Here is a 72089-nt window from a genome sequence, read left to right as displayed (position 1 = left end):
AAAATAAAAACATAGTAATGTAATCATTGAGAGAACACACTCTCTAAAATCAGATACACTGCAGTTCAAATTCCAGTTCTACGCTTACTAGTTACATGGATAGTCTCTTCTAGTCTCCTCATCTATACTAAGGAAGCAATAATCCTCACTTCTTATAGTTATTAACAATATCAATAGCTAGCTTTAAGTAAGTAATCTGGGTTTGGCACTGGACTAATTACTTTTACATTAATTATCTTACTTAAAATTATTAGTGCTATGGCTGGACCCAGTGGAATTACATGCCTGTAATTCCAGCACTTTGGGAGGCCAAGGTGGGCGGATCACTTGAGGTCAGGAGTTCGAGACCAGCCTGGCCAACATGGTGAAACCCTGTATCTAATAAAAATACAAAAATTAGCCAGGCATGGTGGCACACACCTGTGGTCACAGCTACTCAGGAGGCTGAGGCAGGAGAATTCCTGGAACCTGGGAAGTGGAGGCTGATGTGAGCCAAGATTACACCACTGCACTCCAGCCTGGGGGACAGAGTGAGACTCCATCTGAAAAAGAAAAGAAAAGAAAAGAAATTAGTACCTTAAGGTAGGTATTCAAAATAATTCCAATTTTAGAAGTGAGGAAACAAAAATTTCAAGGGTCGGTTAACTTTACCAAGGTTACACAGCCAGTAAACGGAAGAATTATGAGTAAAGCAGGTCTGTTTGACTCCAAAGTTTATTTTTTAGCCTTATTACTTTAGTCATTATGCTTCCCCCCAATATTTAAATATTGGGTGGCTCAATTCCAATCACATATACACTACTTATTATGGTGTCTGGAACATAGTAAATCCTCCAACTGTAGTTTATTATTTTCTTGATATTATGAATTTCATTAACTAATAATATTGATTAATGTTATCATTATTAACGCAGCTAAGACCCACGAAGTTAAAATACTAGATTTCCATTTTCCTGGAGGATAAATGCATACAGTCAGTAAGTTCTCTGTCAATGCCAATTGCCACAGAGCTGGTGGCTTACATTTAACATAGTGAAGCTTTCTTCCTAGTCTTCAAAATCCCTACAAATTATGTTATGTCCAAGAGTGCTGCCCAATATCTCCAACAACTGAAACTTATCCTCCTCAGTACTCAGTGCAACTTGAACTTCCACTAAAGACAGGGTAATTAATCATAGACCATGAAGCACCATTGCTTTTTACTATTATTTTTCTTCTAAGGTTAGAGGCACCTTGGCATTCCAACTGAATTATAATTTTGCTGAACTCCAGCATCTTGCTACTTTGCAATCCCTAAGCACCCAACCAAATGCTTTGCACAGCATTAGCAAAGGAACAAATATTTGTTAACTGATTGAAAAGAGGCAAAAATAATCATAATAAAAAATTTTACATCCTCTTCAGAGACCAAAATATTAATGTTCAGATGTGAGTAGATTATAGGAGGGATGTTTTAAGTTCAAAGAAAGTTCATTCAGAGGAATGATTTTTTCAGAAGCTTCTCAACAGATAGGTTAATTTCTCACTACGACGACCGATTTCCACAGAGACACTATCATAGCTTACAGGGACATTTCTGTATTTTGAAATCTATAAAATTGTAATAGAATGTATCTTAATAGAGATTTAAGTGACTGGTTTTCCAAGGGCTATTGACATTATCCATATCTCTTGCAATTATAATTATAGCCTGTACACTAATATAAACAAAACAGTGAATGTATGACTGTGAGTTATGAAAATAAAAATATACTTGTAGATATATATCTCCTTATATATTCAAGAGAGATTTTTGAAACACTTGCAATATTAATAGATAAGTATAATGTGTTCCTAATTAACATTAATTAATAAGTAACCACATATACACAAGTATGTTAATAAGCTTTTTCACCTACATATACCTAACTCGTTTGTAATTCCTATTTGTTCCCACTGCCCCTTTTCACTGTGATAAAATGGTATCTTAGTGAGTGCTGTCAAGTTCATGTGTATCTGTTTATTCTATGAACTGATAAGGTTATTTGCCATTAAATTAAAATCTTATAGTCTTTGACATTGAATTAAATTATTCCAATCAACACTAGGGTCCCAGATTTTCTTGTAATTGTTGTTTAGATGTAGAAACTGGTTAGAAAGGGGAAAAGAGAAGATAGAAAAGGCTTGGAGATGTTTTGAAACTACACTTTCATGGCAAGTATACTGATTTGTTTAGATGAAATATTTTCTTGAATTGTCTTTGAATAAACTATTGGAGAATATGTTTGGGGGAAGCTAAAACTGCCATCCACTTCCTTAGTATGTACATCTAATTTTTATGGTGGTGAACCATGAACATGCTGGCCAAATTATTCACAAAGGACAATCTTGGTGTTTCATCTTCCTCAAATCAGTAATTTAAAAAAGTAATAATAATGTTGTTAACTTTCTGTTCAGGCAACATCTAGCTAGTCAAAGCTTTTCCTGGATTTATTTGTGCCTATAGAGTAACTGAAAATATGGTCATTTTAAACTACATATATGTGTAAAAACTTTGGAGTCCTAAATTTTAGGTAAAGGACTTCCTTGCTGACATTTTTCCTTAATATAACAGTATATTATTCAGTTATTTTGCAAATAATATGCTTGAATAAGGAGGGCACATAAATACATCTTTTCTGCAAGTATGTCTTTCAGAAAGGCTAGCCAAATTGACAGTTCACAAACTTAAATTTTAGTGTTTTTTTCCTGGTCTCATGTAAACAGTTTCTCCAGAAATACTTTCAAACACATTGTTTAATCAAGAGAATTATAAAATAAAGAAATCTGTAGAGTGTTATAGAAACAAATACTAATGACTAATAGCATTAAAACTCACATGATATTTCAAGAATATAAATGTTATAAAACAGATGATCTATAGCAGAGCTATATCATGATAAAGTCACAAGATACTGTGAATAGTTTTGACCACTGACAACAGTCACTGCTATTTGTTAAGTTATATTGGTGAATATCTTGCTTATCTTCATCATTTTTCCAAATGAGAGAATGATAGCACAGAGAAGTTTCACTTGTTCAAGATAAAATCACCAGATATTAAAATATTCATCACTAAAATAAAAAAATTTATTAGTTATTAAATGTATGTTTCTTTATTGAAACAATTTTCAGATACAGTTACTAATTGTAGGTTTCTTTATTGATGCATTAAATAGCAAGAGCTGAGTGTCCAATAAGTATAATGTAATAATGAATGTAAACAATAGTTCAAGAAATCTACGACAACTGTCAGTCTGACCTATCTGCAATTTTATTTTTTTATTTTTAAATTTTATTTTTTGTTCAGGGGTATATGTGCAAGTTTGTTAGATAAACTGTGTGTCATGGGAGTTTGTAATATGGATTGTTATGTCACCAAGGGAATAAGCATAGTATTCAATATGTCTTTATTCTCTCCCTCCTCCCACCATCCACCCTCAAGTGGGCCCATTGTCTGTTGTTCCCCTCTGTGTCCGTGTGTTCTCATTGTTTAGTCCCCACTTATAGGTGAGAACATGCGGTATTATTAAGTTTTCTGTTCTTGCATTAGTTTACTTAGGATAATTACCTCCAGCTCTACCAATGTTGCTGCAAACAACACAATCTCATTCTTTTTCACAGTTGCATAATATTCCATGGTGTATATGTACCATATTTTCTTTCTCCAGCCTACCATTGATGGTCATTTAGGTTAATTCCAAGTTTTTGATATTGTGAATTGTGCTGCAATTATGCAAAATAGAAATCATTCTACCATAAAGTCACATGCACACATATTCTGAATATTGTTTATTATTGTTCAATCAATATTCTGAATATGTGTGCATGCGACTTTATGGTAGAATGATTTCTATTTATTTCTGTGTTTTTTACCCAAAAATGAAATTTTGGGGTTGATTGGTAATTGTGTTTTTAGTTATTTGAGGAATTGTTCCACTGCTTTCCATAATGGCTGAACTAATTTACATTCCCACCAGCAGTGTATAAGTGTTCTCTTTTCTCCACAACCTTGGTAGCATCTGTTATTTTTTTACTTTTTAATGATAGCCATCCTGGTGTGAGATGGTATGTCATTTTTTTAATTTGCACTTCTCTAATGATTAGTAATGCTGAGCATTTTTTTTTCATATGCTTGTTGGCCATGTATATGTCTTCTTTTGAAAAGTGTCTGTTCATGTCCTTTGCTCACTTTCTAATGGGGTGATTTGCTTTTTGTTTATTAATTTGTTTAAGTTTCTTTTACATTCTGGATAGTAGACCTTTGCCAGATGCATAGTTTGCCAACATTTTTTTTCCATTCTGTAAGTTGACTGTTTACTCAATAGGTTATTTTGCTGCACAGAATCTCTTAGTTTAATTAGGTCCCATTTGTCAATGTTTGTTTCTGTTACAATTGCTTTTGGCGTTTTGTCATGAAATCTTTGCCAGGTCCTATGTCCAGAATGATATTTCCTAGAATATATTCTGGGTTTTTTATAGTTTTAGGTTCCACATTTAAGTATTTAATCCATCTTGAATTAATTTTTGTATATTGTATAAGGAAGGGATCAGTTTCAATCTTCTGCGTATGGCTAGCCAGTTATTGCAGTGACATTTATTGAATAGAAAGTCTTTTCCCCATTACATGTTTTTGTCAACTTTGTCAAAGATGGGATGGTTATAGGTGTGCAACATTATGTCTGGGCTCTCTATTCTGTTCCATTGGTCTGTGTGTCTGTTGTTGTGCCAGTACCATACTGTTTGATTACTGTAGCAATGTAATGTAGTTTGAAGTCCAGTAATGTGAAGCCTCAAGCTTTGTTCTTTTGTCTTAGGATTGCTCTGGGTATTTGGGCTATTTTTTTGTTCCATATGAATTTTAAAAGAGGTTTTTCTAGTTCTGTGAAGAATGTCATTGGTAGTTTGATAGGAAAAACTTTGAATGTATAAATTGCTTTGGGGAGGATGGCCATTTTAACAATATTGATTCTCCCTATTCATGAGGATGGAATGTTTTTCCATTTGTTTGTATTATCTCTGATTTCTTTCAAATGTGTTTTTCAACTCTCTTTGTAGAGATCTTTCACTTCCTCAGTTACCTGTATTCCTAGGTATTTTATTATTTCTGTGATTATTTTGAATGAGACTGTGTTCCTAAATTGGCTCTTAGCTTGAATGTTGTTGGCAAATTGGTATGCTACTGAATTTTGCACATAGATTTTGCATCTTGAAACTGTGCTAAAGTTGTTTGTCAGATCACAGAGCTTCTCAGCAGAGTATAGGGTTTTCTATTACAGACTCATATCATCTGTAAGAAAGAATAGTTTGACTTCTTCTCTTCGTATTTAAATACCTTCAATTCTTTCTCTTGCCTGAGTGCCCTGGCCAGGATATCCAGTTAGAGTGGGCATCCCTGTCTTGTTCCAGTTTACAAGGAGAATTCTTCTAACTTTTGCCCATTCATTATGATGCTAGCAGTGAGCTAAACATAGATAGCCCTTATTATTTTGAATCATGTTCCTTCAGTGCCCAGTTTGTTCAAGGTTTTTAACATGAAGTGATGTTATATTTTATTGATAGCCTTTTCTGCATCTGTTGAAATAATCATACAGTTTTTGTTTTTAGCTCTCTTTATGTGATGAATCACTTTCATTGATTTGCATATGTTGAACTAACCTTGCATCCCAGGGATAAAGCCTACTTGATCTTGGTGAATTAGCTTTGATGTGTATATTTATTTGGTTTGCTAGTATTTTGTTGAGAATTTTTGCATCTATCTTCATCAAGGATATTGGCCTGAAGTTTTCTTTTATTTTTTTTTTTTACTGAGTCTGTGGCAGGATAATGCTGGCCTCATAGAATGAGTTAGGAAATAGTTCCTCCTCCTCAATTTTTTAGAATAAAAAAGTTTGCAATAAAAATGTTTCAGTAACAATGGTACCAGTTTTTCTTTGTACATCTGGCAGTTTTTCTTTGTGAATCTGTCTGGTCCTGGACTTTTTTGATTGGTAGGTGTTGTAAACCTGGTTCGATTTTGGAATTCACTGTTGGTCTGTTCAGAGATTCAGTTTCTTCCTGGTTCCTGGTTCAGTCTAGGGAGATAGTATGTATCCAGGAATTTATTCATTTCTTCTAGGTTTTCTAGTTTGTGTGCAGATACATGTCCATAGTAGTCACTGATGATTTCCTTGTATTTCTGTGGGATCAGTAGTAATGTCCCCCTTGTCAGTTCTGATTATGTTTATTTGAATCTTTTCTTTTATTTCATATTATTCTAGTTAACAGTCTATGTTATAACTTTTTCAAAGAATCAACTTCTGGATTTTTAAAATCTTTTGTATGGTTTTTCTCATCTCAATTTCCTTCATGTATATTCTGTTATTTTGGGGTGGAGAGCTCTGTAGATGTCTATTAGGCTTATTTAGTCTGGTGTTGAGTTCAGGTCTTGAACATCTTTGTTAATTTTCCATCTCAATTATCTCCCTAATATTGTCACTGAGGTATTGCAGTCTCCCATGATTATAGTGTTGAAATCTAAGTTTCTTTACAGGTCTCTAAGACCTTTTTTTATATATATCTGGGTGCTCCTCTGTTGAGTGCATATATATTCAAGATAGTTAGGTTTTCTTGTGGAATTGAACCATTTACCATTATGTGATGCCCTTCTTTGACTTTTTGGATTTTTGTTGGTTTAAACTCTGTTGTGTCTGAAATTAGGATTACAATCCCTGCTTTTTTTCTGTTTTACAATTGCTCTGTATATCTCTCTCTATCCCTTTATTTTGAGCCTATGGGTGTCACTGTATGTGAGATGAGTCTCTTGAAGACAGCATACCATTGGTTCTTGATTCTTTTATAAGCTTGCCTCTCTCTGCCTTTTACTTGAGGCATTTATCCCATTTACATTCAAGATTAATACTGATATGTGAGGATTTGATTCTGTCATTGTCTTGTTAGCTAATTATTATACAGACTTGTTTGTGTGGTTATTTTGTAGTGTCAATGGTCTGTGTATTTAAGTGCATTTTTGTAGTGACTGGTAACAGTATTTCCTTTTCATATTGAGTGCTTCTTTCAGGAGGTAGGTCTGGTGGTAATGAATTCCCTCAGTATTTGCATGTCTGAAAAAGATCTTATTTCTCCTTCACTTATGAAGCCTAGTTTGGCTGGATATGAAATTCTTGATTGGAAATTTTTGTCTTTAAGAATACTGGATATAGGCCCCCAGTCTCTTCTAGTTTGTAGAGTTTCTGCTGAAAGGTTTGCTGTTAACCTGACGGGGTTCCCTTTGTAGGTGATCTACTCCTTCTTGGAGGTGGCCAAGAAACAGATCTTGTATAGTACCTCACAGGGGTTCTCTGCATTTCCTGAATTTGAATATTGGCCTCTCTGGTGAGGTTTGGCAACTTTTCCCTGATGATATCCTGACATATCTTTTCCCAGTTCCTTGCTTTCTCCCTTTCTCTTTCAGGGATGCCAATGAGTTATAAATTTGGTCTCTTTACAGAATCCCGTATTTCTTAAAGTTTTTTTCTCATTCTTCTTTATTATTTTCTCTTTCTTTTTGTTTCACTGAGTCAGTTCAAAAAGCTCAGTTCAACCTCTGAGATACTTTCCTCAGCTTGTTCTATTCTGATGTTAATACTTGTGATTGCATTAGAAAATTCTTGTAGTGCTTTTCAGTTCTATCAGATCACTTTGGTTGTTTCCTTATAATGGCCATTTTGTCTGTCAGCTTCTCTATCATTTCACTGTAATCGCTTAGATTCCTTACATTGGATTTTGGCTTTCTCCTGAATCTCAATGGTCTTTATTCTTACCCATATTATGTATAGCATTTCTGTCATTTCAACCATTTCAGTGTGATTAAGAACGTTTGCTGGTGAACTAGTACGATCATTTGGAAGGAAAAAGACAGGCAGGCCTTTTAAGTTTCCAGAGTTCTTGCACTGGTTCTTTCTCATCTCTGTAGGCTGATGCTCCTTTAACTGCTTTGTGATTTGAATGCAGTGAGTAGACTTCTTTTCTGGATGCTTTTCAGAGGGCCAGGGCTTAATGCAGAGTCTTTATTTGTAGCTGAATCCTTGTCCTTGGTTTCACAGGGGGATATATTATTCAAGTATTTTGGATGTGGAAGTTTGGGCGTGATCCAGTAGACAGTGCATAACCATACTGCCCAGTATGTAGGCTCTTGTTTAGCCACTTGGCTCCTCTGTATTTCTCATCATTGCAACCATGCTCGCTCTCAATGTGCTGAAAGTGTAGGCTCCTCTCCCACTTGACTGTTGGCTGCAGATCCTGGCTTGGCACTCCCAGGCTACACATTGCAGCTCTGGGATGAGCTCAGGCTTTATGTTCCCCACCAGCTTGGAGGCAGAGGAAGAAGACTCCTTGGCAGTGGTTGTGGTAGAGGGCCTTTCACTTGTCTCTTCTGTCTCCACCCCAGCAAGATGCAGAGCTGTCATCAATCACTGTGATCACCCTAGGAGGAAGCAGATGTACTGTTGGCCAAACCCAGGGAGCAGGAGGCCTGCCTGGTGATGAGCAAGGGTTCAGGGATGTCATGTTTGAGACAGAGTGGTTCCTTCTTCTTCGGGCCACTGCAGCTTGCTGGCAGTGTGGTTTTTAAAGCACTCAGGGTCTTTGCTGCTTCCCCAGTCCAAGGGCAGCATGGGCAGTACCAGTGCAGTGGCCATGGCAGAAGGGCTTTTGGTTAACTTTGCAGCTCCATCTCAGAGAAACATGGAGCCACTGGTACTGGGAATGTTCAGCCATGGGTTGAGTGGCTGTGCCTCTGGCCTGAGCTGGGGCTTCACTTGTTAAGGATCAGGGCATTGAGAACTCACAGAGAGGAGAGACTGGACTCTTCTATATGGTGATTGTCAGGTCCTAGAAGTGTGAATGAAGCCCACAGGCTCTTTGTTGTGTCCCCTGATGAATGGCAGCATGGTCAGAACTGCTGCTGTGGCAGTGGCAGAGGGGCTGTTGCTTGCCTCTGGTAGCCTCTACTCAGGGAAACACAAAGCAACTACCAGTGGGTATGCTAAACCAAGAGTGAGGTGGCTGTTCTGCAGCAGTCCTGAGCCAGGATGCCTGCCTGGTGGAGCGGGGAATAGGATCTCACAGGGAAGAGAGGCTAGACTCCTCTCTGTATGGTGGCTGTGGTATGCTGGAAACGCCAGTGTAGCAACCAGGCCCTTTGTTCCTTCTCCAGCCTGAGGGTGGTTAGGGTGGGATCATGCAGCTGCAATGGTGAAGGGGCTGTGGGTTGTCTCTGGTATTTCCTCCTCAGAGAAATGTGGAGCCATCTCTGACTGAAGTGTTACAGCAGGGTTAGGGTAGTTGTTCTGAGGTCCCAGGTAAAGAGGCCCCAGCCAGTGAGGAGAAGCAGTAATAGAGATCTGCGTGGGAAATATTCTGGCTGTGTTTCCTTGGGGCAGCTGCACTGTGCTGGGGATCCACATCAGTCCCTAATCACCGCTCACCCTCCAGAACCTGAGGACAACAGTGGCAAGGGCTTCAGGGCAGCAAAAGGGGCAGCCTGCCTCTCCCCATGGGAGCTCTGTCCCAGGGAAGTGCAGAGCTGCTACCAGCTTGAAAGCCCAGGTGGGGCTGTTGTGGTCACACTAGGGTTCCAGGCCAGTGGTCCTTATCCTGCAAGGCGCACTGAGCTTGAGGCTTGCAGTTCATTGCTGCTTAGCCCCATAGATTTGACCACTTTTCTAGGGACATGAGAGAGAGCCTGACCTCCCCTATTGCTGGATCTGTAGCTGCTAATGCCATGATGCCCAGGGATGCAAGGATCTCAGAATTCCACAGATGCAGGAGCAGTGCCTCTGCTCAGAATTCACATATCTCTCTACGTCAGTCTGGAAGCCCCAGCTGGGGGAGTCACAGGGGATCTCCTTAGTCCAGAGTTGCAAAGTCACATGGCAGAAGTGTGGGTCCCTAAAAACTCTCACTCACTCACCATTTTCCAACAGTGGAGAGGCCTCCCCTGTCTCTGTGCCACTCCCAGGTAAGCAATCATCCTGTCTCATTCCTCTGTTCTCCATGGGTCAAGTTGTTTCCTTGAACAATCCCAATATGTCCACCTAGATGTACCCATTGAAAAGTACCCATTATTAGTCACTCTTTCTTCTGTCCATGAGAGTGGTACACACTAGCTGCTTCTAGTCAGCCATCTTGGCCCTCCCCAAATTTTCTAATGCATTTTTATTACCTTATTCCACAGTTGTTTGCTCATCTAAGAATTTAGGATTCTTCAATAATGTTATAAAGAAATATTAAATATTGAGGTTTTGAAAAGGAGCCTGTGCTTACCTATATGAAATAAATTTTATTCAATAACTCAGATAGAAATTGAATCTCTTTTAGTAAATTCTAGACAACCTACCACCAATTTCTGAAGTGCATGTGTATTTTCTTAACATTGATTTAATTTTTAAAATACATCTGGAGAAAAACTTGGAAAATTAACTCTACATCAGGTGATAATGTAAAAGTGGAACAGAGTCTCATAAAGCATGCTCTCCAAAATAGAATAATTATTCCCCCCAAAAAACTCCTTATTGCTATAAAGTATCTAAAAATTTTGTTTATAATTAACTGATATTTTTGTTTTATTTTTTAATAGGCAAGCAATAATGCACATATTTATGGGGTACATAGTGATGTTTTGATACACATAATATGTCCTTAATACCTTTAAAATACACAATTAAACTTGTGAGATGGCGAGAGACATCTCCAGAAACCAAAAACCAAAGAGGAAGCAGAAAATTCGAGTGACAAATACATGTTATTGTCTGATAATCACAGTAAGCTGTTCTGGTAAGAAGAAAAAAATCTTATAGTTGAGTTGAGAAAAGTGACAATAAAAAAATAAAGAAGGAAGGAATGAAATAGGAGAAGGAAGGATATAAAAAGAAGAGAAAAATAAATGAAAGGAGATACCAGACAATGATGAAAAGGTGTACAGAAGATATAAAGAGTGATATGATAGAGGATGACTAGATGGTTCCTTTAGATTCAATAGTCAGGGTTTCAGCATGTTGACATTTTCTGAGATGTGAATAATATAAAATGAGATAGTCACACAAAAGCCAGGGCAAAGAATATTTCAGGCAAGGGAAATAATAATATTATTATCCATGAAGTTTCATGCAGTCATTAAAGAGATCATAGAAGATTTATTGAAGGAAAATGTCCAAAATAAATTGTTTGGTGAATTTTGCTTTCAAAAGTCAAAGTATGTATGGTGTGGTGCATTTCTGTAGAGAAAGAGGCACATACAGAAGCAAAAAATAATTGTGAGAATAGACAGCTAATGCTTTTAGTAGTTATCTATGGGATAGATTTATGAATAATGTTTATATTAATTTTGTTTATGTTAAATTTTTCAGAAGAACCAGCATTATCTTGAAATAAGAGAAAAGTAAATTTAAAACAATTAACATTTTATTTGAAATTCTTGTAGGAACACCCCACTGTGATCAAGGCCCCCGATTCCATTCATCCATGCCCGTCAATCGAAACACCAGGCCCTTAATTTGAAGACAAACTACTCTTTGACAACGTTTTTCATTTGAGGTAAGATGGACTAAATTAAAATCACACAATGAGGAAAACAAATATGCTCTAATCTCAGTAATTATGCAACAGTTATCTGTTCCTGACTTCCATAGTAAACTTCCAGAAATTGATCTCACTGCAAAATTAGCACCAGTGACTCAGAATAAGATGAGATAGGAGTTTCCCCACCAGCTGTTTCAAGGCCATATCCCCAAGTGTGATATGCTATTTCCCAAAGCTCACAAATGAGAGTCATTAAGAATTTGCCTTAGATGTTCTCAGAGGTACCTTTGATTTTCAGAATGAAAGCAAATGTATAATTACTGGGGAAGTATGGGCTCAGGCTTATTTACACTAGAATGCTAGGTGAAGAAATCCAATCTTTCTCTATTTCCCTTGGGAGGTCTGCAGCTGGTGTACATCTCTTCTTTCTCTCCAGGCTGAGACACATCGACCCAGTCTGTTACTTAATCCTGTCTCTCTCATACTCCCATAATGTACTCAGGATTTATGTTTACAGAAGACTAACAAAATTGCAGAGTGGCATCTACAGCAACATAGAGAACATTATTTCTCTAAATAAAGGGAATTATTTGCTACTGGCAAGATTACTCACTCAGAACATAGCTCATTGCTGCTTTCTTGGACTTCACCTATGCTTAGAACATGAACAAATCTTAGAAATAGTAAATCTAACAATCTGCAGATTTTCTAAGAAAAATGTTACTGTTCTCTTCAGCAACACAAATATTTTTGGGTTTTCTCACCCACTCTTGAGGCTTTCCTACATGATTCTGTATGTAGTACTATTTTCATGAATATTACAACATTTTTACTGCCCTTATTAGAGGTTCCAGACTGACACCCTAACTTTCCTAGGGTGGTAAAAACAGGTTATAGCCTCACAAATCTCATTTCCTCATCATGAGTACACTAGAAGATTTCAATTCCCAATCTCCTTTGCAGTTAGGTTAGGGCTAAAATGCCCGTGAAGCATGAGCAGACATTGTATATTTTTCCCAACCCAGTCTCTAAAATCTTCGGGGCAATTCAGCTCCCCTCCTTTTCCCAGGCTGTGTGACTGAAAAGTGAATCCTGAAACTGCTGAATCTCACAATTGTCAGAGGTGTTTGAACCAGGGCAACTCCATCTTGAACAGGGGCTGGGTAAAAAAAAGTCTGTGACCTAGTGGGCTGCATTCCCAGGAATTTAGGCATTCTAAGTCACAGAATGAGACAGGAGGTGGGCACAAGGTACAGGTCACAAAGACCTTGCTGATAAAAGGATGCAGTAAAGAAGCCAGTGGCCACAATCCACCAAAACCAAGATGGCGAAGAAAGTGACCTCTGGTCATCTCACTGCTCATTATAGAGTAATTATAAAGCATTATGTGCTAAAAGACACCCCCACCAGTGCCATGACAGTTTACGAATGGCATGTCAATGTCTGGAAGTCACCCTATATGGTCTAAAAAGGGGAGGAACCCTTAGTTCCAGGAATAGCCCACCCCTTTCCCAGAAAACTCATGAATAATCCACTCCTTGTTTAGCATGTAATCAAAAAATAACCATAAAAATAGCCAACCAGCAGCCCTTCGGGCTGCTCTGCCTATGGAGTAGCCATTCTTTTAGTCTTTTGCTTTCTTAATAAACTTTCTGTCACTTTACTCTATGGACTCGCCCTGAATTATTTCTTGCATGAGATCCAAACAACTGTCTTTTGGGGTCTGGATTGGGACCCTTTTCCAGTAACACTACGACAGGTGCCTGGATCCCAGAGCCCCAGCTTGCGAGAAATCTGCCCAGGAGAGACTCTTGACCTACTTCCAACTTACGGAAAGCGAGAAATACATTCTTAGAATTAATGGGTTAGGCTGTTGAGATTTGGCGGTACTGGGGTTGTAGTTGCACTAATTGCCCTAAATATACTGAGTTTCTCATCTCTAACAGGGGTGTTACTCTGTACACTACAGGGATGTTGTGAGTATTAAATGACCAGATGCATTCAAAATGCTTAGAGGAGTGTATCATCTTCATTCACGTTGTCAAAGAGCCTATTCTTTGGGGGTTTTATAGTATCTGGCTTGGTTCCGTTATAAGGATGGGCCCCACATCTCCAGTTCACATCCTCCTTTAGATCTCTTCCAATCTCCACAGTTGTAGCACCAACCAAGTCATCCATCCCATCCCTTCTCCTTTTTCACTCAAGATGTTTCACTTTTAGATAGCTAGTGTATTAGAAACTATTACTTACAAGGTGCTAAAATTAGTTTAAAAGATTACCTTACTCCAGGGATATTTGCAGTGTAAGAATGGTGCTTAGTGATTGAATGGACTTTGAGACAAAAAACAATATAGAAGTTCTGATTGTGAAATTAGAAAGAAGCAAGAAACTCGTTGGCACGCTGGAAATTGTAACAATTTAATGTTGAGCACTAACTATTCACCAGGTGCTGAATGAAACGCTTTACATTTATTACATCATCTCACCATCAGAGTATGCCAGTGAGACAGGTACAGTAAAGTACAGAGAGTATAGATAGGGAAAGCTGATTTTCTAAATGAAGAAACTGAGACTGTGTGTGGTTAAATGACAGGCCCATGGTCAGACACAGTAAGTAGAGAAGCTAGAAAGAGAACCCTGCTCAGACTGGCTGACTGAAGTTCATGCCTTTCTTGTACTATGCTGCCTCCTGAGATCTGGAGCTGGTTACATAGGGAGCATATTTATAAATTATTTTTCCTTATCCTTTCTTAACATTGTCCTTCATATCTTATCTTATATAAAAGGCCATCTGTTCTGCTTTGTGAGAAGGACTGTACTCATGCTTGACAAGTGGAATTTAGACCAATTGTTGCTGGGAGGTAGGCAGTCTCATCCACTCCTATACAAGACACAAAGTATTAGCTAGGCATGTCTAAAAAGATAGCTGTGACGTTTTTAAAATGTAATTGCTCAGACTCATTATCGAAGAAATATAGCTAAAAACAAAATCTTCTCCTAACACAGAAAAGATTTCCACAAAAGTAGTAGAGAAAAAACAAATTTGCTACTGAAAAAAACATTAAATCAGAATATGATAAGTATCACAGGCAACCCATGAAGAGACTGCGAAGACAGAAAAAAATTTTACCTTTTTATCTAGCCAGGAAGGTACAGCCCATTATATGTATGTCTTCAAAATAAACAATAACTAGTCTTTAAGTAAGAGGACTAGACAATGCCATGTTTTTAATACACATAATTCATCCTAAATTAACCTGGTAAGTAAGATTCTATGTATGTTAATTTATGGACTTTATACAGAGAAAAAACAAACTTCTCCTATCTTTATGACAGAAGGTAACTTTGGAGCTTGGAGCAAAGAGCTCCTGGAAGTTAGGCTCCTATCCTTCCACAGACACTGGGAGATGTTGGCACTATCTCACTTGATGTTTACATTTCAAAGAAATGGTCCCAAGTACTTAAGAAAGACATTCCTGAGTTTTAAAAGTGGCAAGAGACTTATTTAGCTGTTAAAAGGATTTATTTATGTTTAAAGGAAAAGAAGAAAGAACGTAAAAGTTTTCTAAACTAAATGCTTTAAGAAAATAGAATGAAGGAAAATGTCTACGTATTTTCAACAGAGATAATTATCTTATTTTTTTATTTGTATTTTTCAACTCAGCATTTACCAATATGAATTGATTAATTTGTTCTGGGTTGGAACCAAGGACTCCAAATCCTCCTGAAAGTAGCATTTGAGAACAGACCTAGATAAGTAGTTGGTCCATCACTGTCCACAACAATTCCCCAGAAATAGATGTGAACAGGAAAATAATAAGCACTCATCAATTAAAAGAGCATGTGTTCTGTAGTAGGAATTGGGGTAATGGAGTCACAGAACAATTTGACTCATTTAAATCAATTTAGTAACTGCTGACACCAGCATACCAAGGTTGGAGAAATGTTGGGGAAATGTCACGTAGATGAGTCAAGACTTATTTGACTTCCGGAAACAGAAATACAATGTCAACTAATAATAGGCAGAATCCAGCAAAGGCTTAAACAATTAAGATATAGCAAGGTTGGAGGGGCAGCAACCAGAACACTTTCAGACTCTCTTTTCCTGTCTCTATTTTATTCTCTTTTGTTGCAGATTGATAACAGCTCCCTCCCCACCGCCAGTGGGCGGGATATATAACTTGCAAGCATACGCAAGGCAAATCAAGGCCAGGGCCAAAGCCTGACTGATTCGACAGGTAAAGTTACAGCAAGCCACTTTGAAATTCAGGCAGTTTATGACTTACATTGACAGTGAAAGGAAAAGTTAAGTCAAAGGTGCCAGCTCCCCAGGGTTTTTGTAGCACTCACCAAAAAGCAAGACACTGAAGCATGAGGGGGCCAGATGACTACAGTGTGAGTTGTGAGATTCCCTGTTGATGAAGAGCCAATTCTAGACAGCAGTTAAGTGTTTTTACATTCTGCAGCTCTATTCCTGGGGGAGGAGGAAAGGGCAAGGCAGTGCCTCATCAGCATCAAAGTGTGGATGAGACAGACTCTTAGTAAAGATGAGGAAGCAAGGGGGTGATGGCTTCATAGTAGCTCCTTATAGGCCTCCCATCCTGTTCTGGGAGACTTGCAAGGCGTTCTGCCAAGACTCAGAATTGCTGGAGTTGCTATTCTGAGTCTTGGCACAAGCCTTTGTCTGTGTGGCCTGTGCAGGCATGCACAAGGTCATCAGGGTACCGTGGTGGGGTCATTGCATTATAATAATAACTAACCACCCTTATTTTTAAAAATCTTACTCATTTACTAGAAAGACACAATGATTTAGAAGCACATTTTATAAATCCATGTTCTTAAAAAAATACTCGAAAAGAGACTCGTTGATCCAGCTTAAATTAGGTACCCACATTTGAACCAATCAAGAGTCTCAAACTATGGCAGTTTTTTCCCACAACTTTAAGGGAAACAGGGGAACATATATATAAATACACACACACACACATATGTATATGTGTATATATATGTATATGTATATATACATATGTGTGTGTGTGTGTGTGTGTATTTATATATTCAGAATCCCCTGAGTGCTACTCAGAATCTCCTGGCCATGAGCACAGTAGAAAAGTCCCTGAAAAGAGATTCAAGAAAAAGGAGATAATGCAGAATAATAATAAAGCTCAAAAAGATAGTAAATGGTACATTTCCTATTGTCTTGGAGATTTACAGAGTTCCCAAATTTGAGATCAATTAGTAATCAATAACTTACTGACAATTATTGCAGAGTTTAAGACACAACTCCACAGACACTACACAGAAGTAACCTATGACTCCTAACAAATTCTACTGTAGCAGGACAAGCTGCAGAGAAAACCCCTTAGACACCGAGTTAAAGAAGCAAGGGCTTTATTTGGCTGGGAGCTTCCACAAGATTCCTGTCTCCAACAACCGAGCTCCCTGAGTGAGCAACTCCTGTCCCTTTTAACGGCTCACAACTCTAAGGGGGTCCCTGTGAGAAGGTCCTGATCAATTGAGCAAGCAGGGGGTATGTGACTGGGGGCTGCATGCACTGCTAATTAGAAGGGAACAGAACAAGACAGGGATCTTCAAAGTGCTTTTTTAATGCACATAACTGATTAGGTCGGGGGTCCATCTTTAACTGCCAGGCCCAAGGTATGGTGCCGGGCTGTCTGCTTGTGGATTTCATTTTTGCCTTTTAGTTTTTACTTCTTCTTTCTTTGGAGGCAGAAATTGGGTGTAAGACAATATGAGGGGTGGTCTCCTCCCTTACTACCTTCAATCTATACAAGTGTTCCCAAAATATTGAGTAGAAATAAACATCAAGTATCCTTTGAAGATAACTAATAATTTTAAGTGAGTTATCTTTTCCCTCTCTTCTCTTGCTTCCCCAGCTCATGAGTCAAGTTGGGAGGCCCATGACAACTTTCATAGTGATGGTGTTTGACAATAAGCAAAAGAGATTACAATGTCTTTCTCTGGTTGGACAATTAATGAATCTATGAACCACAAAAGCCCTCCTACTGCTAGAATAGAATGTGCGAGAATTCCTCTAACTTGAGTCTCCTGGAGTTTGGGAGCCAGAGACTAGACCCAGATGTTCATCTACAGAAATTTGAAGGTAGAAAGTTGAATGAAGGAGGTTGCAATGAAGGAAGCCTGCATTCCACCACTGTCTGGGCAAGACTGAGTGTGTCCCATAAGTCCCATTCAGGTGGAAAGGAGCCTGTAGAGAGGGCTGCCTGTTAGGATGAAAAGGCCAGGGATGTACCATTGGAAGGCAGTAGCAAGGAAATAATAAGTGATCAACAGGAAATCACCTCCTTCAGAGAACACAATGTGGTATGTTCTATGAGAGGTCTCTGAAGAGACCAAAGACATCCCAGGAGAGACAAAGCCCTATGTTCCAAAGACAGAAGGTATTAATATCCAGCACCAATTATCCAATGGTCTTTAAATTATTGAGTTCTTTTACATCACAACCTATGGCACGTTTTACATAGCAATTCGGTACACACACACACTTGCTCTCTCACTCTCTCTCCTCTCTCTCTGTGAAATGTTGCTGAGGGACAGAATCAAAATTTCACCAATTAATGCATATCTTTACTGTAAAAGACAAAATATATATTATGAAGTGTTATGTAAATTTATGCTAATCAACTTAATTTCACAATATGTTCATAAACAATTAAATTCAGTATATAAACTTTGAATGGATCTTGACCCATCAGCCTCCTGGGAGCCAGAAGGAGCAAAACTAGTGCAAAGAAAGTGGAGTAAGAAGAGCAGTAAAGCAGAACTTTACCTGCTGTTGACCTGCAGGGTTTGGACTCAGGCTTTAAATTGTACAACAGATTGAAGTTATGATTTTATACTTGACTCGATTTTTTTCTATCTGTTCTTACATCCCCGACACACTTGGAAAAAAGATGACATCTGCCTGACTCATTGTACTGGGGTGAGCACAGGAGAATGACCTAACCTCTTAAAAGACCGTATTTGGAAAAATAAAATAGAGCTATTTTTTCTTTGTACTCTTATTAAGTTCAACCATGCAATAAGCTTGTCTCATAATAATAGTTTAGCCTTTATAAAGACCTTAACTATGTGTCTTCTGTTTCCAAAACCATTACCTCATTTAATCTTAACAATAGGTACCCCTAAAGTACTTATTAAGAGGAGTTTGATGGTTTCAAGTTGAGTGGTGCAGTTTTCTCGTCCTCTAACCCTTGAAACACAATACTCAATGTCAACTGGTGGAGACATTTGTGACAGAAACTCAAGGTGAAAAGAAAGAGGACAACACAAATACCTTAGGGTGAAGGGCTCAAGGAGGATCTCTTTTATGTAGGTAGACAGGGAAGGGTCACTGAGGAAATAGCTTGAGAGGCAGCTTCTGCATGTGAAGGCAAGACTACCAGCGAAAATTAAATTGTAAAAATATTGCTGGGTGTTTGTGTTTTCTCTCTGCAGTTCAAGAATACAGCAATGGAACTGAGAGCTATTGGTGTTATATTTGCATGAAGAAGCTTAAGAAGCTTCACCAGTTAAAATGACATAGGGCTAGGATTTGAATCCAGACTAACTCTCAAGTTCATGCTACTGAACTTAGTTTGTAGATATTATTCTAATTGCTAAAATGAATAGGAACCTGCATTATCTAATTGTGAAGCTTATAAATGTGGCTGTCCCTGTTACTTAAAACTGTATAACAGGCCGGGTGCAGTGGCTCAAGCCTATAATCCCAGCACTTTGGGAGGCTGAGGTCAGGATTTTGAGACCAGCCTGGCCAACATGGAGAAACCCCATCTCTAATAAAAATACAAAAATTAGTTGGGCCTGGTGGCAGATGCCTGTAATCCCAGCTACTCAGGAGACTGAGGCAGGAGAATCGCTTGAACTTGGGAGGTTGAGGTGGTGGTGAGCTGAGATTTCGACATTGCACTGCACTCTGGGCAGTAAGAGTGAAACTTCATCTCAAAAAAAAAAAAAAAAAAAAGTCAGGAGCCCTAAGGTTTACTTTCAAGAGTACCTCATTTTCAGGTAATTTTTTCTAATTGCACATGTCACTGTGGTTCAGGAATAGGCTGTTAACAACACAGAAATTCAATGTATTTTGTAATTGGCTTCACCTTTTCTCAGAAAAAAATTCAATGTGCTTCGATGTATGTATGTATGTAGCTCTCTGTACTATCACAATGGAATGAGGAAATGAGAAGCAGCAGGTAATCTATTCAAAGCACCTTTGGAATGCTGATAGATAGAGAAAGAATATGTGTGAATAACTGAAACTCATACACTGAGTCAAAACTCATAGAACTACTCAGAAATCCAGAAGAGTTCCTATACAATATTTGTTAAAATGAAATGATATATAAAAAGTTAGGATGACACCTTTAAAACTGCCATTTCACAAGATAGTATAACTTTACCTGTGGTTAACTTTAACTTAGTCACAAGACTTAGAACTAGTTCTTGTTGACATACAGACTGAGTTAATGTTGAAAAGATGTAATGATAATCACAAAATTTCAAATGTTAATTACTCTGATGAAGTTTCAACAATGAAGCAGTGGTTTTAAGGCAGTGAGCAGATACAAAAAGAAAAATAAGGAAAGTTTTTCCTTCACTTGAAGTGAGTCTCTGTAAAGGAACTTTTATATGTCACTGCCTTCTTAACAGGGCTCCTCCACATCCTTCCACTTACGGAGAGAATATATAAAGATATTAACTTCAAAATCATTTTCAACAAACTAAACTAAGGCAACAAAACTTTTCCCTACCACAGTAAGCAGCCTTCAGATATTTCATATCAAAAGATAAACAGTAAAAATGCATTATTATTTTTCCATTACACACGCCAGCTTTACTTTAAATTACTTTATGCATTATTCTTTCCATTTTTGAATAATTTGATTAAGTTTTAGGAAAACAATTATTTCTGAAGATGTCTTAAGATTTTATCAGCATTGTGTTTATTAACATTCATTGTTTTTCATCATTACATTTTTGTAGGGATGTCTGGAAATACAAGGTATAAAGAAAATATATCTTGTGAAAATAATAACAATAAGCCAAACTGAGAAATGAGAAATTCTAGAGGTAGAAAGAACTTTAGAGATAGCTAGTCCAATCACATTATTTACAAATGATGAAACTAAGGTTCAAAGAAATGTGAATAAGCTGGCTGACCCCACTCATCCAAAAAGGTTATCAAAATACACATTGAGTTCAATAGTCTTTCTATTATCCAATATCGTGATTCTTTAGGTAGAGATTCTTTTTGTAAGCACTTTATTCCTTTACTCATTTAATTTCTCTAGTGAAGAATAAGAGACTGTACTATACTTTATACATCAATGTCTCACTTGATAACTATCTTTCCACATTGATTGGAAGCTACTCAACTACCGAATCCAAGACCAAACATTATTTTATTAATAGTTGCATGTCATATCTGACCTTCTAAAGTGACAGAAGATTTTTGTTTTTCCAAATAAATATAAAAAATTCATGAAAGTGTTTTTGTAAGGAGCTTATTACCTATAAAGGTATAGCCTTTTAAGACATACTTTAATATAAAATATGTATAACTACCTTATAGATTATTAATAGGTTCCCAGAATGTTTAGCACACTAAATGTGTTAGAGAACCAACTGGAATGTTGATCATAAGTTTTGTTTCAGATCTGTTTTTTTTTAATTGTGTGAGAATTTTCTTAGATTATTTATTTCTAAATTCCTCTGATAGGTAAGAATTGGTTAGACCATCCAAAATGATCTTGTATTGAAGAAAAACAAATAAAATTCATTTATAATCAAAATAACAAAGCAATTTACTTCAGTGATTCAGGTAAGGATTAATTATACCAGAGTGTAATGCAAATGCAATAAACATTTCTGTACATGAATTCAGATTTATCTACTGTACATTTTTTTCCATCAACTAAAGAAGAATGTGAACTGTGCCATATAGGGACCTAGATAAAAAGATCAAGATGTTAGACTGTACCTTAGTGACTGGACAAAATATTAATGGATGGATTTAAAAAAAAAAAAACCTGGCCGGGCGCGGTGGCTCACGCCTGTAATCCCTGCACTTTGGGAGGCCGAGGCGGGCGGATCACGAGGTCAGGAGATCGAGACCATCCTGGCTAACACGGTGAAACCCCGTCTCTACTAAAATACAAAAAATTAGCCAGGCACGGTGGCGGGCGCCTGTAGTCCCAGCTACTCGGGAGGCTGAGGCAGGAGAATGGCGCGAACCCGGGAGGCGGAGCTTGCAGTGAGCCGAGATGGTGCCACTGCACTCCCGCCTGGGTGACAGAGTGAAGACTCCGCCTCAAAAAAAAAAAAACCTAAAAATATAAGAGCCAATACCTATTTGAAAGCTGTTAGTCAGAACTTGTTTAAAATTTTTCAAGAAGAACCACAGAGGAAAGTTTCCATATAATGAATTCCTTCTTTATTGCCGTAACTTCATTTATTTAACAAATTTTTATTGAACATATACTTTATACTAGGTGCTCTTCAGGATGCTGAGGATATAGCAATGAACAAAATTATCTATCCTCACAGAGCTTATGTTCCATTGTAAGGAAACACATAAAATGCTATATATCAGGTGATGAAATGTCATGCACAGCTGTGTAAAGAGACCACCAAACAGGCTTTATGTGAGCAACAAGCTTTTTAATCACCTGGGTGCAAGCAGACTGAGTTCAAAAAGAGAGTCAGTGAAGGGAGATAGGGGTGGGGTCGTTTTACAGAATTTCGGTGGGTAGTGGAAAATTACAGTCAAAGGGGGTTCTCTCTGGGAGGCAGGGGCGGGGGTCACAAGGTGCTCAGTGGGGGAGCTTCCGAGCCAGGAGAAGGAATTTCACAAGGTAATGTCATCAGTTAAGGCAGGAACCAGCCATCTTCACTTCTTCTGTGATTCTTCAGTTACTTCAGGTCATCTGGATATATACGTGCAGGCTTGGGCTCAGAGGCCTGATATTCCTATCTTCTTATATTAATAAGAAAAATAACATAAAATAGTGTTGAAGTGTTGGGGCAGAGAAAATTTTTGGGCAGTGGTATGGAGAGATAATGGGCGATGATTCTCAGCACTGCTTCAAGCAGGATTAGGGACAACGTGGGAACCTAGAGTGGGAGAGATTAAGCTGAAGGAAGATTTGTGGTAAGGGGTGATTTGTGGGGTTGTTAGAAAGAGCATTTGTCATATAGAATGATTGGTGATGGCTTGGATACAGTTTTGGATGAATTGAGAATCTAAACAGAAGACACAAGGTCCAAATAAGAGAAGGAGAAAAACAGGTATTAAAGGACAGCGAATTGGGATGACCCAGTAAGGGAGGAGACCGCCCCTCATATCGTCTTATGCTCAATTTCTGCTTCCAAAGAAAGAAGAAGCAAAAACTGAAAGGCAGAAATGAAATCCACAGGCAGACAGCCCAGCGCCGCGCCCTGGGCCTGGTAGTTAAAGATTGACCCCTGACTTAATTGGTTATGTTATCTATAGATTACAGACATTGTATAGAAAAGCACTGTGAAAATCCCTATCCTGTTTTGTTCCAATCTAATTACCAGTACATGCAGCCCCCAGTCACGTACCCCCTGCTTGCTTAATCAACCACAACCTTCCCACACACACCCCCTTAGAGTTGTGAACCCTTAAGAGGGACAGGAATTGCTCATTCGGGGAGCTTGGCTCTAGACAGGAGTCTTGCCAATGCTTCCAGCCAAATAAACCACTTCCTTCTTTAATTTGGTGTCTGAGGGGTTTTGTCTGTGGCTTGTCCTGCTACACCAGGACATCCAATTAGAGAGTGACCAAGGGGGTTCAGCATAATTACTTGCTTGGATGGTGAGTTTTTGGGCTCTATCTATCCTTGAGTTTTTTTATGTTGTCATACACCAGGCCAGATTGATTCAGGTGAAAACAAAACTCTTCATTTAAAAATATACAGAATCCTCCTTTTTCAGCAGTGAGTAAGTCAAGGCCTCAGCAGTTTTGGAGGATAACTGCAGCAAGAGAATCAATTTGGGTCTGAAGGACTGATAAAGTTTGATAGAGCCCAAAAAACTTGCCAACAAGCAAGTAATTATGCTGAATCCCCTTGGTCATTTTCTAATTGGATGTCCTGGGTCATCTCAATTCTTTGTCCTTTAATACCTGTTTTTCTCCTTCTCTTATTCAGACCTTGTGTCTCCTGTTTAGTTTCTCAATTCATCCAAAACTGCATCCAGGCCATCACCAATCATTCTATACAACAAATGCTCTTTCTAGCAACCCCACAATATGCCCCTTTACCCCCAAATCTTCCTTCAGCTTAATCTCTCCCACTCTAGGTTCCCACACCGCCCCAATCCTGCTCGAAGCAGCCCTGAGAAACATCGCCCATTATCTCTCCATACCATCCCTCAAAAATTTTCACTGGCCCAACACTTCAACACTGTTTTATGTTATTTTTCTTATTAATATAAGAAGACAGGAATGTCAGGCCTCTGAACCCAGGCTAAGCCATCATATCCCCTGTGACCTGCACGTATACACCCAGATGGCCTGAAGCAAGTGAAGAATCATAAAAGAAGTGAAAATGGCCGGTTCCTGCCTTAACTGATGACATTCCACCATTGTGATTTGTTTCTGCCCCACCTTAACTGAGCGATTAACCTTGTGAAATTCCTTCTCCTGGCTCAGGAGCACCCCTACTGAGCACCTTGTGACCCCCACACCTGCCCACCAAAGAAAAACCCCCTTTGACTGTAATTTTTGACTACCCGCTCAAATCCTATAAAACAGCCCCACCGCATCTCCCTTCGCTGACTCTCTTTTTGGACTCAGCCCACCTGCACCCAGGTAATTAAAAAGCTTTATTGCTCACACAAAACGTGTTTGGTGGTCTCTTCACATGGATATGCATGACAGTGATGACTGCTGAGAATAAAAAAAAAAGGCAAAATAACACAGGGAGTTTGGGACAGGACAAGGTGCTATTTTAGGTAGAGATATTCAGGGAAAATCTCTCTTATTAGTTAGAATTCTGAAGGAGTGAAACATACAGACATCTGAAGAAAAAGATTCTAGGTAGAAGGAATAACAAGTGCAAGAAGGACCCTGGATGGGAATAAGCTTGGCCTATTGCCACAGCATCAAGAGGTCAGTGTGGTTGAAGCAGGGCGAGTAGAAAGAGAGTGACATGGATGAGGACAGGGACATAACTTGATTTTGGAGGGTGTGCTGCATCACTCTAAGAACTGTGGATTTTATTCTAAGTGAGTTGGGAAGCATTAGAAGGGTTTTGAAAGTGATACAAATTATGACTGCTATTTTAAGACATTAACCAAGCTGCTATGTGGAAAATAGTCTGTAGTGGTGTTATGAAAAAGCCAAACTCTGTAAAATATTTTAAGAGGTTTATTCTAAGTCAAGATGAGTGACCATGGCCCACAGTAAAGTCTAAAGAAAAGTAAAGTAAAGTAAAGTAAAGTCCTGAGAAAGTGTGCCTGAGGCAGTCAGGTTATGATTTGGTTTTATACATTTTAGGGAGACAGAAGTTATGGACAATACATAAATCAACACATATAAGTATACATTATTTCAGCCCAGAAAGATGGCAAAGTGGGGGGTTTACAGGTCGTAGGTGGATTCAAATATTTTCTTTTTCTTTTTTCCTTTTTTGACACAGGGTCTTGCTCTGCCACCAAAGCTGAAGTGCAGTGGTATAGTCATGGCTCACTGTAGTCTCAACATCTTAGGCACAAGTGATTCTCCCACCTCAGCTTCCCGAGTACTTGGGACTACAGGTGCATACCAAACCACTTGGCTATTTTTACTTTTTTAAATTTTCTGTAGAGATAAGGCCTCCCTATGTTGCCCAAGCTGGTCTCAAACTCATGAGTTCAAGTGATCCTCCCACCTTGACCTCCAAAAGTGCTGAGATTACAGGTGCAAGCCACTGTGCCTTGGCCAGTTCAAAGATTTTCAGATTGGCAATTGGTTGAAAGAGGTAAGCTAAAGACTTGAAATCACTAGAAAGAAATGCTTGAGTTAAGATAAGTGGGGGTTGTGGAAGCCAAGGTTCTTATTATATAGATGAAGCTCCCAGGTAACAGGCTTCAGAGAGAATAGATGGTGTCTTCTTTTAGGATCTTAGAAGGTATCAGACTCTAAATCTCTGCTAGACATGGGAAAGACCTAGGTGCACTAATAGAGATTCTCTACAGATGCCAAGTTTCCCCTACAGATGACAACATTGGAGGGCCATTTCAAAATATTTCAAGGAAATATATTTAAGAGTAAAATATTTTGATTTCCTTCAGAATCTGCTATCTGTCATATCATGCCATACCAGAGTGACACTGGAATTTTGTATCTTGTTACTACAAAGAGTCTGCTTTGTCAGTCTTAACCATCCCTATTTTAATGTCAATACTAGTCATTTGTGCCTAAGCTCCAAAGAGGAGGAGGCATAATGAGGCATGTTTGACCTCTGCTTCCTGTTAAAATCCAGAATTTAGTTTTTCAGAGCTGGTACATTCAGTTGGTTGGGAAGCTTAGATTTTATTTATGGCTTACAGAGGCAAGGATAAAGCAATAAGACCACTGTAAACCAAAAATAAAATTCTAAGGCCCCCCTCTCCCCACCACAACCATCTGAATGGACTTCCTCCTCAGCCAGAGCTCTTAAAATTTAACCTGAGAGTCAGTTGCAGGCCCTGATGGGAAGTGAGATTCAAACATGCCTCATTACACCTCTCAACATCAGCAGAGACTTTAAATCTGATAAGAAACATTTTACAACCTATTCTTGCTGAAGCCTCCTAGTTAAAAGCTTCAGCTGCATAGTAAAACTTTGGTCTCTGCAACCTCTTTTGCAACCCAGACATTCCTATCTATTGACCCCAGATCTTTAGACAAACTCGTCCAATTGTCAACCAGAAAATGTTTAAATTTACCTTTAGCTTGGAACCCCGCCTCCTACCCCTCCCACACTTCAAATTGCCCTCTCTTTCTGGACCAAACCAATGTATTTCTTAAATGTATTTGATTGATGGCTCATGCCTCCATAAAATGTATAAAACCAAACTGCACTCTGACCACCTTGGGCACATGTTCTCAGGACCTCCTGAGGGCTGTGTCATTCATATTTGACTCTGAATAAATCTCTTCAAATATTTTACGGAGTTTGGCTCTTTTTGTTGACACCAATTGTAAGATAGATACAATAATTCAGGCAAGAGATGATGTTGAACCACAGTGACAGCAGTTGTGGTAGGAAAAGTGGTGACACTGTAATGTATTTGAAAAAAAAGTAAAAATTTTTGCTTTTGGTAGCAATTTGCTGTGTGGAAAGCAGAATAAAGGCCTCCCAAATGTTCATGTCTAATCCCCAGAACAGAACATGTCAATATGTCTGGTTATAAAGCAAACCGGAATTAAGGTTGCAGATAGAATTAAGGTTACCCAGGAGCATACCTTAAAATAAAGAGACTATTCTGGACAATTCTAGAGAGCTCAATGTAATCATAAAGGTCCTTAGAATTGGTGAGGCAGAAGAATGAGGAAGAGGAAGAAGTTTCTACCAAAGAAAGATGCATTGCTGCTGACTTTGAATATGGAGGAAGGGCTGCATGTTCCAAGGAAAGTGAGCAGACTCTAGAAACCGAAAAGGGCAAGGAAATAGGTTGCCCCTGAAAGCATCCTGTCTAGACTTATGGATCTATGTTCGGTGAGACCCATGTCAGACTTCAAGCCTATAGAATAGTAGGATAAGAAATTTGTTGATATTTAAGCTACTAACTTTGTAGTAATTTGTTGCAGCAGCAATAAAATACTAATCCAGATTTGATATGGTGTATAAGAGAAAGAGAAGAGCCGAGGGTGACTCAATGATCAATACAAGTTTATTTCTATTACTTTTTTGGCTTTTAAAGTGTGGATTCATTTTTTGGGTAGCTAAATATGCTGTTTAAATCTTTTCTTTTTGGGGGAGGTTCCAAGATGGCCGAATAGGAACAGCTCCAGTCAACAGCTACCAGAGTGAGCAACGCAAAAGACCGGTGATTTCTGCATTTCAAACCCAGCTACCAGGTTCATCTCACTGGGGCTTGTTGGACAGTGGGTGCAGCCCCCAAGGAGCATGACCTGAAGCAGGGTGAAGCATCGCCTCACCCAGGAAGCTCAAGGGGTCGGGGAATGCCCTTTCCCAGCCAAAGGAAGCCGTGACAGACGTTACCTGGAAAATCGGGACACTCCCACCCTAATACTGTGCTTTCTCAACAGTCTTAGCAAACAGCACACCAGGAGATAACATCCCATGCCTGGCTCAGAGGGTCCCATGCATGGAGCCTTGCTCACTGCTAGCACAGCAGTCTGAGATCCAACTGCAAGGTGGAAGTGAGGCTGGGGGAGGGGCACCCACCATGGCTGAGGCTTGAGTAGGTAAACAAAGCCACCAGGAAACTCAAACTGGGTGGAGACCACTGCAGCTCAAGGAGGCCTGCTGCCTCTGTAGACTCCACTTCTGGGGACAGGGTATAGCTGAACAAAAGGCAGCAGAAATTTCTGCAGACTTAAACGTTCCTGTCTGACAGCTTTGAAGAGAGTAGTGGTTCTCCCAGCACAGAGTTTGAGATCTGAGAATGGACAGACTGCCTGCTCAAGTGGGTCCCTGACCCCCAAGTAGACTAACTGGGAGATACCTCCCAGTAGGGGCCGACTGACACCTCATACAGCTGGGTGGCCCCTCTGAGACGAAGTTTCTAGAGGAAGGATCAGGCAGCATTTGCCATTCTGCAGTATTTGCTGTTCTGCAGGCTCCGCTGGTGATACCCAGGCAAACAGGGTCTGAAGTGGACCTCCAGCAAATTCCAACAGACCTGCAGCTGAGGGTCCTGCTTGTTAGAAGGAAAACTAACAAACAGAAAGGACACCCACACCAAAACTCCATCTGTACATCACCGTCATCAAAGACCAAAGGTAGATAAAACCACAAAGATCAGGAGAACCTAGAGAAGAAAAGCTGAAAATTCTAAAAATCAGAACACCTCTTGTCCTCCAAAGGAATGCAGTCCCTTGCCTGCAAAGGAACACAACTAAACGGAGAATGACTTCGACGAGTTGAGAGAGGAAGGCCTGAGATGATAGGTAATAACAAACTTCTCTGAAATAAAGGAGGATGTTCAAATCCATCGGAAAGAAGTTAAAAACCTTGAAAAAAGATTAAATGAATAGCTAGCTAGAATAAACAGTGTAGAGAAGACCTTAAATGATCTGATGGAGCTCAAAACTGTGGTATGAGAACTACGAGATGCATGCACAAGTTTCAGTAGCCGATTAGATCAACTGGAAGAAAGAGTATCAGTGATTGAAGATCAAATGAATGAAATGAAGTGAGAAGAGAAGTTTAGAGAAAAAAGAGTAAAAAGAAATGAACAAGGCCTCCAAGAAATGTGGGACTATGTGAAAAGATCAATTCTATGTATGATTGGTGTACCAGAAAGTGATGGGGAGAATGGAACCAAGCTAGAAAACACTCTTCAGGATATTATCCAGGACAACTTCCCAAACTGAGCAAAGCAGGCCAACCTTCAAATTCAGGAAATAAAGAGAACACCACAAAGATACTCCTCGAGAAGAGCAACTCCAAGACACATAATTGTCAGATTTACCAAAGTTGAAATGAAGGAAAAGATGTTAAGGGCAGCCAGAGAGAAAGGTCGGGTTACCCACAAAGGGAAGCCCATCAGACTAACAGCAGATCTCTCGGCAGAAACTCTCCAAGCCAGAAGAGAGTGGGGGCCAATATTCAACATTCTTAAAGAAAATAATTTTCAACCCAGAATTTAATATCCAGCCAAACTAAGTTTCATAAGTGAAGGAGAAATAAAATCCTTTACAGACAAGCAAATGCTTAGAGATTTTGTCACTACCAGGCCTACCCTACAAGGGACCCCGAAGGAAGCACTAAACATGGAAAAGAACAACCGGTACCAGCCATTGCAAAAACATGCCAAAATGTAAAGACCATCGATGCTAGGAAGAAACTAATGAGCAAAATAACCAGCTAATATCACAATGGCAGGATCAAGTTCACACATAACAATATTAACCTTAAATGTGAATAGGCTAAATGCTCCAATTAAAAGACACAGACTGGCAAATTGGATACAGAGACAAGACCCATCAGTGTTTTGTATTCAGGCGACCCATCTCATGTGCAGAGACACATATAGGCTCAAAATAAAGGGATGGAAGAAGATTTACCAAGCAAATGAAAAACAAAAAAAACCAGGGGTTGCAATCCTAGTCTCTGATAAAACAGACTTTAAACCAAGAAAGATCAAAAGACACAAAGAAGTCCATTTCATAATGGTAAAAGGATCAATTCAACAAGAAGAACTAACTATCCTAAATATATATGCACCCAACACAGGAGCACTCAGATTCATAAAGCAAGTCCTTAGAGACCTACAAAGAGACTTAGACTCCCACACAATAATAATGGGAGACTTTAACACCCCACTGTCAACATTAGACAGATCAATGAGACAGAAAGTTTGCAAGGATATTCAGGAATTGAACTCAGCTCTGCAACAAGTGGACCTAATAGACCTCTACAGAACTCTCCACTCCACATCAACAGAATATACACTCTTCTCAGCACCACATTGCACTTATTCCAAAACTGACCACATAGTTGGAGTAAAGTACGCCTCAGAAAATGTAAAACAACAGAAATTATAACAAACTGTCTCTCAGACCACAGTGCAATCAAACTAGAACTCAGGATTAAGAAACTCACTCAAAACTGTTCAACTACATGGAAACTGAACAACCTGTTCCTGAATGACTACTGGGTACATAATGAAATGAGGGCAGAAATTAAAGTGTTCTTTGAAACCAGTGAGACAAAGACACAACATACCAGAATCTCTGGGACACATTTAAAGCAGTGTGTAGAGGGAAATTTATAGCACTAAATGCCCACAAGAGAAAGCAGGAAAGATCTAAAATTGACACCCTAACATCACAATTAATAGAACTAGAGAAGTAAGAGCAAACACATTCAAAAGCTAGCAAAAAACAAGAAATAACAAAGATCAGAGCAGAACTGAAGGAGATAGAGACAGACACAAAAAAAACTCTTCAAAAAAATCAATGAATGCAGGAGCTCATTTTTTGAAAAGATCAACAAAATTGATAGACCACCAGCAAGACTAACAAAGAATAAAAGAGAGAAGAATCAAATAGATACAATGAAAAATGATAAAGGGGATATTGCCACCGATCCCACAGAAATACGAACTACCTCTGAAATTGAGGCAATAATTAATAGCATACCTACAAAAAAAAGTCCAAGACCAGACAGATTCACAGCTAAATTCCACCAGATATACAAGGAGGAGCGGGTACCATTCCTTATGAAACTATTCCAATCAATAGAAAAAGAGGGAATTCTCCCTAACTCACTTCATGAGGCTAATATCATCCTGATACCAAAGCCTGGCAGAGACACACAAAAAAAGATAATTTTAAACCAATATTCCTGATGAACATCGATGCCAAACTCAATAAAATACTGGAAAACCAAATCCAGCAGCAGATGCTAAAGCTTATCCACCACAATCAAGTTGGTTTCATCCCTGGGTGCAAGGCTGGTTCAACATATGCAAATCAATAAACATAATCCAGCATATAAACAGAACCAAAGACAAAAACCACATGATTATCTCAATAGATGCAAAAAAGGCCTTTGACAAAATTCAACAGTGCTTCATGCTAAAAACTCTCAATAAACTAGGTATTGATGGGACGTATCTTAAAATAATAGCAGCTATTTATGACCAACCCATAGTCAATATCATACAGAATCGGCAAAAATTGGAAGCATTCCCTTTGAAAATCAGCACAAGAGAGGGATGCCCTCTCTCACCACTCCTATTCAACATAGTGTTGGAAGTTCTGGCCAGGACAATCAGGCAGGAGAAAGAAATAAAGGGCATTCAATTAGGAAAAGAGAAAGTCAAATTGTCCCTGTTTGCAGATGACATGATTGTATATTTAGAAAACCCCATCATCTCAGCCCAAAATCTCCTTAAGGTGATAAACAACTTCAGCAAAGTCTCAGGATACAAAGTCAATGTGCAAAAATCACAAACATTCCTACACACCAATAATGGACAGAGAGCCAAATCATGAGTGAGCTCCCATTCGCAATTGCTTCAAAGAGAATGAAATACCTAGGAATCCAACTTTCAAGGGATGTGAAGGACCTCTTCAAGGAGAACTACAAACCACTGCTCAACGAAATAAAAGAGGACACAAACAAATGCAAGAACATTCCATACTCATGTATAGGAAGAATCAATATTGTGAAAATGGCCATACTGCCCAAGGTAATTTATAGACTCAATGTCATCCCCATCAAGCCTCCAATAACTTTCTTCACAGAATTGGAAAAAAAGTACTTTAAAGTTCACATGGAACCAAAAGAGAGCCCACATTGTCAAGACAATCCTAAGCCAAAAGAACAAAGCTGGAGGCATCACGCTACCTAGCTTCAAGCTATACTACAAGGCTACAGTAACCAAAACAGAATGGGACTGGTACCAAAACAGAGACATAGACCAATGGAACAGAACAGAGCCCTCAGAAATAATACCACATATCTACAACCATCTGATCTTTGACAAACCTGATAAAAACAAGAAATGGGGAAAGGATTCCCTATTTAATAAATGTTGCTGGGAAAACTGGCTAGCCATATGTAGAAAGGTGAAACTCGATCCCTTCCTTACAGCTTTTACAAAAATTAATTCAAGATGGGTTAAAGACTTAAATGTTAGACCCAAAACCATAAAAACCCTAGAAAAAACCTAGGCAATACCATTCAGGACATAGGCATGGGCAAGGACTTCATGACTAAAACAACAAAAGCGATGGCAACAAAAGCCAAAATTGACAAACGGGATCTGATTAAACTAAAGAGCTTTCTGCACAGCAAAAGAAACTACTATCAGAGTGAATAGGCAACCTACAAAATGAGAGAACATTTTTACAATCTACCCATCTGACAAAGGGCTAATATCCAGAATCTACAAAGAACTTAAATTTACAAGAAAAAAATCAAACAACCCTGTCAAAAAGTGGGTGAAGGATGTGAACAGACACTTCGCAAAAGAAGACATTTATGCAGTCAACAGACAGATGAAAAAATGCTCATTATCACTGGACATCAGAGAAATGCAAATCAAAACCACAATGAGATACCATCTCACACCAGTTAGAATGGCAATCATTAAAAAGTTAGGAAACAACAGGTGCTGGAGAGGATGTGGAGAAATAGGAACACTCTTACATTGTTGGTGGGACTGTAAACTAGTTCAACCATTGTTGAAGACAGTGTGGTGATTCCTCAAGGATCTAGAACTAGAAATACCATTTGATCCTGCCATCCCATTTCTGGGCACATACCCAAAGGATTATAAATCATGATGCTATAAAGACACATGCACATGTATGTTTATTGCGGCACTATTCACAATAGCAAAGACTTGGAGCCAACCCAAATGTCCATCAATGACAGACTGGTTTAAGAAAATGTGGCACATATACACCATGGAATACTATGCAGCCATAAAAAAAGATGAGTTCTTGTCCTTTGTTGGGACATGGATGTAGCTGGGAACCATCATTCTGACAAACTATCACAAGGACAGAAAACCAAACACTGCATGTTCTCACTCATAGGTGGAAATTGAACAATGAGAACACTTGGACACAGGGTGGAGAACATCACACACCAGGGCCTGTTGTGAGGTGGGGGGAGGGGGGAGAGATAGCATTAGCAGATATACCTAATGTAAATGATGAGTTAATGGATGCTGCACACCAATATGGCACATGTATACATATGTAACAAACCTGCACATTGTGCACATGTATCCTAGAACTTAAAGTATAATAATAAAGAAAATTTTCTTTTTAAAATCTAAGTAAATACATTTACAAATGAAGGCCATTAATTTAAATGCAGGTGTTTAACTGTGATCAGATCACCTCTGACTAATGATGATTGCACCAATATAATTTTTTATTTTCAGAATGTGAACACAAACTTTTATTAAATTTGATCATTTAGCACAAGAATCTATGAAGTGCGATTGGAAAGCATGGAACATTTTTTTATGTAGCTATTAATTAACATGGTAGTATTTAAAAATGAAAATTGTCCTTTCAGACTGCCAGCTTTCATAACTAAATCCTAATAGCAATCTGGTGCTATGTCGAAATAGGTTTAAAATTCTTTGGCATTGCCTCTAGAATCTGTTTATAAATCCTACAAGGAAATCGTATTACGAATTTACAAAAACACTTTTTTTTTTCCTGAAAACAAACCAGCAAAATGTGTTGCTCAGTTATTTTTTTATTTGTATCTTCAATATTATATATTTTAAAAAAGCCAACTGGGACAGGATCAATCACTTTCTTCATCATTTGTAATTGTAGTAAATCCATTCCCTGATGCATAGAGCAAGTCAATACACCAAGACACTGGGTTGCAGCGGAGAAACAGGTTTAATCCACTGAATCACCAATGAGGAGATGGGAGGAAACCTCAAATTTAAACTCTCCAAGGAATTTGGGTCCAAGGTTTTGGAACGAAGCAAAGTATGGGGATCATTGGTCAAAGAGTGCAGGGTGAAGTCTTGAGACAGGGAGATGAAGAAATGATATTCTCATGCAAATCCATTCCTCTCTTGGGGTCTTCAAAATAGTTGGCCTCAGCTGTTTTGCTGCAATTCAGGGTCTGAAAATGATCTTAAGCAATTTTTAAACAAAAGCCTTTTGATTCTAATGTCAGAGACCCTATTTATCTTAAATAAAAGCCCTGTGATTTTAATGTCAGAAATTCTATCTGTAGAAACAATGGAGATGCAAATGGTCAGTATCTAATGCTATGTGATTTGCAGTTACAAATTGGATCAATGTGCAGCCTGATTAATGCTCGATTATCACTATATTTCTGTCCAGAATGCTTGTTAACCCTGTGAGGACAACTTCACATTCAACAGACGTTTATAGTTTTATACTTGGTTCACTGGACCTATATGCAAATCTCTTGTCTGAGAGGACGTGCATCTGCTATTTTATTCCCTTAGCAACAAGCTCCAAGGCAACCAATCAACAAGGGAAGCCAGGTGTTACCCCAATTATTGGGGCCCAAAAGGACAAAGACATGACAGTGTCATTCCTAGAAATCTGAGCATATGTGGAAGAAATTGTCTATACTGGAGCGATGAGGCACGATCAAGTTCCTGGGAAAATTCATAAAAACAAGATCAAAGACAGAGCATAAGGCTAAAGTGAGAGATGTAGTTTACATTGAAGCTTTGATCCTACAGGCGGGAATTAGTGAAATAGAGTGAATCTTTAAAGTCCAAAAAGGCTCAGTCCTATGGTCTTATAACTGGAACCATAGTAATATGAAACACTGTAACTAGGTGAACATCTTGGGCTTATATCTAACACACTTGACTCACTATTTTGTTGGCAGCTAGAGGAACATAGGAAATGAGCTACACAGAAAATAGATGGCTCTGAGGGTCTCAAGTCTAGGACAAAGACTTGATCTAAAGCCAATCAGACAGAGGTTGTAGGGGTGAAGGAAAAGCTGAGATTGTATTTCTTGATGTTTCTGTGATTGACTCAAGAATTAGATGGGTCTGGGTCTACACGGAGCCATGTAGGAAAATGGAAGAGTATAAAAACATAATAGAGTCAAAATAGAATATATATATCTATATTCGTTGGGTTGAAGTGGTAGAGTTCAAAGAAGCTTACTTCTTAAAGATGAAAAGAGTAACAGAGTTCAAAGGGAAAAGGCATAAATTCCCAAGGGCCTTTTACTTTCATCCTCCTATGCAAAACTGAAGCCCTTAGCATCTGTCTCACTTTAGTAGGAGCTCTTTTATTCCATACTGGTCCATCGTGTCTCTTTTGCATTGGTTATACATCTCTTTTACCATGTTCAGAGCAGGAGTTAACTTACTAAAGTTGCCAAATGAATCTCAAAATACTCTTTCAAATAAATGTGTAATCTAGCAATAATTTAAAAGTTACTTTTTTTCCAGATATGCATCAGGCCTTGCCTTTGAGGGTGCTAACTTTCATTAGAACTACTCACATCAAAAGTGCAGCTTATCTCAAATAATTAGGGAAATACTCAGAATATCTTAAGCAGTTCCTCTGAATACAGGTGCCAATACTGCAGACTTTTTGCAATTTCTGCTTATCTCAGCACCCATATAGATAATATTCCTGCCACCCAGAGCATGGAAGATGATGAAGAGGCTATGGCAATTGTCTTAGACACAAAATTTAAGAAGGTGCCAAAAAATTCAGTAGCCAAGGTAAATAATATTAAATACAATATTTTTAAAAATCTAAATTAATATAAAATTAGTACTGAGACAATATCAAATTGATAAGCAAAATGTCAACATTTTAAATAAAGACAGGATCAGTAATCCTTTTCTGGTGCTCTGATGAAGTAATATTTGGCCTAAGAAGTGAGAATGTACTCTAAATTGTGTGTGCACTAATATATTTCCTAGCATTAAAAATATGGGATTTAGTTTATTGATTACTCTTCATATAAATATGAGAGTGTTAATTGCTAAATTTTTCTTCCATTGAAGTTACCAAATTAGTTGCTAATTAGTAAGTCACTGAATGATACTTTTGATTTATCTCTCATTTTTACTTATCTTTCACTTATCACTGATCTATACAGAACAGATTTTGCACACTTTTATGAGATTTTTTTTTCGCACCAAGTTTTCAGATATATTTCTCAAGATACCCTGTATACAGAACTACATGAATTTTTAAAAATTCTTTTGAGGTAAAATCAAATTTTATCCATCAATGAAAATTACATATAACTCAGCTGTTAGACATTTACCACTTCTGTATAATCCACCTGTATCTATCTGAACTCAAATTTGACCCCAAAACTAGCTCCAATAACAGCTTCCTGGAGAAAACTACACACAATGCCTGTAGCTCTAATGAATATTTGTTGGAATGTGTGATGGGTCACTTTGCAGTGGGTAACATGTGATCATCAGAAGGCTTGCCTTGGATGCCCAGCATTTTCTCCTGACTGCAGTCACCAGATCACATCTTCCCCTTGACCCTTCCTGCTACAGCAGGGACTCTGCTGCTCTCCTCCTTCCCCTGCTTTCCTCCAAAGGCTGAGAAAACGACATCACTTTTCTCAAAGGAATTTCTGTGTCTGCTGCTCTAAAGATATATATTTCAATGTACTGTTACATATTTCTTTTAAAAAAGAAAAAGAAAACATGACTTGTAGTATTCCTTCTAGAGAATTCCTCTCTTTTCTGGAAGATAACAACGTAGAGTATTTACCTGCCATTCCTAGGTGTATCCCACTCTTCTCTTCTGACTTTCACTGTCTCCTGGGCTACCCAGTTACCTATATACATGAAAGCTTTCCTTCTCCCCTCCTGGACACATCTCACAACCTAGTCAAAATATTCCCATTGCTGCTTCCTGAGTGTCAGCTTCTATCTCTAGGAGTTCTTGCTCAGGAAGCATCATAGGGAGCCAGGAAAGGAAACCATTTCAGCAGCCTGAGTTCTTGGCTGTATTTCCTCTCCTCTCAGGGCAACTTACTCCAGCAATTCTATATCCTACAAAGATAGGTTTTTATTAAGGTTTTTTTTTTTTCTGTCATGGTACTAAAATTGCTCATTACTCCTACCCCTTTCTCATTTTCCAACATTCACCTCTCAACTCGCAAGACATAGTTATCTTTATGGCTGTATGGTTCCTAAGATCTCCAATCTTGTTTCAACCCTGCTCTTTTCTACTTTACATAATCCTGAGAACTCCTTTATATGTTCTCTCTTAATCTACCTCCAAATTCAACTTGAGATCCCTAGGTGCTAAGAGTTCAAAGCCTGGGTAGATGAATACAACTGCCCTATTTGGGCTAACATTTAGCTAGTTTTGCTAACTGGAAGCCAGGTGACTGGTATAGTCTCTGACCCCATCACATGGTATCTTCGGGGCAACATTTCGGCCAGAGTTGGATGATCTAGTTACTCCCATTTCCTGACACTGTGCTTGTGTGTGATTATATTTAGGGAGCATAATCATGATGGTATCCGTGTCAGCTCCCTAAATCTGAATTGTTGCCTTCAGTCCCAGTACAACACAACTATCCCATCTTTGTTTCTTTGGGGGTGCTGTCTCTTTCATCTCTTCTTCAGTAATTCATTTTACTAGGAGTGAGAAGTGGAGGAACCTTCTGGCCTTTCCTGGATCCTGAAGTTTTCTTTATTGTAAATAGCTCCTGCGGCAATGTACCCTAACTGGTGATGATTTTTCATACTGCACTCCACAGTACTTCAATGCAAAAGTCCCTCAAGTTTTGATACATATACTAAGGTACTTCCAATGATGTGTGTTCACAAACTTGACATGTAAGTCTCAGCATCTACTTGTGTTATTGAGTAACTTTTCGACTGATGTCAGACACTATGCTGTAGAAAGGAAGGCATTTTATGGTTTTTGAAAACCTACATAATTCTTAGTGCCAGTCTCCACAAACTTTCTATTAATCTCTGTTGCATCTATACTCCAGAGGCTTTGCACCCCATTAACATTCCTATGAGGTGATCTAAACACAATATAACATTTACCTCTCAGGTCCATGGCATTGAATTTTTGCCTGTCCCATCCCTGCAAAGTCTCTAGTTCTCAGGTAACACAAGTTCTCAACCAAGAGCCCAAACATTGGCTTTAATAAAGTTTTCAAAAACAGACTGTTACAGCTAATAAAGCCAATTGGGTCTTTTAAGCATATATGCAATACGTGCTTTTTTCACTTGACACTTTCCAATTTCCTAAGAATGATGTCAGCTTTATTTTAAACATAAATGTACAGTTAGCTCCTTCATGAAAGAATTTATTTGATCGATTCTAATCAGCTCACAAAACACTGGGTATGAGTGACTGTCCAGGTAAAACATTCAATATCCAACCATGCATTTTTTCCAATGGCTTTTCCACAACATCCTTCTGACTTTCAGTTCCTTTCCAAAGACCAGCTCTGCTCCTCAGTCGATGTTCCCCACACCATTAGCCATGCTGAATAGGCACTAGAGGTTCTATTAAGAGTGATATGTTAATCAGATAGGAATCTAGATGCCCTCCTTAAAGTATCTCAGAAAATTCTCTAAGGTCCAGATGTCAGATTTACCCCTTAACAGTACACATTATTTACTTCTGCCCAATACCAAACCTGGTTTTAAAATACAGCTATTTCTTCAGTTTCTAGATAATGTGTCATCACACCAAATATACTGAGATGTTTACATTTTTTTAGTTCTATTCCAGTTTTGTAGGGACATGTAATTTATTTTAATTGTATTCCTTTGCTCAATTCACCAAGTCTCTTTCCTGACCCCAATCCTACCCACATGTAGATTCTGAGTAGGCAGTTTGCTACATAGTTCTAGAATTCAGGGAGGTTGGATTGAAGATATTGAATAGAGAATATTTAGGAGCCTGAGTTCTGAGGCGTTCCAAATTTGGGAGGTTTGGGAAATAAGAGAAGACTGACAAATGTAAAAATGAAGAAGTGGTCAGCAAGAAGAAACCAGGATCATGTGAAAGCCAAGGAAATAAAATGTTGAAAAGATAAAGGAGTCATCAACTGTGCCAAATAATGCTGAAAGGCCAAATCAGAGGAAGAATGTGAATTAACCTTTGAATTTGACAATAAGAACAGACTGTCATAATTATACTGACAAGAACAATTTCAATGGGGAGGAGCAAAGGTCTGATTGAAATAATTTCAAGAGAAAATGAGAAGAGAGAAGCTGGAGGTAATGAACATAGACAATACTTTTGAGGAGTTTTGCTGCAAAGTGAAGAAGAAGAGGGATAGAAGGCAGCAGCACACACAGGCTCAGTCAGATTTTTTAAGTTAGTAAAAATAGTAAAGTTTGTATGCTTATGAGGAGAAGATACAGAGAAAAGAAGAGAGATTTTGTTGTTGTTGTTGTTTTTGAGATGGAGTCTCCCTCTGTCACCCAGGCTGGGGTGCAACGGTGCGATCTTGGCTCACTGCAACCTCTGCCTCCTGAGTTCGAGCGATTCTCCTGCCTCAGCCTCCTGAGTAGCTGAGATTACAGGTGTGCACCACTACGGCTGGCTACTTTTTTTGTTTGTTTGTATTTTTAGTAGAGACGGGGTTTCACCATGTTGGTCAGACTGGTCCTGAACTCCTGATCTCGTGATATGCCCACCTCCGCCTCCCAAAGTGCTGGGATTACAGGTGTGAGCCACTGTGCTTAGCCTGGAATAATGGTCTTGAGAGGGCAAGAGAGCTTGGGTGAGTACACCAGTGAAAAGGTTGACCTTTACTAGAAGCAAACAGGTCATCCACAGTAACCAGGAAAGTAGGTTCAGCATAAGGACCTAATTGTCCATATGAGTAGATTTGTTGATGGTTTCCAGTAATATTTCTTTTCTAATAGCTTCTTAATTCTCAGTAAAATAGAAAGCAAAATCATGAGCCAAGAGTGTGTATAGGGATGGAGGTTGGGGGTTTCAGAAGAAAAGTAAAAATATTAAATAATTATCAAGGAGAGTAAAAAGTTAGCAGACTAGAGATGTAATCTGATGGCCAGACAAAATTAATGGCACGGGTAAAATTAGTAATCATGAATTTAAAGTAAGATAGTTGGCTATAGATTCATACAGCTTTGATCACTTGTGTGGATTCAGATATTCAGCAAGTGTGGAATTTGGTTAGGATTGATTAGGATTTTACTTGGCTAAAACAGGTATAAGAAAGTGAGAAAGAAACACCAAAGTTGCAGCTGTTATGCAATAGAGTGACCATAAGAATTGATGAGGGAATTTGAGCAGACTAAAAAGAAGAGCAAAGATATAAGGCAGATAAGAGAAAGTATAAATTGGTAGAATCAATGGATTTGCGACCGTGCTAGGTATTATGTTTTCTGGTTTTAGAATACAAAAGGGAATGAGTTGGACCAAAAGAAAAAAAAAAAAAGAGTATAGATTTTGATAGGAGAGAAAAGGTGATATTTGAAATTAAGATTAAGAACACAGTGTGATTTTTTTTATAATGATAAGGTCTGAACTATGACATTAGAAAAGATGACCAAGAAAAAGTATAAAACACGATCATTGGAGAAAGTTCACAGAACTAAGCAGCCACATCATTATAGGACCATCTATGTAGACATCGAAATTACGAAGAATTAGGGCAGGAGCCATGTAAGAGAGAGTGTGTGTACCAAGAGCAAAATCCTTCAAGGAATCAGAGGAAATGACTTAAACATTTTTATTATTATTTTTATTTTTTTGAGTTGGAGTTTCACTCTGTCTCCCAGGCTGGGGTGCAGTGGCACAATCTCTGCTCACTGCAACCTCTGCCTCCCAGGTCAAAGCGATTCTGTTGCTTCAGCCTCCTGAGTAACTGAGATCATAGGAACGTGCCACCACACCCAGCTAAATTTTGTATTTTTAGTAGAGACGGGGATTTCACCATGTTGGCCAGACTGGTCTTGAACCCCTGACCTCAGGTGATCCACCCTCCTAGGCCTCCCAAAGTGCTGGGATTACAGGTGTGAGTCACCGCACTCGGCCGACTTAAACATTTACGGGAAAAACAGTCTTTCTCTCTGTTAGTCAATCTCTAACAAAAATAGATGCCTTTTTATTATGTCCTCAGTATAAACACATTCAGTGCACACTGAATTGAACATTGTTATTGTAGGCTGCTAAGCATTCATTTAACCCTTTCTCTTTATTTACTATATGGACCCTAATTTTGTTCTGTTATCCTTTTTTTGTTTGTTTGTTTTGAAATTATGTACCAAAAGGACTGTCGCCTCCAGCCCCAATCTTCAAATGGTGCCTGATTGTATTAAAGATAATCATATTCCCCTTACCAATGACATGTAATCTAATGTGTGTCAATGAAATACCACAAGGACTTTCCAGAGCCTCTGAGTAGTTTCTTTCCAGAACTTTAAAAAATTCTTCCTGAAAGGGCTTTCAAAAGGGACAATATCTTCCATCTTCCAGTTGTTATCATGTATGGATGTGATGCTTGTGCTTCTTGCCACCAGTATGAAGATAAAGCAAAAGCAAGAAAAGGGAAAGAAACCCAAATATTTCAGATTGATTGAGTCTACCTTACAGCCAGTCCCATTGAGGACTTCCATTTATATGAGCCAATAAATTTCCTTATTGTTTAAGGATAAGCCCTTTTTTTTCCTTTTTCTTTTCTTTCTTTTTTTTTTTTAATTTTTAATTTTTTATTTTTTTTAGATGGAGTCTTGCTCTGTCACCCAGGTTGGAGTGCAGTGGTGCTATCTCAGCTCACTGCAACCTCTGCTTCCCAGGTTTAAGTGATTCTCCTGCCTCAGCCTCCTGAGTAGCTGGGATTACAGGTGCCCACCACCATACCTAGAAAATTTTTGTAGTTTTAGTAGAGACGGGATTTCACCATGTTGGCCAGGCTGGTCTTGAACTCCTGATCAGCCAGCCTTGGCTTCCCAAAGTGGTAGGATTATAGGCGTGAGCCCCCATGCCAGGCCAGGATAAGCCTTTTGATGGAAGTTATTTCTTACTTAAATAAAGTAGGATACTCAATACATATGCCAAGAAAATTATAAATGTTGGTGAAATTGTTTGCATCAGAGGCACGGAAATACAAATAAAAACACTGAGAAATCTCCACTTCACTGAGTAGGTCAGACTTTCACAGATATATCAAATTGTTGATCATCTTGATTCTCCAGAACATCTGTAAGTGTTATATGTGCCTTACTTTTAGGGAAGTAAAAAGTATTCCTTTTTATTAATTAAATTAAGAAAATGTAATTGTCCAATATATGAAAAAACAATAATTTTAAAAATCCTGAACTGTTGATAATGGAAATATATTGAGTGAAAACATGAGGAACTGAAAGTTGGTGCTGGTGATCAAAAAGGCATCAGAGATTATGTAATATTTAACACATACCTTATAGGCTCACACAAAAGAAAGAAGTTCTAAGACTAAAAAAAAAAAAGCCCAGGACCAGACAGATTCACAACCAAATTCTTCCAGTAGTACAAAGGAGGAGCTGGTACTATTTCTCCTGAAACTATTCCAAACAATTGAAAAGGAGAGATTTCTCCCTAACTCAGTTTATGAAACCAATATCATCCTGATATCAAAACTGGGAAGAGACACAACAAAAAAAGAAAACTTCAGTCCCTGATGAACATCGGTGCAAAAATCGTCAATGGAAACTGAATCCGTCAACATATCAAAAAACTTATCCACCACGATTGAGTTGGGTTCATCCCTGGAATGCAAGGCTAATTCAACATATGCATCACATAAACAGAACCAAAGACAAAAACCACATGATTATCTCAATAGATGCAGAAAAGGCCTTCAATAAAATTCAACATCCCTTCATGTTAAAAACTCTCAATAAACTAGTTATTGATGAAACATATCTCAAAATAAAAAGAGCTATTTATGACAAACCCACAGCCAGTATCATATTGAATATGCAAAAGCTGGAAGCATTCACTTTGAAAACTGGTCCAAGACAAGGATGCCCTCTCTCACCACTCCTTTTTAACACAGTATTGGAAGTTCTGGTCGGGGCAATCAGGCAAGAGAAAGAAGTAAAGGATATTCAAACAGGAAGAGAGGAAATCAAATTGTCTCTGTCTACAGATGACATGATTTATATTTAGAAAACCCCATCATCTCAGCCCCAAAACTATTTAAACTGATAAGCAACTTCAGCAAAGTCTTAGCATATAAAATCAATGTGCAAAAACCACAAGCATTCCTTTACACCAACAAAAGACAAGCAGAGAGCCAAATCAAGAATGACTCCCATTCACAATTGCTACAAAGAGAATAAAATACCCAGGAATACATCTAAAAAGGGATGTGAACGACCTCTTCAAGGAGAACTACAAACCACTGCTCGAGGAAATAAGAGAGGACACAAACAAATGGAAAAACATTCCATCCTCATGGATAGAAAGAATCAATATCATGAAAATGGCCACACCACTCAAAGTAATTTATAGATTCAATGCTATTCCCATCAAACTACCATTGATATTCTTCACAGAATTAGAAAAAAACTACTTTAAATTTTATATGGAATCAAAGAAGATCCCGTATAGCCAAGACAATCCTAAGCAAAAGAGCAAAGCTGGAGGCATCACGCTACCTGACTTCAAACTACACTACAAGGCTACAGTAACCAAAACAGCATGGTACTGGTACCAAAACAGACATCTAGACCAATGGAACAGAACAGATATCTCAGAAGTAACACCACACATCTACAACCATCTGATCTTCGACAAACTTGAAAAAACAAGCAATGGAGAAAAGATCTCCTATTTAATAAATGGTGCTTGGAAAAGTGGCTAGCCATATGCAGAAAACTGAAACTGCACCCATTCCTTAAATCTTATGCAGAAATTAACTCAAGATGGATTTAAAGACTTAAATGTAAAACCCAAAACCATTAAAACCCTAGAAGAAAACCTAGGCAATACCATTCAGGACATAGGAACGGGCAAAGACTTCATGACAAAAACACCAAAAGCAATTGCAACAAGAGGCCAAAATTGACAGATGAGATCTAATTAAATGAAAGAGCTTCAGCACAGCAAAATAAACTATCGTCAGAGTGAATAGGCAACCTACAGAATGGGAAAAAAATTTTGCAATCTACCCACCTGACAAAGGTCTAATATCCAAAATTTACAAGGAACTTCAACAAATTTACAAGAAAAATCAAACAATCCCATCAAAAAGTGGGCAAAGGATATGAACAGACACTTCTCAAAAAAAGAAATTTATGGATCCAACAAGCATATGAAGAAAAGCTCAATATCACTGATCATCAGAGAAATGCAAATCAAAACCACAATGAATACCATCCCACGCCAATCAGAATATGATCATTTAAAACATCAAGAAACAATAGATACTGGTGAGGATGTGGAGAAATAGGAATGCTTTTACAATATTGGTGGGAATGTAAATTAGTTCAATCATTGTGGAAGACAGTATGGCAATTCCTCAAGGATCTAGAACCAGAAATACCATTTGACCCAGAAATCCCATTACTGGGTATATACCCAAAGGAATATAAATCATTTTATTATAAAGACACATGCACACATATATTTACCGTAACAATATTTATAATAACAAATGCATGGAACCTACCCAAATGTCCATCAATGATAGACTGGGTAAAGGAAATGTGGTACATATACACCATGGAGTACTATGCAGACATAAAAATGAATGAGATCATGTCCTTTGTAGAGACATGGATGAAGCTGGAAACCATCATCCTCAGCAAACTAACACAGGAGAAAACCAAACACTGTATGTTCTCACTCATAAGTGGGGTTAGGGGGCAAGGGGAGGGAACTTAGGGAACAATAGGTGCAGCAAACCACCATGGCACACGTATACCCATGTAAAAACCTGCAAGCTCTGCACATGTATCCTGTTTTTTTAAGAAGAAATAAAGAAAAACAAAAATTATAAAATAAATAAATACATCCATCCATACATACATATTTTAAAAATTCTACCAATATCTTTTAAAAAAAGCATTAGAAACTAAACTGCATTTGTATTTAAAATGCATACAATGTCAATATATTTTCCCTCAAGCATATAAATTAATTGTAAAAATTAGAAAAGTTAAAATTAATGTTCAATGTTTTCAATTTCTATTTCTTGCACAATATTCAAAATTATCTATTAGAATTAAAAGACAAAATGCAGAATAGGTAACTAATAAAAAACATTTAAATGAAAACAAATATAGGAAATCAATTGAAAATAGTTTTTGGCCATGTAACTGTCAAAGTATCAAGAAAAGCTGAGGACACAGTTTATAAGAATTTGACTATTTTGGCATTACCTACTCAACCATTAAAATGAGGTAGTAAAATAGTCATGCTGAATAGAAAACTGAACAGCAACAATAGAGTTAGAGTACACAACATCTATTAAGATGTATACAGAGGACAAATGAATCTTGGGAAATAGAACAGACTTTTATAATTAAGGAAACATACAAATTACTGGATTAATATTCTTGATTATTCTCTGCAAGTGCAGTGAGAAGATTAACTATTCCTACCTGTGCCATGTGATTTGCAGAAATTCCTCCCTACAGGTGTCAAGTATTCCAGTAAAATGTGATGCAAAGTTTATTGCAGAAGCTTTAGATGTCATAGCTAGGCTTTTCATCTTTTCTTTTTGCTCTTTCTCAAGGACAGTGTGTCTACATAGAGGGCTTATCAGTCAGGATGTTTTAGCTAACAAGATGTTTTGCTTGTTTTAGCTAATCTTAAGAAAATCCATGTAAGTGTCAACAAAAATGTATAAAAGAGCTGAAATTATATATTTTTATGTATAAAGTCATAGATTATAGCACATTGAAGATAAAATTAGAGTCTTGTTAATAGTCAAAAACAACAATTGATTTCCTCTCCTTCTACCTGTTTTTCATCTTCTTGATCCTCATACGCAAATTCCTTCCAGGCATTTCCAGAAACACCTCTTGGATATTTCAAGGGAGATGCAAGATTAGTCTTCTTGGTTTTTCTGCAACAATTACTAGTCTCTTCCTTTCTGGCTCAGCTTGCTGCACAGATGTCTTCTGTGTCTGCCAACATAAGAAAGATTATTTCCACAGCTAGTGTATACCAGGGGCATTGTCAATGCTGTTGGTATCTTTTGGAGTCTATTCTGAGGCTTCCGATGCCAGATATCCAGGGAGCTGATGTCTGCAAGAACAGCATGGTCTATGTCTCTGCTAAAGTGGTAATTGCTAACTAAACTTCAATCACCAATTCCATTTTGCCCTTGTGTTTCAGGTCCCTCAGAAATTTTGTAGTAATACCATTCATTTGCTTTCTTTCTCTCTCTCTCTCTGGTATCTTTCACTTTCTTGTCAAACAAAACAGAGATGACTCTAGGGTACCGATCCAGATGAGATTTTAAATAACTAACACTATTCTATATTCAAAGTGGTTCCTTCTTTCCCTTGTGAGTCTGATGCCTTTGAAAGCAGCATCTGTAACTTCACTCTAGGGCAAGTTTTTTTCCAGAGGGGTTCACAGTCTCTTGTATACCTAGATCCCTGCCCAACACCCCCACATTGTTCAGAAATGCATTTAACAGTCTTGTATTGAAGGCACGCTCTGTATTGGGCATGATGATAGGTACATACTGGAGATGGAATGCTAAATGAAAACTCATTAGCAAACTCAACCTTGCTCCTCAAGAAGCTTGCAGTCTATTAGTAAAACTGAAAAGTAAATAGAAAATTGTAGTAGGGCTAATTCCAATATACTACCCAGTGAGTGGGAATAAATTATTTAGTGGTCAGGAAAGACTCTCCTAGAAAAAAGCAAGTTTGATGTCAAACCCAGGGCATTGGAGGAATTACACCATCAAATAACAGGAAGAACGACAGGAGAGGCAGGGGAGCAGTATTTTTAAAGGCCTAGAACTGAGACAAAGTATGATCAGTTTGGAGAACTGAAAGTCAGACAACATAGATGGGTCCATGACGAGCACACATGTAATGTGAGCAGGACAGCGTCACTGAATTCGCCATGCCTGGTATTTACCTAATGCATAGTAATTACCCAGGAAGAAGGAAAGATGAATGATCCCACATTTGTGGGAATTTAAAAAACGTACTATATATATGGTGGGAACAAGATCATAAGGGTTCTTGTAAGGTACTTTAAGTATTTTGGATCTGATAGCAATTGATAATCATTTAAAGGATTTTTTGTTTGTTTGTTTGTTTGTTTTGAGATGGAGTTTCACTCTTGTTGCCCAACCTGGAGTGCAATGGTGCAATCTCGGCTCACTGCAACCTCTGCCATCCAGGGTCAAGCGATTCTCCTGCCTCAACCTCCTGAGTAGCTGGGAATACAGGCGTATGCCACCACACCCAGCTAATTTTGTATTTTTAGTAGAGACGGGGTTTCACTATGTTGGCCAGGCTCGTCTCAAACTCCTGACCTCAGTTGATCCACTGGCCTCAGCCTCCCAAAGTGCTGGGATTACAGGCATGATTCACCACTCCTGGCCCCATTTAAAGGTTTTAATAAGAATAAGGAAGGACATGATTACATTTGCACTTTACTGCAGTGTTAGAATGGTTTATATTGATGACTAAGAGTAAAAAAGGAATTCTACTTAGTAGGTTATTGCAGTCATTAACTAATATTAGTAATAACCAATACTTATTTTATATGTCCTTTGAGCTTGGCCCTATTCTAAATGTTTTACTTGCATTATCTCATTTAGTCTTGTGGAAAACTCAATGAAGTAAATAACATTATTTTATATATTTTACAAAGGAGGAAGCACAAGCATAGACAGTTTAAGTAACCTGCTCAAGCTCAAGATCACACAGCTAGTAAGTAGGTAAGTATTAGATCTAGGATTCAAAACTAGATAGTCTTACTCCAAATTCCACATTCTTTTTTTTTTTTTTTTCTTAAGACAGAGTCTTGCTCTTTCACCCAAGCTGGAGTGCAGGGGTGCAATCTCAACTCATTGCAACCTCACCTCCCAGGTTCAAGCTATTATCCTGCTTCAGCCTCGTGAGTAGATGGGATTACAGGCATATGCCACCATGCCCAGCTAGTTTTTGTATTTTTAGTTGAGATGGGCTTTCACCATGTTGACCAGGCTGGTCATAAACTCCTGACTTCAAGAGATCTGCCCACTTCAGCCTCCCAAAGTGCTGGGATTACAGGCATGAGCCACTGTGCCTGGCCTCAAATCCCACATTCTTAAATTCTTTCACATATTCTACATCATGAGAAAGATGATATTGATTTATTACAGAAATAAAATTTTGGAAGTATGGTATTGGTAGAGAAAATTGGCCCAGAAAGAGAGTTACTAAGGGAAAATTAACAAGAGCAGAGAACAGGATTAGATGAGTGGGATGTGAATAAGAAAGACAGAATCAAGAACAAAGTCAGTTTCTAGCTTGAGCAAATGAGGAAGCACAAAGAAAAATATTGAGGTTGCAAAGAAATTGGGATAAGAAGCTAAGTTGTAAGTACTTGTGAAATATCAAATGGAGGTGTTGAACAGGTAGATATAACTCTAGGAAGGAGATTTAGATTTAGGTCATCAACTTTGATTGTCATTGAAACCATGTTTGGTGCATTCATTCAGGGACTGTATACAGTGAAAGAAGAAGAGAAAGAATGAAATCCTGAGGTACATGAAAATTGAAGAGCGATCAGAAGTTCCCATAAAAGAAACAGATAAGAGTTAATCCAGGAGAGTGTGATTTCACAGAAGCCAGAGGGATTGAGTGTTTCAAAAAAGAAGATGTAGCTGACAGTGCCATATACTGCAGAAATGTCAACTAAAGTAGTCTGAATATATCCAGTGGACTTTTAACAGAAAGAAGGTAATTTAGGAATGTGAAAAAATAGGAGAGAATCTTCCTGATAATGAGAAATGTTTAACACATATAAGATGCTCCAAGAAAGGCTATTTTTTAATGCAAAGAAAAGATAAGAAGAGTCCAGTTTAAGAACAGAGATTGAACTTATATAACTTTTTGTTTTCAAGCCTCAGACATCAACTTCAGCTGACTTAAAAACATAGTGGAATTTTTTTGTACAAGCCAGAAGGGTCTTGATATAATCCAGGACACAAATGCAGCCAGACTCCTACGAGAGACTGGCAGGCAGCCTGCAAATGGCCCCAAACGATGCCTGCTTCCCAGGATTTGTGCCCTTTTAAATTCTCTTCCCTTGGGTGCAGGCTGACCTAGTGACTCATTTCTAATGAATAAAATATGACAAAAGTGAAAAAACGTCACTCCCAATATTAGGTTACAAAAATACGGTGACATTTGTCTTGTTCACTTTCTCCCCTAACACCTCTCTTTCAGTTTTTGCTCAGGGGAAGCCAGCTACCATGTTACAAGTAGCCATAATTTCGGTGTGTGTATGAGTAGACAATTTTTCTCTTTAGTTTTGTCGATCTAAAGATTTACAGATGAGAGGAACTCTAAGGAGCTATACTTAAGAAACTGTATCTGAGAATCTTCATCTGCACCCACACCTGATTTATACAAAGAGCTTCTGGGCTTTGAGCTCATGTTGTAATAGGATGAGACTTTTGAGGACCTTAGGAGGGGCTGAGTGTCTTTTGAATGTGGTAGGGACATGAATCATTGGTGGCTAGAGGACAGGCTTAGTAGGGAGCCACTAGAATAGCACTCAATGATCTTTGTCTCCTGGTATTCATGCCCTTAGGCAATCCCTTCTTCATGAGTGTGGGCTGGCCCTAGTAACTCTTTTCTAATGAATAAAATAGAGCAAAAGTGATGGGATATAAATTCCCAGATTAGGTTACAAAAAGCCTGTGACTTTTGCTTTATTCACTCCCTCTCATTCTTCCTCTCTCCCTCCAAGCCCTAGCTCTGGGAAAAGCAGCTCTGAAGAAAGCAAGTAGCCCTGTAGAGAGGTCCACGTGGCATGGAAATGATACTTCAGACCAATAACCAGAGAAGACCTTAAGCCTGACAACAGCTATATGTGAGTGACCCGACAAGTTTTGCAAATCAGGCCTTGAGATGACTGCTACCCCAGCCAATCCCTTGATTGCAGCTTTGTGAGAGACCCTGGGAGACAGGTAGTTAAGTTCTATATGGATTTTGGATCCACAAACACTATAAAATTGTAAGTGTTACTGTATTAAGTTGCTGCATTCTGGAGTAATTTCTTACATTAAAATAGGTATCTAATACACAGAAATGGGAACCAGGGAGCATAACTGTTTCAACATCTCGACTTCTCTATTCACTGCTTCTCTGTACCTTTTTCTCTCTCTGTGCACATCATGGTAGAAAACACAGATGTCCTTGGGGCCTAAATTCCTGGGACACTAACTGGCCGCATTTGTATTAGTTGTCTCTTCTAGAAATATCAAGTATGGTCAACAGGGTAGGGTTACCTCCACCATAGCCACTACTGGTCATGAGTGAGGAGTGGTCCGGTAAATGAGGTCCTAAAAAATCTAAGCACATGTAACTTAAGCATAGACACTAAAGAAGGTTCCATTTGGAGTCTTTTAAAAGCCAGTTTTTACAATTTATTCTCAAATATATATTATGTTAAAATGTATGTATTTTCCCACCCTAAAAACTTTTATTATGAATTTTAAGTCATGTTAGATCATTCAACTATGTGGGTTTTTTAATTGCTTTTTACATGCCTGGGGAAACTCTTTTCAGAAGTCAGAAATTATTGCCACTTTCTAAAATATTTAATACAAATGAATACCAATCACTCCTAATCTCAGTTTCAGAGCCAAACATTCCCTCAGTAGTTTATGCAGAAATAATAATAAAATTCAGGGAGAAATATGGCCTTCTCCATCCCACAAGTAAGGGATTTGAAAGCATTCCTTTGAACACCTCAAAGTAATAATTGACACGCTAATGTTCCTATTGAACCATTTATTTATAATTATTTTAATAACACAAAGAACAATGAAAATTTTTTACAGAACAAAATTTACATATATGTTGATAGTTGGATTTAAAAAGATAAAAGGTATCCAATAGGCTAATTTTAAACGTGGTCCTGTTAAAGTATTAAAGAGTTCAAGGTACTAAATTGAAACCAAAATAATTGGTAATATAAAAATATGGGTGGGGGCAGAAAAAGTTAATGTTTACTGTATCAGTCTGTTTTCATGTTGCTAATAAAGACATACCCGAGACTGGGTAATATATATACAGGAAAAAGGTTTAATGGGCTTACAGTTCCACGTGGCAGAGGAAGCCTCACAATTAAGGCGGAAGGCAAGGAGAAGCAAGTTACATCTTACGTGAACGGCAGCAGGCAAAAAAGAGAACTTGTGCAGGGAAACTCCCCCTTATAAAACTGTCAGATCTCATGAGACTTATTCACCATCTCAAGAACACCATGGGAAAGATCCGCCCCCACGTAGTCCCTCTCACAACACATGGGAATTCAAGTGAAATTTGGGTGGAGACACAGCCAAACCATATCAATTTGATTGGGGTATAATCTTGCTTCTAAAAGAATTTGATATGGGGTAAAATAAAAACTCAGGTACAATAAAATTAAATATACATAATTATAAAAAAGGAATAGAAAAGTAATAGACAATTAGAAAAATCAAAATGTTAAAAATATTTTTTAATATTAAGCTGATTTGCTTTTATTCTTTCATGTAGTATACATTTATTTACTCCTTTACTCATCAGATATACATTAAATTCTCTTGTATGCCAGGCCTTCTGATAAATTCTGAATAAGACAGATGCTATTCCTACTTTGTTGGTGTATTCAGAAAAGTTTTTTCTTAAAACAAATATCTAGATTCTGAAAATATGTCAGCCTGAAGTGAAAGAAGAAAAATGAAATTCTAAGCAATACATTTTGTAAATGTTGAAACATGTCTGGGAGTCAAGGGTACTTTTCTCTTGCTATATCATCGATTACAAGATTTCCAGAACACAGTAGATTAGAAAATGTGAATACTATGACTACCATCCTGTTTTTAGGAATTAAATATTCAGGAAATGATGCTGGTTATATTTAGACACCTTGGGGATTTTCCAGTGTTTGATAAACTAAATGAGCTGACTGACTCCTGTTTAAAGAGAGCAGAGAAAGCATAATAAGCAACCTCACATTCACAAACAGATTTTTAACCCAATCTTTACTTAAACAATTTTGCATTTGTTTTTAACGTAGTAATGTGTTGACTTTTAAAATTTTTTAACTGAAGAAGTATGCACAAAAAGGAAATAAAATGGGATTTGTGTGGTTAGATTTTTTTTTTTTTCTTTGTAGTAAATTATGCTACTATGCGTCCTTCCTACTGGGGAGTCCATATTTTAAGACTCATGAAAAACAGTATGAACAGAGAAGGCCTATACTTTTTCTGTACGAGTTAAGCAAGCAATTGAAAAGCAAAGATGTAAGGCATGAATAAGGCATCTCAGTCACCAACACTACATCTTGGTGGAGGATATTAGCCTCAAATGCTTGTGCCATTCACTTACTTATTTACATATTTATTTATTCCACACATAGTTATTGAGCACTTAGTAAATGTCAGGTGCTAAAAGTATGGGGATATAGTGATGGCAAGGCAAAGACCCTATCCTCATAGAGTTTATAGTCTAGTGAAACACAGACATGCCCATGCCTGTGCACACAGGCACACACACACATGCACACACGCACACACACACACACACACAGAGTAACTTATGTTCAGTTAGTGACAACTGCTTTGAAGAAAACCAAAACAAGGTTAAGGGGAGAGATAGCAAGGATGGTGGGCATTATAGAGAGGGTTATAATGAAAGGCCTTTCTGAGGAGGTGGTTTTGAAAATAACCTTCATGAAGTGAAGCTAGGGGAAAGAATATTTATGCAAGCATTGGGAATTAAAGCAATTTAGGAAGAGAGAGCAGTCTGTTACAGTCTATAAAAACAGGCCTGGCATAGTCATAAAATGTCAAGAAAGAGGTGTGCAGAAAAGAGAGAAAGGCGATCAAAGAAGGAAGATACAACACAATATACACAGATATGATGCAGTTAACCTAGATTTTCTAGGCCATTGAAAGCGCTTCATATTTTATTGCTCGTGCAATGAAAAGCCATTGAGCATGATATGGCCATCTCTATTATTACCTAGTGGCAACATTTCCAATTCAACTTTCCAAAAATCAAACTCATTATCCATCCCATACTTTGTTTCCCTAAAAAGTCTTTATGTTAAGATTCCTCTATGACATTTAAAAATCAAGATTCTATCCTTCAAACACATATACAATATTATGGTCACTATTAATTCCTTCTTCTTCCTTGCCTTCCCCCATAATGTGTACAGAAAACTACACTAGAAGTCTGAGCCTCTGGATTCTAGCCTTTCCTCAGTTACCTACCTCGTCAGGGACATTTAGTAGGTCACCAAAACTCTCTGAATATCTGTTTTCCCAGCTTTAAGATAAAAATAATAGATAGCCACTGTCAGGATTATTGTTTATGGGGTGTTTATTATATGCCAGGTTCCTCACAAATGACCAATTTACAGATAAGAAAACTGAAGGACTAATAGGCAAATTAATTTGCCTTGAATTAGGCATCTAGTAAAAGGGATTCAAAGGCAGTTTTCTCACTGCAAAGGTGAGGCATTTGGCTAAGCATATTATCCTTCCTTTAAAGTGCAGCTGTATATGAGACTGTGCTTTGAAATAAAAATCTAAGTATTATCTTTTTCATTCATTTTTTGACATAGTTTATACTTCTTATTTCAGCACTTATTCTAACACTTATTCTGATTCATGCTCTGTCCAGAGGATAAAGATATAGGAGACTCCAATCTTGCCCTCAAGTAGTGTCACATTTTTAAAAAAATCTTTGCAATATTGTTTAAGAGTCTTATTTCACTGAGAGATGAAGCAGAGCAAAAAGATTGAATATATAAATTGGCACATGCGAGAAGTCTTGAAGGATAGCATTTAACACAAAAGTTCCAACTTGGTCTTACCATTTCCCTAACCATTACACTGGTTCAAGTCCTCATTGCCTCAAACATTAAAAGTGGAAGAAATCTTAGTGTTATGAACTGAATGTTTATGTCCCCCAAATTTCATATGTGGAAACCTAATCTCCAGTATGAAGGTATTTGGAAGGGGAGCTTTTGGAAGGCAATTATGCCAGGAGGGTGGAGCTCTCATTAACAGAATTAGTCCTGTTACAAAAAGAGGAAGAGGCACAAGATTTCTTTCTTCTCTCTCCACACAGGCACCAAGGAAGACCATGTGAGGATATAGAGGACATAAGCTAGCAAAGGTCTCTCACAAAGAACCCAACCATTCTGGCATCCTCATCTCAGACTGCTAGTCTCTCGAACTGTGAGAAATAGAAGTTTGTTTTTTACGACATCCAGTCTATGGTATTCTTTTGTAGCAGTACAATAGAAGGTGCGTAGGAATCAACACTTTAAGACCAATTAGTGTCCACCTGCTGGTGCCACACTGAGCATGCCTATGTTTATACTTATTTTATTTTTAGCATTGTCATTTTTCTCTCTATTCTGGCTTATTCTTTAAATGTCTTTATTAACTTCCATATTTTGCTATTTGTAGCATTGATTTAGCAATTTCCTGTGCCTGTTTCTTAAATGATTAATTTCATATGTTTTGCCCTTTTAGTTTTTTTCTTAGTTCTCTTAACTCCTTTTTCACTTCATTTAGAGTTGTATTTCTTGTTTCATATAATCCATTTGAGAGTGTAAACCACTTGCAATCTATCCTAACTGCCCCATGCAAAATTGCACCTCTTACTTTCTTTCCATTTATTCTGCTTTATTTTTCTTCTTAGCACTTTTCTAAGCCAAACTTATTCTATTTTTATTTTCTAACTCCCAATTTGTATTTATCTGCTTTTTTTGTTTCATTGCTGTCATCCCAGTCACTGGTACATGCTTATCACAAATAGGAAGCTCAGTATTTGTTGAATTCAATGAATCTCATTTTTAAAAATGTCTAGAAGTATATGTTTTCCTAATGTGAGCTCCATGCCTTTCTTTTGCAGGCTGGTGTTGCTTTCCTTCTTTGTGTTGCGGGATTTTTTAATAGATTCAATGTTGGAGTGAGTTTGTCTCTACTTACATATCTCTGAAAGTGTGCAAATTAATAAGTAACTGGTATTTACTTGAAAAAGAGTTGGTATAGTCCATTTATATCAATGGCCTGTTATACCTGAGTATAATTTTTCTGTTCTCTTTCAAACTTGAGTTGGAGGGCTGGCTCTTAAGGTTTCACCTATCCAGTAACCTGAAGGAGATAAAGAAGAAACTAAGACCACCAGCAGCCACAGTTATGGAATTTTACATCTGCATATTCTTTGTCTGTATGTTTGTTAAAATTCTATCTGAAAGTCATGTTTAACCTACTGAATTGGGAGCATTTGCCACCTAATTAAGGTTTCTAATAAACTGGATTTCCCACCTTGGGACAAAGTGGCCATTTCAATGAACAGTTTATTTTGAAAACTGTGGATTCTATTAATTTCATGTGACTATATATCTTGTCCTGGCAGTTTCCTGCTGTTGATGTCCTTTAGTTGTAAAAATGGCTCTGGAAGGCCGGGTGTGGTGGTGGCTCATGTCTGTAATCTCAGCACTTTGGGAGGCCAAGGTGGGCTGATCATGAGGTCAGGAGTTTGAGATCAGCCTGACCAATATGGTGAAACCCCATCTCTACTAAAAGTACGAAAATTAGCTGGGTGTGGTGGTGCGTGCCTGTAATCCTAGCTACTCAGGAGGCTGAGGCAGGAGAATTGCTTGAACCCGGGAGTTGGAGGTTGCAGTGAGTCGAGATCATGCCACTGTACTCCAGTCAGGATGACAGAGTAAGACTACATCTCAAAAAAAAAAAAAAAAAAAAAAATTGCTTTGGAATTTTCTTTTTCACTCTCCTGCCTTGTGCTTTTATAGTCAGTTGAATGGTAGCATTCAATAGATATGTCCACAAACCTGGGAATGCGATCTTATTTGGAAAGTAGGGGAAGGCTTTTGCAAATGTAATTCAGTTAAGGATACTTAAATGAGAAAAGTTTGGGTTATCTGGGTGGGCCGTAAATTTAATGACAAATGTCTTGGCAAGGATATACAGAGGAGAGACACACACAGAGAAAGAGATGAGGCCATGTGGAGAAGGAATCAAAGGTTGGAGTTAGGTAGAAGCCCAAGGAAACTAATACAGCTCTTTATCCTAGATATTGTCCTTCCAGGTAAGGTAGAAATTCTATTCTTTATTTGAATACACTCTGCAATTATTAGAGAGTGAAGGCAGAAAAAAATTAATGGAAAGCTCTGGTCACATATATTCTCTTGAAATTCTCTCATTAAAATGTCAGTATGACATTAATATGCTCTGAGGACAGCAGCTTCCAAATGGAATATAACCTTCTTTCCCTTGCTGTGCATGCCCCACACCCAGTCATTCCTTAATTTGCAGAAGGAGTAGAGCACTCTTGAAAAGTATGTTTTACGTGTTGTCTGTGTTGGCAGTGGTGTTTATGGAAGTCCAAACTCTTTCTTGGATTTTACCTTCATTTTGCTGCAAATTATAGTGTGTTTGGCAGGTAGTCCAAGCAATATAAATGGAAGAAAAAAATCATTATCTGATTTTGAAGCTAATTTTTTTTGGCATTCAAAACTTTCAGTTGTGTTTTTGAAAGGGAGCAATTTACAAATCTGTACTTTACATCCTATCTTTTTTGCAGAACTTTATTTTGCTCTTGAAAACTAAGAAGATAGTTGGTATATTGTCTAATTGCTCTCCCCATTGTCAATTTTGCTCAACACTTATATATGTATTGCATATATATTATTAAAAATAAATGTAAGTACCATAAATATAAATTTCTGGTTTTATAAAGTATCTGCTCAGCTAACAGCAATTCCAATAGCATAAACTTTAACGGTTCATTGATCATTGGATATGCTTATGATCAGAGTATCTCCCTGCCTCCCACATCTTCATGGAGGAAATCTCAGGCTATTCTACCTTCCATAGCGGTGTGTTTGTAGAATGTTGAGGGTAATACCACTGACTGCAAGATCTACCCCCTTCATGTGCCAACTCATTGACTTCCTTCAAAATACATATTCTATTCAATCACAGAGTACAGTCTCTATCAGAGGAGAAGTATGAAAATTATGAGACATAACTAAAAACATATGATCAAAATATTCCTTTAACATTTCAAATATTGTATTACCAAAATACATTCATTGCCATACAGCATAAATTCTCTAAACCAATGCAAATAAATAAAAATGCTATGGGGAAAGTTTTTCCAAACAAGTCTCTTGGGACTTGAAATAAACCCTAGTCTGTTGTTTTAACCTCCTCATTAATGACTTGGAAAAGGGTGGGAGTCAACAGCACATTAATTAAATTCACAGATTTTTCTTAATTGAAAGGTATAGCACATATAGCAAAGGACAGAGGCTCTAAGGTTAAAAATAGTAGCACAGAAAAAAGTGTATAAATATACAAGCAGGAAAATAATCTAAAAATCCAATTCCATGGGTTGAAGATACTTGACATGGTGTTTATAGTTCAATGACTCTAAGGTTGAAAATGGAAGTACATAATATTATTATACTATGATCAATATTTTTAATAGAATAAGTTTAATTGTTTCACTCTTTATAGACATATATAAACATACATTTTCATGTTTATATACATATATAGTTCCAAATCCTATATATAAATATATAAATTCTATACATAAATCCTATTTTGGAACTTCTCTGGGTACTTATTATTGCTATTACTATACTTTAAGTTCTGGGACACATGTGCAGAATGTGCAGGTTTGTCACATAGGTATACACATGCGATGGTGGTTTGCTGCACCCATAAACCCGTCATCTACATTAGGTATTTCTCCTAATGCTATCCCTCTCCCAGGCCCCCACCCCCCGACAGGCCCTGGTATGTAATGCCTTCCCCCACCCATGTCCATGTGTTCTCATTGTTCAACTCTCACTTATGAGTGAGAACATGTGATGTTTGGTTTTCTGTTCTTGTGTTAGTTTGCTGAGAATGATGGTTTCCAACTTCATCCACATCCCTGGGGTTTCTGCAGAGAGATCTGCTGTCAGTCTGATTGGCTTCCCTTTGTGGATAACCCCACCTTTTTCTCTGGCTGCCCTTAACATTTTTTCCTTCATTTCAACCTTGGTGAATCTGATGATTATGTGTCTTGGGGTTACTCTTCTCAAGGAGTATCTTTGTGGTGATATCTGTATTTCTTGAATTTGAATGTTGGCCTGTCTTGCTAGGTTGGGGAAGTTCTCCTGGATGATATCCTGAAGAGTGTTTTCCAACTTGGTTCCATTCTCCCCGTCACTTTCAGGTACACCAAGCAAAGGTAGATTTGGTCTTTTCACATAGTCCCATGTTTCTTGGAGACTTTGTTCCTTTTCATTCTTTTTTTCTCTAATCTTGTCTTCTCGCTTTATTTCATTAAGTTGATCTTCAATCTCTGATATCCTTTCTTCCACTTGATCAATTCAGCTGTTAATACTTGTGTATGATTCCCTAAGTTCTCATGCTGTGTTTTTCAGCTCCATCAGGTCATTTATGTTCTTCTTTAAACTAGTTATTCTAGTTAGCAATTTGTCTAACCTTTTTACAAGGTTCTTAGCTTCCTTGCATTGGGTTAGAACATGCTCCTTTGGCTCGGAGGAGTTTGTTATTACCTACCTTCTGAAGCCTACTTCGGTCAATTTGTCAAACTCATTCTCCATCCAGTTTTGTTCCCTTGCTGGCAAGGAGTTGTGATCCTTTGGAGGAGAAGAGGCATTCTGGTTTTGGAATGTTCCACCTTTTTGCACTGATTTTTCCTCATCTTCGTGGATTTATCTACCTTTGGTCTTTGATGTTGGTGACCTTCGGATGGGACTTTTGTATGGACATGCTTTTTGTTGATTTTGATGCTGTTCCTGTTTATTAGTTTTTCTTCTAACAGTCAGGTCCTTCTGCTGCAAGTCTGCTGGAGTTTGCTGGAGGTCCATTCCAGATCCTGTTAACCTGGGTATCACCAGTGGAGGTTGCAGAACAGCAAAGATGGCTGTCTGCTCCTTCTGGAAGCTTCATCCCAGAGGGGTACCTGCCAGATGCCAGCTGGAGCTCTCCTGTATGATGTGTCTGTTGACCCCTGCTGGGAGGTGTCTCCTAGTCAGGAGGTATGGGGGTCAGGGACCCACTTGAGGAGGCAGTCTGTCCATTAGCAGAGCTCGAGCACTGTGCTGGGAGATCTACTGCTCTCTTCAGAGCCAGCAGGCAGGAGCATTTAAGTCTGCTGAAGCTGGCCCCACAGCTGCCCCTTCCCCCAGGTGATCTGTACCAGGGAGATAGAAGTTTTATATATAAGCCCATGACTAGGGCTGCTGCCTTTCTTTCGGAGATGCCCTGCCCAGAGAGGAGGAATCTAGAGAAGCAGTGTGGCTACAGTAGCTTTGTCAAGCTGCAGTGGGTTCTGCCCAGTTCAAACTTTCTGATGGCTTTGTTTACACTGTGAGGGGGCAAACCACCTACTCAAGCCTCAGTAATGGCAGACGTCCCTTCTGCCACCAAGTTCTAGTGCCACAGGCCAACTTCAGGCTGCCATACTGGCAGCAAGAACTTTAAGCCAGTGGATCTTAGCTTGCTGGGCTCTGTGGGGGTGGGATCTGCTGAGCTAGACCACTTGGCTCCCTGGCTTCAGCCCCCTTTCCAAGGAAGTGAATGGTTCTGTCTTGCTGGCATTCCAGGCACCACTGGGGTATGAAAAAAAAAATTGCTGCAGCTAGCTCAGTGTCTGCCCAAACAGCCACCCAGTTTTGTGCTTGAAACGCAGGGCCCTGGTGGTGTAAGCACCCGAGGGAATGTCCTGGTATGTGGGTTGTGAAGACCATGGGAAAAGCATAGTATCTGGGCTGGAATGCACTATTCCTCACAGCACAGTTCCCCATGGCTTCCCTCGGCTAGGGGAGGGAGTTCCCTGACCCCCTTGCCCTTCCCGGGTGAGGTGATGCCTGCCCCTGCTTCGGCTTGCACTCGGTGGGCTGCACCTTCTGTCTAACCATTCCCAATGAGACAAGCCTTGTAATTCAGTTGTAAATGCAGAAATCACCCACCTTCTGCACTTCTGTATTGATCTCGCTGGGAGCTGCAGACCGGAGCTCTTCCTATTCGACCATCTTGCCAGCCACCTTCTACACTATGATCAATTTTAAATGGCCAGTGATCCAACTTTGGAGAGAGGGGAACACAGAAGGACATCATATACTATATGAAGATGCAAATAGCCCTTGAAAAGATGTATTAATCTCAGGTTAGCATAAATGTAATAGAAGATCAATTTTTTAAAGATTGGCAAGAAGAGATAGCTGAAAGAACTAATAATTCATAAAAATAAAAATTTATGTAAGGTTACTTAATTTTGTTGAACTTTCAAAGGGGCCTGTCCAATCACATGATCCTAAAAAGTGTTATTAATTTATAGATAACACCAAGAAAGGCTAAGCTACTAGCCCAGAGTCTTAGAGCAAATATTTGACAAAACCTGGGCTGAAGGTTGTCTCCTGACTACTAATTTCTGTGCTGAACTCTCACACCATTGCCAGGTCCACCTTAACATTAGCATCCCAGGGACATGAAAATATTCTGATTCTCATATAGGAGATTCCTTGTGAGGGAAATCTAGTAGACATTTAAAATTCCATACTAATTTCTTAGAGGAATAAAGGAAGCAGAGTTCATTCCACTAGGGTGAATGCAAGAATGGTGGTTTGTGGTAGTTTCTTCTCTGTGGACCATTTTGTGATATGTTCCACATTGACTTGTAGAAAGCTACAAGAACAACATGTGAGGAATCAGAAGAATTTGGTCTGAAACCTTAGACATTTATTTCAGCGTTGTGACTCTCAGCTCCTAAATTTGCAAATTAAGGCTAGTATCTGCGCTAACCAATTGACAAGGCTGTGGTGAGGATCAGATTTTTAAAATTGTATAGGAAGAGTCCGTGAAAGAGAAAATCCTATATAAATCAAGGCATAATTTTTCCTGAATACTGACTTGATGATATGCTCTAGCTTCCCAGGGAAAGTCCACTGGATAGAGGTAACTGCAGCAGCTTTTAGAGAATGTCTAACCAAGAAGGGAGCAGAGACTCAAGGGAAGTAAACTAAAGCAAGTTTAAAGAGCTATCCTCCACTGAAGTGAAATGTTCCTGCCTTTAAGATAAGCCAGAAAATAGTAGGTTGATATTTAGCATATGTATAATCAGTAAGAAAGCTAAACATTTCTAAATTGATTGATTAAAAATACCTCCAAAAGTCAGTCCAGACTTAGTGTCCAGGATTTAGAAAGGTATAGAGAATGTGGCACAAATTTTATTATTTACATCAAAAAGTTGTAAGGATTCAAAGAACACATGTCAATTCTCCAGTACAGTGCTGAATCTACATCATAATACATCATGCCTTCCAAAGCAACTGTGGAAAATTTCTTCCAGATTAGAAAACAGTCCTGTAGTTTGCGTGGAAGTTGACTTCTAGGGGATTTATTTGAAACCCCAAGATAGAAACTAAGCTGTCAATGTTAAAGAAAATAAAGACGAAGGTCATTGAATGTACGTAGGTATAACTCCACCAACAATACATAATCATACTGTGAAACAGTTTTGCCCTCACAAGATGATAATATTTTACATAATTTCATGAGTCCTTTTATTTCTGATTTCTCTGGCTGTAATTTTCTAAGTAAGTTAGTTAAGGAACAATTCAAGCCTATGTGGAGGTAGCTAAAGAAAAGATTGTTCAACTAACCTTTTGCTGTGCTATTAGTTCCATTAAAACCAACTCATTAAATATAGTCAGGTCAGATTCAGAGAACAATGAAAATTAGAAACAACGGGTTAGATCTTTTAGGTAGTCTGAGTCACAAAATAATCACAGCCATGATTTTCCCAGAGCTAACCATTTATTTGCACCCTAGCACTTATGAATCATTATGTTATTGTTTTCCTCTTAATGTCTGCTATGCATCAATGGTCACAATGGATGGAGATTGATGGGGAATTGAGACTTAGCAGCAACTTAGCAATTAAAATACTCAACTGGTCTCTGTTCGAGTGTTCCCTGGTGAATATGGCCCTGTTCATTAATCTGCATGTTGATTGCAGCCACAGTGTGCTATTGATCTGTGTTTCCCCGTCCTGTGACTGCAGGAGTATTAAGTTGCCATAGGCATCTATAAAAATTCATACCTCAGAATTTAATGCTGCTGACAGTTGTGCAATGAAAAAAAATATATAATCAACTATTATTCTGACTTGAGGATAGATATGAAAAATTTCAAAACCTACTTACCTTAAATTATTTTAATAAGATAATCTAAAGACTGAGTTTATTTTATACCACAGATGTTGTTCTAAAATTTCCGGGTAATAAAACCATATTTCCTTATGGACCTACTTTATAAATTTCAAGTAAATATTGTTTTTATATTCAAATATTAGTGATTTCATTACATTAGTTCTAAATTTCCCAACCTTTTCCTCTCTATCAAGCAGTTAATGACATGTAAACTAACACTTAGGTGTGTTGAATGAACATACATTTTTTCCAAAGATCATGAATCTTTTTATGAAACAGTTTTTTAAATTGTGAATAATAATCCTGATCTGTATATGTTTATATTAATTTTCTTAGAATGGAATATACTTCAAAATAATTGTGATATGAAGAATGAAGCTATTATAATTAGCACAAGATGAAGCATTGTTTTAGAGCACAGTGATTGAGAAGAATGATTTGGTAAGACTTATATTTAGTAAACCGTAGTTAATAGCACAGGTGTTAAACATGAATATTTGAAACATTGTTAAACTCATCAGTAGGATCTATAAATACCTTCGCTTAGATGTTTGCTTTGATAACTGTTGCATTTTAACAATGTAGTTAATTTCTTGGGTTCTGTTTTAACACTAATAGTAGCACCTACTTTGTCTAAGGCATTTAAATTTTTGGAGGATGTAACATGACCTTTATACATAAAACTCTTAGAAGGATGAGAGAGTACTTAATTCGTTTTTCAAAGTAACAACAATTTTTTATTAAAGTCAAAATTATAAACTCATATTAACATGAATAATATGCTTACATAAACAAATATATTATAAATTTTATTCACCACCAGAATTTAGGTATTACTATCCTTTCACTACCTTGTCTATTTCTACAAAAGTGAAAATAGATGATAAATTAACACATTTTTATCATACTGAAAACATGGAGATGAAAAGAAGAGAATAAGTTACTATCCAAGAAGCAGTGAGATTATCTGAATATTGCCTGAGAACTAATGTTAATTCAACAACATATGGCCTGTGCTTTTAAAAAATTATTCTGCCAAAGTCCAACCCCTAAATCAAACTGCTTTGCTAGGTCTAAGGTCACTTTATAAAGTTAACGCAGCATAGGCCATATTTCACATTATTTGATATTATATTAAGTTTGGAAAAGACCACTTAACTGGTCTAATTCATCCCACTGAATCACTTCATATGCCTTAAAAATATTCTGGCCAGGCGCGGTGGCTCACTCCTGTAATCCCAGCACTTTGGGAGGCCTAAGCAGGTGGATCACGAGGTCAAGAGATCGAGACCATCCTGGCCAACATGGTGAAACCTGGTCTCTACTAAAATACAAAAATTAGCTGGACATGGTGGCTGTAGTCCCAGCTATTCGGGAGGCTGAGGCAGGAGAATCGCTTAAACCTGGGAGGCTAAGGTTGCAGTGAGCCAAGATCAGGCCACTGCACTCCAGCCTAGCAACAGAGCAAGACTCTGTCTTAAATATCTATATCTATATCTATGTCTACATCTATCTATCTATCTATCTATCTATCTATCTATCTATCTATCTATCTATCTATCTATCTATCTATCTCCTCCAGGGTCCCTGCTTAGTCTTGAATATGCCATGTGGAGTTCTTTTTCAATAGGTTTCAAATAAGATCTTAGTGTACAGTTGGCCCTTGAACAGCACAGGTTTGAACTGTATAGGTCCACTTATGCCAGATTGTTTTTCAATAAAAGTTACATCAAGTTTGACTATCTTTCTTGCATCCCTTTCCATCTCCTCCACTTCTGCCTCTGCTACCCCTGAAAACAGCACCAACCCCTCCTCTTCTCCTCCTCTTGAGCCAACTCAATGTGAAGACGATGAAGATAAAGGCCTTCACGAGGATCTACTTCCACTTAGTAAATTGTAAATAGATTTTCCCTTCTATATGATTTTCTTAATAACATTTTCCTTCTCTAGCTTACTTTATTATAATAATATAGTACATAATACTTATAGCATACAAAATATGTGTTCACTGACTATTTATGTTATCAGCAAGCTTCCAGTCAACAGTAGGCTACTAGTAGTTTAAGTTTTGGCGGAGTCAAAAGTTATATGCAGGTTTTCAACTGTGTGGAGGATTGGCAACTCAACTTCCATGTTGTTCAAGGCTTAATACTGTACTAAATTGTAAGTCATCATTATGACCTCACACTATCTGAATTCCAAAGGATTCTGTTGTGTATCCCTGAGACAAATTCACCTAAAAACATTGTAGAAGCAACGTTGATCTGACTTAAGTGCAGCTATTGCTTCAATAAATTATAATTTCAGAGAAATCTCAAGGCCTTACCCTTCAGCAACAAAAATGTCCCTTACTTGCATGACACTTACTAAAACTCTTCTTTCCCACCAACAAACTTGTCATTTCTTTGAGTTGACTTTTTTTTTTTAACAAGAAAATCTTTGCTAAAATTTAGATGTATTCCCTGAGCAGGGAAAAAGATTTACTCTTCCACATCCATTAGGCTACAAAAAGAAAAAAAACAAAACAGACATAGGTAAAGAATAACCTGCCGTAGGTGAGAAGGTGTTGATGAGAAGACAGAAAAGATTCCAAACACCAGAGGATCCAAGCGTAGAAAGGAGGAAGAGAGGATGAAGAATGAAGACATGAAAGACTTGGAGGTCAAGAGAAACAAGAAGCAAAAAACAGAAATGTATCTCCTGCCTAAAGCATTTTTAATTTTTGTAATTTTTTTTAGGTCCACCCAAAGTTGTGCCACTCTGACATCCAATTTTTCACCACATAGTCAAAATTCAGAAGCCATAACCATTACTTAGAGCATAGAACATTTACTCCTAACTTTGTTTACTCAGTTTTAGATTATTGTGATGACTTCAGCTTCATCTTTTAACTGGGAGTAATAGTGCTACATCTCAGCTCATCTACTTCAGAGTTATTTTAGTTTGAAGGCTTCAGCTAATACATTATGATTTAAAGATAATAGAAGTCTTCCTTTTGCTTAGACATCAATACTGATCTCAGTAATATTTTCAACTCTGAAATAAACAAAAATAATATCTTCATTATTTGCTATCATTCTTTCTCTACCTAGAATTTGACTTAAGTTCTTTTCATAATAATAAAATAATGAATATTGATTTTGATTTGCATAAACTCAAATTAAATTTATTATTTTTGTTTTATAATTTAAATTTACCCTGTTTAATGTATTGATTACTTTTTACACTTATGTACCAGTGAGAAGCAGATAAGTCAAAAATGTTTTTTAACTCAAATGCATTCTCAAAAGAAATAACTTTTTATAATAATTTGCTCCACAAAAAGTAAGTTGTAAGAGCTGTTTTTATCTGAGAATCATGAAGTCTATTCCAGCAACCATCTGCTTCTTTTTATCCTGACTCCTAATCTACTCTCTAGAACGCAAGTGGAAGCCAGCCTCTTTGTTGATATTCCCATTAGCTAAAAGGAATTGGATCCTCTGCCAGTCATTTTTCATCCACCATCACCATAGTGCCTTCCATCATAATGCCCTGGTAGTCTGAGACCAAACAATCATAAACATAACTCCTCCTGTGAAAAGATGCTACAATAAAAATTATTCCTAGGATTTTCTTGGCAACAGGAGCCACTGTAATTCTCTACGGAAACTTCGTTCTTCTCTATTTTTCTACAGGCGCTGATACATTTTGTAGCATCCAAAGTACCTCTTAGATACTTAACCTGATAGTACAAGCATTACATGAAGAATAGCTGATTGTACCCTTCCATTTTTCCAGGTATTATAGAGACCATAGCCTATGAGTTCTTAGTATTTTGGGTATGTGCTGACTAATAAATATGACTTATACTGCACTTAATGTTACTTTCAGCAGGGGGCAAATAGGAACAAAGTTTAGTAGAGAATGACAACATGGAACATTATGTCCACAAGTTTTTTCTCTACTTTATATTGTATAGTCAATGCTACATGACTCTTTAATTCTTATGAACCTGACTCTGCATATACAAGTTGTAGCTGTGTAATGTAGCTTTTCTTTTTTAGTGATTGAGTGTGAGCCTTAAAGAAGCAATGAAATGAATTGGGAAACGGGATCTGAGTTATATAGCTGCAAGCACTCAGATAATAAAACTCATACAAAAATCATAAGAGGACTAATATAGCTAAAAGATAAAAATGAGATCCCAGGTATCCTGTATGGGATAAACATTTTCCTTGAAGACACATTTTTCAAAAGGCATTAGTAAATGATCTGGTCTCTTTGCAGGCAGATTCAGAGAGAATGAAATAATATGAGTTGAGAATGTAGGGGAAGAAATCAGGAAGTGGGAAAGATAGAATAGCCTTGTGATATTATTTACCATGACATCTGGAAAGGAAAATGAATAGAAATAATATCTGTGAAGTAGACGAGATTAGAAATACAAGGCAAGAAATTGGGTATATTTTAAAAGCCTAGCACAGCATAAAGTGGCCAGAAGAGAAGGTCGATCATAGTCTTTATAACAGAAAAGAGAGTGACCAAAATCAAAGAAATAACATATATTTATCACAAGGAAAGTTTATGCTAATGTTGAATGAGTGATTTATTTTTAACTGCAGGATAAAACATAGAAACAATTGACAAGATTCTACCACAGTCTGAATGAAAATAGAAAGTAATATTCACCCCAAAAGATGTGTTTTGTAATGATAAAAAATGACTTCAGAAGTAGAAAATATTGGTCAAGAAAATATTACTAGTATGTAAAAGTTAAATAAAAACTAAACAAGTATGTACAACATTGAACAAGATAATTTTCAGCACCAATATGAATCTGACATGCTCCTTGTCTTAAAGAAACTTACAGCCTAATGAGATAGACAGGCATATCTATTAGTAATTGTTACATAACAAACCATTGCAAAATTTAGTGGTTTAAAACAAAAAGGGTTGTATTGCTGATAAGTTTATGGGTCAGCTAATTATTTCTATTGATCTGGGACAGAGTTACTTGATTGAACCTTTTAGACAACTACATGCAGCTGGTAAATCAGTCGGCTGGTCCAGGAGAGCCTGAGTTCAGATTATTAGTCTCTGCTTCATGTAGTCTCTCATATTCCTGCAGACTAGGCCAAGTTTATTGACAGGTATAACAAAGTTTCCAAGAGATGCAGCTGAAGCATGCAAGGCCTCTTAGGGCCTAAGTGTAGAACTTGCAAATTCATTATTTTTATGACATTCTATTGACTAATGCAAGACATAAGGCTATCAGATTTAGGACAGAGGAAACAGATTCCACCTCTATATGTAAGTGGTTGCAAAATCACATTGGAAGGGAAAAGAACAGTGTTAAATCATAGATGTCTGAAAAAATATGACATTCAGAAACTGAAACTTCATTTCTAATGGCTAAAAAGTAGGCGGAGTGGGGAAGAGATAACATGAGAAGATGGCTTGGTTATATTCTATAAGAAAAGTAGAGTTTACAAGAAGATAATCAGGGACAAAGCTGAGGAGTGGAAATATAGAGATATTGATAGGAAGCTATTAAAATAGTAAAGTAAAAGAAGACAAGAGAATAGAAATTAGATCCAAGAGTCATTCAGAAGTACATGGTTGATGGATTGGATGTTTGTATGCAAGACTGAAGGCTAGAGAATGAGGAAGAGGAATTGAAGGTGATCCCAAGGCTTCAGCTTTAGACAATTGAGCTGATGTAACCCTATTTACTGGAGAATATTGCAAGAGAAGTATTTCTTTTTGTGTGGGGAGGGGGAAGGTATTAGGATGTTCTCACACTGCTAATAAAGACATACCTGAGACTGGATAATTTATTTAAAAAAGGAGGTTTAATTGACTCACAGTATTTCACCTCTGGGGTGGCCTCAGGAAACTTACAATCATGGCAGAAGGCGAAGCAAACATATTCTTCACATGGTGGCAGGAGACAGTGAGAGCCAAATGAAGGGGGAAGCCCCTTATAAAACCATCAGCTCTTGTGAGAACTTACTCACTATCACAAAAATAGCATGGGGTAAACTGCCCTCATTATTCAATTACTTCCCACCGGGTCCTTCCAACAACACGTAAGGATTATGGGAATTACAATTCAAGATGAGATTTGAGTGGAGACACACAGCCAAACCATATCAGGGAATAATAAGGGCTGAAAATTAGAAAAGTTTGGGAAATGCTGGTTTTTTTTGTAATGCTTCTGATGATGAATTTCAATGAGGTAGGAAAATTAGAAATCAAACTATAAGTTGATGAAAGAATTGGAAGTTAAGCTGAGACATATTAGGCATGTAACTTTTATGATGCTTCTCCGAAAAGAGATGAAAGTTGTAGAATGTAGTCAGCATAGAATGAAAGACTGAAGAAGAAATGTGTTTGCTTTTTTATTGTTTGTCTTTTTGTCAGATGAAAAAAAAGCGTCAGCATTTTTCTAAGTTGACAGAAAGAGAGAAATTAAATATATAGCTATTGAGAGGGTTGGGGATAGGATTAACTTTTGGAAAAGGAATAAATAACAAATTTAAAAGAATGTGCATTAGATCCTTTTTTGGTGACAAGATGGGGAGTTCAGAGTTAAATGCCTGACAAGCTCCTTTCTTTTTTCATATAAGTTTGGTTAGCAGGGCAGAAGGTTTAGGAAAATAAAAATGATATAGAATAACTTCCTTGGAAAATCTGGAAAGATAGTAAACTGAAGACACATTAAAAAAAACTGTGAATGAAAGCTGATGACACTGTGAAAATAAAAAGCTTTATTTGCATTGCAAGGAACCATGTCAGGTCTTTTCATAGGTGTTTCTACATTAGAAGTTTTCATCAGCTTCTTCTAAGGCAAGTAATCCCATTTTACACATGGAGAAATAAAAGTTTCTAGAGGATGAATTACCAGATCATCCTAATACAGAGGGTGAATGACCAGGAATTTGAGCCCAGGTCTATATGTCTCCAAAGCAGATCTTTCCACATCATACTTCTCTCAAATTCCAATTTCCCATAGTTTTTGATATGTACTTGCCCACAATTTATAATTTCTCAAGCGTTTCCCTGAAAAGAAAGAGCTTCTTTCTGCATAACAAGTATAATCGAAGGATTGGTCCTTCCAGGGTAACCATTTATAAAATAGGAGGTTGGGGCACAGACAGGGGGCTGCTGTCTCATTCCCACGGTAGATGCCCACTCAGGCACCAAACTTGTTGAGCTGTTTTTTCTGATTAATTATTAGGAGAAACAGGATTTATGAGGATGCAATATGGAACAGAGTTGAGGTGGCATGCACACCCACTGTTTGACACAGTAGATAGAGTGTAGAGTGTTTTCTCTGGGTTAAGGTGTTTCTGAGAAAGGTAGCTGGGCATATACCGTGCTTATAGGACCTGCCCAAGAAAACTGCCTCCTGTGCAAGAGTATCCTGACAACAGGAGGCTGAGCAGAAGATGATAGATCATGTCAGGACAGGTTATCCCACAGTAGCCCTCCCTATTCTGGTGTCTTTGCAGCAAAGAGACCTCATTCAGGGATTCCCTAGAAATTAACCCACTCATGCACCCCATGAGACAATAGGCACTGTACATACTGTAACAGAGAACAGCTAAAGAAGAATCACAGCATGACTCAGACCTAGTGCGAAGAGAGAAAAGCTTTAAGATGGATTTGAAATTGAAATTACAGCCTGGACTAAGCTTAACTGGGCTTTTTAGTACCTAACACAGCAAAAGAGCTAAAAGAATTTTAGGTGATGTTCAGTGGCAGAAAGAGGAAAAGGAACAAATTATAATTAAAAATTGTGATTAGAGAAAAAATAAAACCATTACTTCTTTACAACAATAACTTTCAAATCATATTATTTGATAAACAAATTACACATGGAATCATACAAACTCAAATTAGTAAGATCCTAAACACTTAATATTTAACATGGTTTGGTAAGAGCATCAGAATGAAAGTCAAGACTGCAGACTCAAACACCTGGAAATGATGCATATGGCATGCAAAGTACAAACGTTTATAAATGACATCTTTATTTATGGTTTATTCATACGGCTTAATCTGTCTTTTTGCCATAAACATTATCTTCATTCAAAGAAATGATTCTTGCATTCTTGCTTATGTTCTCAGTCTTTCATCTCCACAGCCAAGTACAACTCCAATTTCTATTTCATTAAAAAATAAAGTTTCTCCATTTCATTTATGATTTCTAGGTTCCTTTCCTTTAAAAAGTAAAGCTAATTATTATTTATCCTCTATTTGAAATAAGCTCCTTTCTCTGATTTTTCTTTTCCGATCTTAAGTAGTCAGTCAAGGTTGAGAGAATGAGTTGAGCTGAGAGAGTCCTTCAGCAGACTTGAAAACATCCAGGAACAAGCTCAAAGGCACTGATTGACTCCCTCTGTAACTATACGATTCTAGGTTCTCCCCAACTGGACTTATGTTAAACTACAGGTGCTCCATAATTCATTTTCCTTTTATAATAAACAAAGAAATCCTAACTGCTATGGCTTGGATATTTGTCCCCTCCAAATTTCATGTTGAAAAGTAATCCCCAGTGTTGGAGGAGGGGCCTGGTGGGAGGTGTTTTGGTCATGAGGGTGGATCCCTCATGAATGGTTTGGTGCCATCCTCCCAGTAATGAGTGAGTTTTCACTCTATAATTTTATGTGAGATCTGGTTGTTTAAAAGAGCCTGGAACCTCCTTCTTGTTCTCTTGCTTCCTCTCTCACCATGTAAGGTGTCTGCTCCCCTTTTGCCTTTTGTCATGATTGGAGAGCTTCCTGAGTCCCACATCAGGAGCCGATGCCAATACCATGCTTCCTATACAGCTTTTAGAACCATTAGCCAAAATAAACCTCTTTTCTTGATAAATTACCCAGCCTCAAGTATTTCTTTATAGCAACACAAATGGACTAACACACTAACTGAATGTCTGAACATTTTAAAGAGCCTAATACTTGGCACAAATAGGATGTTGAGTCCTTTTATTGTATCTAATGATGTCTAAGGCTAGAGTTGAGAAAGCTTTTTAAAATACCTCAAAAAAAAGTGATGTTTCCCAAAAGATGCAAAAGTATTAATGCAGTGTCATGGAAAACCAACATGGACTTTGAGGGAAAATGGATTTGAGTTAAAATCTACATACACCCCAGTGCTTTTATTTCATTAATTGTAACCTACAGGTTCTAATTCTTATTTAAGAGAGATGATATAGTAATGAATAAGATAACAAATGTAGGCAGCCACCCTGGCAAGATAAAAGGATTCAGTGCAATGAGAGATTCACCTGGGCTGGGCAGATGCTCACCTAGAACAATGCCATGCTGCTACTGAGAAGTTGCTTTACAGAACAATGGCCACATGGGAAGGGCCCCAGCAGCCTTGCTCATTCTTCTCC

This window comes from Theropithecus gelada, chromosome 11 (genome assembly GCF_003255815.1).
Source record: "Theropithecus gelada isolate Dixy chromosome 11, Tgel_1.0, whole genome shotgun sequence".
Taxonomy (NCBI): domain Eukaryota; kingdom Metazoa; phylum Chordata; class Mammalia; order Primates; family Cercopithecidae; genus Theropithecus; species Theropithecus gelada.
This window is presented reverse-complemented; position numbering follows the sequence as displayed.